Raw genomic sequence first — 72,089 nt, forward strand, 5'->3', positions numbered from 1 at the left:
GGTGCTTGTTTTTAATTGTTTTTATTCATCCTTAGGAAAGTTTTTGCCAGGGTTGATGGGTCGTGCGGGATGTCCGTTTCCAGTGGCTGGGGGACCAGCTCAACTGTACGAGCAAGGCAGTTGCGCGTCTATCCTCGCGGATGACCCTATACGTATGGGATAGAAGACAACAGTGACAATATAGTCGTCTATGTGAATTATTGTGTCACTATGTTAGATGTGGGTTTTAAATGTATAGGTGTTATTTTATACTAATATATACAGTGGGTACGGAAAGTATTCAGACCCCTTTACATTTTTCACTCTGTTTCATTGCAGCCATTTGGTAAATTCTAAAAAGTTAATTTTTTTTCTCATTAAAGTCCACTCTGCACCCCATCTTGACTGAAAAAAAACAGAAATGTAGAAATTTTTGCAAATTTATTAAAAAAGAAAAACTGAAATATCACAGTCTGCAGTTTACCTGTATTCATAGGCCTGTTTTACATCATGACATAGCTATCTATTATCTGTATGACCATCAGAGTCACTGAAGCACTGGCACCTTAAACTTTGGCATTTTAGGCTGTATTTTTTCATTAGGATAGTCTCTTCAGTATTGATTTAAATTAAGTTATGTTACCATCATGTGTATGATTCATGTCACTTAGTAACAAGTACATTGTATGTATACGTATATGGCATTATATTAATTAATTTCTTGTTTACTAGTGACGTTCAATTTTTTGGCCTTTTTTGGGGGGTTAATTTTCCCTCCCAGCTCATGTACAGTGGTGGCCAAAAGTATTGGCACCCCTGCAATTCTGTCGGATAATACTCAGTTTCTTCCTGAAAATGATTGCAATCACAAATTCTTTGGTATTATTATCTTCATTTAATTTGCTTGCAAGGAAAAAACACAAAAGAGAATGAAGCAAAAATCAAATCATTGATCATTTCACACAAAACTCCAAAAAAGGGCCAGACAAAAGTATTGGCACCCTCAGCCTAATACTTGGTTGCACAACCTTTAGCCAAAATAACTGCGAACAACCGCTTCCGGTAACCATCAATGAGTTTCTTACAATGCTCTGCTGGAATTGTAGACCATTCTTCTTTGGCAAACTGCTCCAGGTCCCTAATATTTGAAGGGTGCCTTCTCCAAACTGCCATTTTGAGATCTCTCCACAGGTGTTCTATGGGATTCAGGTCTGGACTCATTGCTGGCCACCTTAGAAGTCTCCAGTGCTTTCTCTCAAACCATTTTATAGTGATTTTGGAAGTGTGTTTTGGGTCATTGTCCTGCTGGAAGACCCATGACCTCTGAGGGAGACCCAGCTTTCTCACACTGGGCCCTACATTATGCTGCAAAATTTGTTGGTAGTCTTCAGACTTCATAATGCCATGCACACGGTCAAGCAGTCCAGTGCCAGAGGCAGCAAAGCAACCCCAAAACATCAGGGAACCTCCGCCATGTTTGACTGTAGGGACCGTGTTCTTTTCTTTGAATGCCTCTTTTTTTTCCTGTGCACTCTATTTTGATGCTTTTTCCCAAAAAGCTCTACTTTTGTCTCATCTGACCAGAGAACATTCTTCCAAAACGTTTTAGTCTTTCTCAGGTAAGTTTTGGCAAACTCCAGCCTGGCTTTTTTATGTCTCGGGGTAAGAAGTGGGGTCTTCCTGGGTATCCTACCATACAGTCCCTTTTCATTCAGACGCCGACGGATAGTACGGGTTGACACTGTTGTACCCTCGGACTGCAGGGCAGCTTGAACTTGTTTGGATGTTAGTCGAGGTTCTTTATCCACCATCCGCACAATCTTGCGTTGAAATCTCTCGTCAATTTTTCTTTTCCGTCCACATCTAGGGAGGTTAGCCACAGTGCCATGGGCTTTACACTTCTTGATGACACTGCGCACGGAAGACACAGGAACATTCAGGTCTTTGGAGATGGACTTGTAGCCTTGAGATTGCTCATGCTTCCTCACAATTTGGTTTCTCAAGTCCTCAGACAGTTCTTTGGTCTTCTTTCTTTTCTCCATGCTCAATGTGGTACACACAAGGACACAGGACAGAGGCTGAGTCAACTTTAATCCATGTTAACTGACTGCAAGTGTGATTTAGTTATTGCCAACACCTGTCAGGTGCCACAGGTAAGTTACAGGTGCTGTTAATAACATGAATTAGAGAAGCATCACATGATTTTTCAAACGGTGCCAATACTTTTGTCCACCCCCTTTTTTAGGTTTGGTGTGGAATTGTATCCAATTTGGCTTTAGGACAATTCTTTTTGTGTTTTTTCATTGAAGACAAATTAAATGAAGATAATAAGACCAAAGAATTTGTGATTGCAATCATTTTCAGGAAGAAACTGAGTATTATCTGACAGAATTGCAGGGGTGCCAATACTTTTGGCCACCACTGTATGTGTCACTCCTTTATAGAGGTTGTTGCCCTGTCTTGTTAATTGGTTTTATCAATTTGATTAAATAAAATCTATACCTTTTATATGCAGCTGGTATCTCTTCTTCGTCCAGACGTTTAGTATATATTGATCTGGATATTTTGGTTTTTTATTCATGTTGAAGTGTCCAGGAATGGATTAACATAGGACATTTAACGTAATTAATTGTAAGTTACGTTGTCCATTTACTTGGTAACTTGATTTATTGATACTTGGATTGATAATATTGTCACTTCCTTTCATGTACCTATATTTGTGGAGTCACATGGTTGTCTCTGTCGTTTTTGTAGTTTTCACCCATGACATACCATTTTATTGGTTGTGCTCTATTTAGGAGTGTCCGTGGGACCTTCTTTTTATACTTTTGATACACAATCAAACTGATTTTTTATCTGGACTCATTATGATGGTGACCTGACTCTTTTTGGGGCTCAGTCACTCCACTCTTTTTGTAGGTTGTACTTTATGGGAGCGCCCACATATGAACTATGGTTTATCTATTCCGCCATGTTCTTCTGGTTTATATGCTTCTGACTATACACAATGCAACCTAGCAGAGATCTGCAGCATGTACTTGCAATGCTAACACCCTGCCGCCCTTTTCCTCTCCCTCGTATTAAATCTCACCCTACGCTATCTCAACCTAACAGAGAACTAATCTTCATTCTAAATAGCTCTTAAAAGACACTCCCTATACGCTGCTTTCACTTTCCCTACGCTCACACTACATTGATGTAATATGCGCAAGATGGCGCCGGCAGGGCTTAAATATCCCCCTATGATGCTGTAAGGCCAGCCAATCACAGTAATGTCACAACAATGATGGCAACGGCATTACTGTGATTGGCAAGCAAGCCCAGCATGTTCATTGGCTGCAAATAAAGCGCCAAACATTCTGGGCGGGTCACTCGAATATACCGAGGTGAATAGCTAATGACTCGTCGAAGAGCCTGAATTGTGTACTATTCGTGCGAGTAATGAATAGTGCCGAATGTATTCGCTCATCACTAGTAAAAAGACATAAATCCAAGTGACACATTCATTCCTGCTCCGAGTGTCAAAGGTTGTCATAACTTTGTGTCTCTGAGATTTGAAGTTACCTTTTAATACAAGTAATTTCATGTCCATGATGCTGTGATCAGGGATACAAAAATGTTTGGCCACAGATAGATCTATTCTTTTTTTCTTTTATTGTGTGGCGATGAGAATTCATCCTTGTTCTAAGTTTTTGCCTGGTCTCCCCTACATACAGACCCCCAGCTGGACATTTTGTACATATAATTAAGTACATTACATTAGATGTTATGCAGCTGAAAGTACCTGGGATCTTGTGGTCCTGATGTGAGCTGGGAATCTTTATCTTGTCCGTGGTCATTATAAATGGACAGGTTTTACATTTACAGTTGGTGAGGATGAATTTTGTAAGTTTCACCACAAAGGTGGAACTATCCTCCCAGTCAGTTTGCTTAGTTTGCTTTCCCTCCTAGTACATTTTCATTCTAACAATGTTAGGTTTCTGGGAGATTATACTTGTTCCTTTTATTTGTGGCTCTCATTAGCTTGCCTTCTTTGCCCTATATGAATGTGTTTTAGTTTCTCACTCAGGGTTTTCGTATTTTACTTCATACTTTCCTTTCCCCTGGTTGACAGTGTGTTGTGGCCTCCCCTCTGGTTCCTCAGGAGGTATGAGAAACTCCTCAATTAGAGAATTAGGTCCGTAGTATTTTTAGTTGTGCAGCTAGGGCCTTTCTAGTCTGTACAGAGACTAGTTGGGTGTAGCTGCGGCATTCTCCTCTGTATGGGTTCTCCGGTGGCTATCAAGATGCGCTTTCTGGTTAAAACATTTCCCACATTTTGAACATGAAAATGGCTTCTCCCCTGTGTGAGTTCTCTGATGTTCGATAAGCGTTGATTGCTCTGTAAAACATTTCCCACATTCTGAACATGAAAAAAGCTTCTCCCCTGTGTGAGTTCTCTGATGTTTGATAAGACTTGATTTCCGTACAAAACATTTCCCACATTTTGAACATGAAAATGGCTTCTCCCCTGTGTGAATTCTCTGATGTTTGATAAGATTTGATTTCTTTGCAAAATATTTACCACATTCTGAACATGAAAATGGCTTCTCCCCTGTGTGAGTTCTCTGATGGTCGATAAGCGTTGATTGCAATGTAAAACAGTTCCCACATTCTGAACATGAAAAAGGCTTCTCCCCTGTGTGAATTCTCTGATGTCTAATAAGATTTGATTCCTGTACAAAACATTTCCCACATTCTGAACATGAAAATGGCTTCTCCCCTGTGTGAATTCTCTGATGTTTGATAAGATTTGATTTCTGTACAAAACATTTCTCACATTCTGAACATGAAAATGGCTTCAACCCTGTGTGAGTTCTCTGATGTGTAATAAGCTTTGATTTCTCTGTAAAGCAGTTCCCACATTCGGAACATGAAAATAGCTTCTGCCCTGAGTGAGTTCTCTGATGGCTGATAAGATTTGATTGATTTGCAAAACATTTCCCACATTCTGAACATGAAAATGGCTTCTCCCCTGTGTGAATTCTCTGATGTGCAATAAGATTTGATTTCTCTGTAAAGCAGTTCCCACATTCTGAACATGAAAATGGCTTCTCCCCTGTGTGAGTTCTCTGATGTTCGATAAGCGTTGATTGCTCTGTAAAACATTTCCCACATTCTGAACATGAAAAAAGCTTCTCCCCTGTGTGAGTTCTCTGATGTTTGATAAGACTTGATTTCCGTACAAAACATTTCCCACATTTTGAACATGAAAATGGCTTCTCCCCTGTGTGAATTCTCTGATGTTTGATAAGATTTGATTTCTTTGCAAAATATTTACCACATTCTGAACATGAAAATGGCTTCTCCCCTGTGTGAGTTCTCTGATGGTCGATAAGCGTTGATTGCAATGTAAAACAGTTCCCACATTCTGAACATGAAAAAGGCTTCTCCCCTGTGTGAATTCTCTGATGTCTAATAAGATTTGATTCCTGTACAAAACATTTCCCACATTCTGAACATGAAAATGGCTTCTCCCCTGTGTGAATTCTCTGATGTTTGATAAGATTTGATTTCTGTACAAAACATTTCTCACATTCTGAACATGAAAATGGCTTCAACCCTGTGTGAGTTCTCTGATGTGTAATAAGCTTTGATTTCTCTGTAAAGCAGTTCCCACATTCGGAACATGAAAATAGCTTCTGCCCTGAGTGAGTTCTCTGATGGCTGATAAGATTTGATTGATTTGCAAAACATTTCCCACATTCTGAACATGAAAATGGCTTCTCCCCTGTGTGAATTCTCTGATGTGCAATAAGATTTGATTTCTCTGTAAAGCAGTTCCCACATTCTGAACATGAAAATGGCTTCTCCCCTGTGTGAGTTCTCTGATGGCTGATAAGATTTGATTTCTTTATAAAACATTTCCCACATTCTGAACATGAAAATGGCTTCTCCCCTGTGTGAGTTCTCTGATGTGCAATAAGATTTGATTTTACTGTAAAGCAGTTTCCACATTCTGAACATGAAAATGGCTTTTCCCCTGTGTGAGTTCTCTGATGTCCAATAAGATCTGATTTCTTTGTAAAACATTTCCCACATTCTGAACAGGAAAATGGCTTCTCTCCTGTGTGAGTTATCTGGTGCCTAACAAAATCTGATTTCTGATTAAAACAACTCCCACACTTGGAACAAGAAAATCTATTCTTCGCTTTGTGAATTTTTTCATGCTTAAGAAAAGACTTTTTGAGGGGAAAACTATTTCTATATTCTGAACGTGAAAATGGCTTCTTTGCTTTAGGGGCAATTTGTTTTTTAATGCTTATTTTGTGACTTTGATTTTTCTGAGTAGTCGGTAATGAATCAGAAGACAGAACCTGTTTCAAAGGATCAGATGACAGATCTTTGCTGTGAAGGGATGATGGTATATCTGGAGTAATGGCATTCACTTCAATTGTATCCTCTGAGATCTCCAAATTATCTGATTTGAAAATTGAAGATGTCAGCTGTCCCTCTGATCTCCTGGTACAATCATCTGCCAATAATAAAACCAATTATTATTTTTTAATAAAAAATCCGTGTAATTATATATTTTTGAACATTTCTACTTAAACTGTCTGTAAAAATGGGAAGTTATGCAAAAAAATTGAATTATTCACCAAGACAATGACAGTTCACAGTCTAATAGAAAACCTCATAGGATGAACCAGAAGAGCATGGTGTTCAATTGTTTGTTCATTCTGCTTCCCATATATGGAATAAAAAGCCACCAAACAATGTTATGTAAGCGAAAATAATACCAAGAAAAACTTCTCATCTCACAAAAAAACAAGTCCTCACTCAGGTCCATCATCTGAAAAACAGAGGTTTCCAAATTATTAGTGGCTCAAAGGCTCTTGAAAAGCAACATGGCTTCCATAAACCAATCCAACAGTATCCGCTCTCCCAAAGTCAAATCTCCCCCTCGTTCTGAGCTTTGCAGTGTGCCCAAACCACATTTATCATCCATGTATTTGGCATTACTATAGTGAGAAGAACCCACTTAATTTACGGTGTGTCTCCTGGAGCACAATCTGGGCACTATGTGTTGGGTTATAAAACAACAAATGTGCAATTTTCACTCTACAACATCCACAGCGTGCTAATTTCAGGAAAGTGGCTTTGGAGTCAAAATAGTCACTACTCCTATAGATTAATTCACTGAGGGTTATAATTTCCAAAATGGAGCCACTTTATGGTGATTTCTACTGATCTGGTTTTCTGCCATTGTGTCATATAAGGGCTTCTGCAAATGGTGTGTCCTATCTCCTCTGGGTCTCCTACTGTGACATCTGCTTCTGTCACCAGGAGCCACCTTTTTCCCTTCCCCCATGACAGCACCATACGAGAGAGAGTAGGATCTGCCCCTATTACCGGACAGGAAGCCCTGAGCACAAAATAAAAAGGCAACCCCCACTTCCTCCTTCAATGTGGTTTCCTGTCCTCAAGGATGTAGAAGCCTGGAGCTCACGGCTGGAGCAGCCGTAAATCATGGAACACCAGTGAATCATGGAACACCATGCTGAGTTCTATAGCTACCTCTAGTGAGTGGCAATGAGCAGGGGCCCAGTTGGGCGCTGAAATGATAACATCAGTCTGGAAGAATCTAAATTTAATGATTCCGTACCTACCTACGTTTTTTTGGCCTAAGCCTCATGGCTTGTGTATTGAGCCTCATGGTTAGGCCTCATGGCTTGTGTATAAAGCCTCAAGGCTAGGCCTCATGGCTTGTGTATTGAGCCTCACGGCTAGGACTCATGGCTTGTGCATTGAGCCTCCAGGTTAGGCCTCATGGCTTGCGTATTGAGCCTCACGGTTAGGCCTCATGGCTTGCGTATTGAGCATCATGGCTAGGCCTCATGGCTTGTGTATTGAGCCTCATGGCTTGCGTATTGAGTCTCACGGCTATGACTCATGGCTTGCGTATTGAACCTCACGGCTAGGCCTCATGGCTTACGAAATGAGCCTCACGGCTAGTCCTCATGGCTTGCGTATTGTGCCTCACAGTTAGGCCTCATGGCTTGCGTATTAAGCCTCATGGCTTGTGTATTGAGCCTCACGGCTTGCGTATTGAACCTCACGGCTAGGCCTCATGGCTTGCATATTGAGCCTCATGGCTAGACCTCATGGTTTGCATAGAGCCTCACAGCTAGGCCTCATGCCAATTCAGGTGTAGGTTTATGACTCACGTTGGCCTGTCTGAAGGTTTTTTTAGACCGCTTCATAGTTGCGGAAGAACCTGCCACGTTAGGTCTAGGATTTTCCTCAGCTGTCTGCCTCACGGGGGGTTGCCCGGTTAGCAAGACAACTTGGGGCTTGTAGATCTGTTTCACTAAGGTCTCAAAACTTCACTGCCCTTTACTAGCAATATTACTGATATTGGTAAATAAGGTCTCTGGACGATGCCCTCGGTCTGGGGTAATTCTATTAAATACAGTCCAAAGGATAGCTGCTGAGTAACAGGTCCAGTCAATCCTTCATACTTGGATAGCATATTGAACTAGTCTGCATTTATCATCTATGTCCCAGTGGTCTTCTTGGTAAAGGTGTGAATGGGGGCGCTAAAAGAATAATACCAATTTAAGTTCAGTTTATCTTCACAATCTGGGATCATTAGTAACGTAACAGATTGAATAAAGACCTAGGTCCATCAAGTTCAACCTTTCTCCCCCAATTGCACTCTGACACTAACTTACTAACTTACTGGGACTAGGCCTCACAAATGTATTATTACCTTTATAATTATAACTTCACTATTACAATTATAATGAATCAGTTTATAATTTTTAATTAGTTTTATTTTTTTGTATTTGTAACAATGGTTTTACTAAAATCCCTATACCTAAAAACTGTTGATCCAGAAGAAGGCAAAACCCAGGTCACATTCAGCAATTTGCATCAAGGGGAAAAAAAAAAAAATTTCCTCTTGACCCCAAGAAAAGGTGATCAGTCCTAGAACCCTGGATCAAATGTACTACTATAGGTGTAATATTTTATCTAATTTAACTGTAACCCACAATATTATGTGTATCGAGGAAATCATCCAGCCTTTTCTTTTTTAAAAGCTGTTAGTGTCTGCCCTTACTACCTCTTGTGGTTGGCATTCCACAGTCTGACTGCTCTGACAGTAAAGGACCCTTTCATATTTTAGGTGCTGGAATTGCCTTTCTTCCACCCGTAATGAGTGCCCCTGGTCCTTAGTATGGTCTTTGGAGGGAATAAGTTATGTGCTAGTCCTTAGTACTGACCACACATATATTTATAGATGTAAATGAGATCCCCCTCTGAGGAGTCATTTTTCTAAGCTAAACAAGCTCAACTTTTTCAACCTCTCATCATATGAGAGGCCTCCATCTCTTTAGATGAACTGGCTGATAAACATCTGCAGCTCAGTTCCCCCCACCCCCTCCTGGTTGAAGGTGCAAGAGGAACATGTCTGTGCAAAGCTTAAAAGAAACCACTATAAGTCCACTTAAAACTCCTACCTGGAGTCTTCGAATTACCTTTTCGACCTTAAGTGATTAAACTCTCTATATCCCATATCCCCCTGATAGGAAATGGTAGGAGGAGCTGCGAGTTGTACTCACCGGTGGGGGGCTGAAAATCCAACATTTGCCCCAATCTACCCTTCTGGCTTACAGTGATAAGAAACTTGATTGTGCCAAGAGGGCAGCACTATACCGGTCTGACCTCCTAAGGGAGGTATGAGTTGGTTGATAGACCATCAATTGCCCCAATCTACCCTCCTGGTATGGAATGGTAAGATAAACTTGATTGTGCCAAGTAAGGCAGCACTATACCGGTCAGCCTTCCTAAGGGAAGTGCGAGCTGGACTCGCCAGTATTGGGAGCTGACTAACTACCAATTGCCTCAATCTACCCTCCTGGTATAGAATGGTAAGATGAACTTGATTGTGCCAAGTAAGGCAGCACCATACCGGTCGGCCTTCCTAAGGGAAGTGCGAGCTCGACTCACTGGTAACTATGGTTGATAATCCAAAAATTGCCTCAATCTACCCTCCTGGTATAGAATGGTAAGATGAACTTGATTGTGCCAAGTAAGGCAGCACCATACCGGTCGGCCTTCCTAAGGGAAGTGCGAGCTCGACTCACTGGTAACTATGGTTGATAATCCAAAAATTGCCTCAATCTACCCTCCTGATTCGGAATGGAAAGATAAACTTGATTGTACTGAGTCGGGCAGCACTAACGGCCTGCCCTACTAAGGGAGGTACGAGTTGGACTCGCTGGTATGGGACTGACGAACCAGTAAATATCCCAGTCCATCTTCCTAATGGAGTTGCCCGACAGACATGATTATGCAGGATCTGGTAAAATTATTTCAAGACCAGTGTATCCTCCCAGTTAGAAGTGCAGATGGACAAATTGGAAATTAAGTCAATGGAACCATATTACACTATGTATTCTTGCGATTAAAGTCATAAACTGGTAGACTCAACTAAGTGGCGAGTTGGTTAAATATCCAGTCGGTGCGCTCTTGGAGTGATAAGATGGCAGCGCTGCAATAAACCTATAAAAGGAGGAATCAGTGGATGAGTTAAAATGTCCCCGTATCCGTGAGACTCCTGTGGCGAAGGAGAAGCATCTTTGCTAGTTAAGACGAATGCCTTCACACTGAGGTAAGACTGTTCTGATTATTACTCAAGCACAGGATGATACGTACTTAAGGTACATGTTTAACGGGACGGGATGCTAATACCTTAGCTTAAGACCATCTGAGATTTGACAAATACCATAAGAGATCTAGATTTCTTTCTGAATGAGTTGCTTTGGAAAAAAAAGTGTATCAGAGGAGATGGTTATCACTCAGTTTACTTAGTTTCTTTGCTTGAAAACTAATCTATTTTTCATTTGAACTATTTTCATCTAACAATCTCCATGGTTGGATTATAAAGTTGCAGAATTAATGCTATTATAGGGGAATAGTGTAAATACGATCATTCCTGAATAGTGTTGAGCATTCCGATACTGAAATATCGACCGATATTCGCAGTATCAGAGTTCCGATACTTTTAGGATATCGGATACCGGAATCGGAAGTTCCCATAATGCCTGCACTATACAGTGTCTCTGAAGGATGACAAGCTGGATGGCAGCGCTCAGCTGCGATCCAGCCTGTCATCAGAATGCCATCCCAGCGTGGGAGAATTCTCCTGATTGTTTAAAAGCTGGTGGGCGGTAAAAAGCCGCCGGCTTTTAAACAATCACACAGCCCCATACTGCTTCCCCACAGCCTCCCACCCCGATCCTCCGCTCCCCCCATCCTGATCGTAAGTTAGGACCGGGCGGGGAGCGCAGCACCAAGGAGCGGGGAGCGGAGGACCCGGGCGGGGAAGCCGGCAGTGAAAAAACTATACCGCCGGCTTTCCCGTTCTGTGCTGCGCTCCCCGCTCCCTGATATATGTGGTATGATGTATGATTGGTGTGTGCGCGGTGTCTGCGCGATGTCTGCGGGTGTCTGCGTGCAGGCAGACATAGGCCGATGTGACACTATTACTCCCATCGGCCTATGTCTGTCCCCCGTCCACTCGTGCAAGCAGGATCAGCTCGATGGGAGCAGTAGTTCCCATCAGCCTGATCCTGCTATTTAAATTGCCCTACTGTGTCCTTTAAACTGCCCCCATATGTTATTTTGGCCCCCATAGGTTTATATTTTTGGCCCTATACATGTTTTATTTTTTTAGGCTCCCATATTTTTTTTTTGTTTGTTTCTGGTCCCCAATAAATTTTAAATACATTTCATTGGTGGCCAGTGGTTACCTAAAATAAATTAGTTTATACATTACCTGTCCCCGCCGATCGCCACATAAAATAAAGTAAAAATAAAAAAATACACCTATACTCACCTAGACACCTAATTCCCCGAAGCCATCAATCTCCTGCTATAAAATATAAAATAATAAACCACAATTTTATCCTTACCCCTCCATAGTAGTCCAAATCGAGTGTCCCACGATGATCTCCAGTTTAGAGCAGCCACATAAAATGTGACCGCTCTAAACTGCTACCGCCGCTACAATGACGGGGCCGTAAAGCAGCCCCGTCATTGCATAAGCGGGTTCGCCGGAGTTCAGGCAGCACTGCTTCGGTGAGCTCCTTTACGGCCCCGCTGACCGTGAGAAATTCCCACGGTACAGCAGGACCGTAAAGGAGGTCACCGGAGCTGCGCTGACTGAATGCACTCCGGTGACCTCAGTCAGGGGCTCACGCTGCCGGGAGCGGACGTGTTCCCGGCAGTGTGAGCTTACAGCAGCAATGACAGCTGTCACATCTCCAGATGTGACAGCTGTGCATGGGAGATCAGCGCAGGTAACTATTTTTTTTTTTAGTAAACTAAGAATTAAATAAAATTGTGTGTTTTATTTCAAATAAATTATTTTTTTCTGGGTGTAGTGTCTGTTTTTTCTTTTTAACACTTTGTAGGTTAGTAATAGGGGTGTCTTATAGACGCCCATCATTACTAACCTGGGCTTCATGGCAGCTGGCACTGACATGAACCCCACCACTATTACCCCCTGCCACCGCACCAGGGCAGCGTGGAAGAGCGAGGCTAAGCGCCAGATTTGGCGCACAAATAGGATGTGCCAAATCTGGGGCGGCTGAGGGCTGCTGTTTCTAGCTTGGGAGGGGGCCAATATTCATGGCACCTTTCCTGGGCTATTAATATCAGCCCCCAGCTGTCTGCCTAGCCTTTGCTAGCTATTAAAATAAGGGGACCCCACGTCATTTTTTTTTGGGTCCCCCATTTTAATAGCTAGTAAAGGCTAGGTATTCAGATGGGGGCTGATATTAGTAGCCTGGGAAGCTCCGTGGGTATTACCCCCTTCCCAGGCTTCAAACATCTGCCCCAGCCGTCTGCTTAACCTCCGCTAGAGACTAAAATTATGGGGGATCCCACGCCAATCCTTTATTTTAACACTAAATGACACTTGAGGGGTTAATAAAGATGCAGTCCCTAAATTATTATTTATTTTTTAACTAATTTATCCCAAAAATTTTGACATGGGCTTCGCCATATTTTTGTATGCCAGCCAGGTACAGCATCCAGGAACAGGCTGCCCCAGATGCCTATTTGTACCTGGCCGGACACAACAATATAGGGAAGCCCTTTTTTTTTTAATTATTTCATGAATTTCATGAAATAATTAAAAAAAAAATAAGTGGGGCTTCGCCCTATTTTTGTGTCCAGCCAGGTACAACTAAGCAGCTGGGGGCTGGAATCCACAGTGCAGGGTGGCCCAAGCTTTGTGGGACCCCCCTGCTGCGAACTGCAGTCCGCAGCCACCCCAGAAAATGTTGCGTTCATAGAAGCGCCATCTTCTGGCGCTGTATCAAGCTCATCCAGGGCCCTGGTTCGGTGGCTCACTGGGTAATAAAGGGGTTAGGGCCAGATTTGTATTATCCGCTGGCCCTAAGCCCGAAATTCATGGGGTCACGCCAATATTAGGCTATGTGCCCACGATGCAGAAATGAAGCAGAAATTTTCCTGACCATTTCCGCATCTCCTTGCCAGAAAAACGCATGCGGATTCTATGTGCGTTTTTGAAGACAAATAAAGTTAGTGAAGAAAAAAAAGGCCAATTTGATGTCATTTCCTACTCCAACCCCTATTCAATGTATTAAAAAAAAAAAAAAAGGGTGGGCTCATGCGTATTTTTAAGGAAAAGAGGGAAAGCTGAGGGCTGATTTAATAGTCTGGGAAGTAGCCAAGGATCATGGCCCCTTCCCTTGCTATTAATATCAGTCCGCAGCAGTTAGCTTAGCCTTTACAGCCCATTCTACAGGTGGGACCCCCCCCCCCAAAAAAAAAAAATAGGGTCCCCCTATAAATTGGAGCCAGCAAAGGCTAGGCCGACAGCTGCGACCTGATATTAATAGCCTAGAAAGGGGCCATGGCTATAGGCCCCCTCGCAGGCTATAATATCAGCCCTCAGCCGCCCCAGATTTGGCACATCCTATTTGTGCGCCAAATCTGGCGCTTAGCTTCGCTCTTCCACGCTGCCCTGGTGCGGTGGCAGGGGGTAATAGTGGTGGGGTTCATGTCAGCGCCAGCTGCCATGAAGCCCAGGTTAGTAATGATGGGCGTCTATAAGACACCCCCATTACTAACCTACAAAGTGTTAAAAAGAAAAAACAGACACCACACCCAGAAAAAAACAATTTATTTGAAATAAAACATAAAAGTTACCTGTCCACGTTCCTGCGCTGATCTCCCATGCACAGCTGTCACATCTGGAGATGTGACAGCTGTCATTGCTGCTGTAAGCTCACACTGCCGGGAACACGTCTGCTCCCGGCAGCGTGAGCCCCTGACTGAGGTCACCGGAGTGCATTCAGTCAGCGCAGCTCCGGTGACCTCCTTTACGGCCCTGCTGTACCGTGGGAATTTCTCACGGTCAGCGGGGCCGTAAAGGAACTCACCGGAGCAGCACTGCCTGAACTCCGGCGAACCCGCTTATGCAATGACGGGGCTGCTTTACGGCCCCGTCATTGTAGCGGCGGTAGCGGTTTAGAGCGGTCACATTTTATGTGGCTGCTCTAAACTGGAGATCATCGTGGGACACTCGATTTGGACTACTACGGAGGGGTAAGGATAAAATTATGGTTTATTATTTTATATTTTATAACAGGAGATTGATGGCTTCGGGGAATTAGGTGACTAGGTGAGTATAGGTGTATTTTTTTATTTTTTACTTTATTTTATGTGGCGATCGGCGGGGACAGGTAATGTATAAACTAATTTATTTTAGGTAACCACTGGCCACCAATGAAATGTATTTAAAATTTATTGGGGACCAAAAACAAAAACTATGGGGGCCTAAAAAAATAAAACATGTATAGGGCCAAAAATATAAACCCATGGGGGCCAAAATAACATATGGGGTAGTTTAAAGGACACAGTAGGGCAATTTAAATAGCAGGATCAGGCTGATGGGAACTACTGCTCCCATCAAGCTGATCCTGCTGGCACGAGTGGACGGGGGACAGACATAGGCCGATGGGAGTAGTAGTGTCACATCGGCCTATGTCTGCCTGCACGCAGACACCCACAAACACCCGCAAACACCCGCAGACACCGCGCACACACCAATCATACATCATACCACATACATCAGGGAGCGGGGAGCGCAGCACAGAACGGGAAAGCCGGCGGTATAGTCTTTTCACTGCTGGCTTCCCCGCCCGGGTCCTTCGCTCCCCGCTCCTTGGTGCTTCGCTCCCCGCCCGGTCCTAACTTAGGCGTGGGGAGCAGAGGATCGGGATGGGAGGCTGCGGGGAAGCAGTATGGGGCTGTGTGATTGTTTAAAAGTCGGCGGCTTTTTACCACCCGCCGGCTTTTAAACAATCAGGAGAATTCTCTCACGCTGGGATGGCATTCCGATATTTGTGTCCCATTGACATGCATTGGTTTCCGGTATCGGAATCGGCGATATCCGATATTTTTTGGGTATCGGTCCGATCCAATCCGATCCGATATTTCCCGATATCGGAAGGTATCGCTCAACACTATTCCTGAATGAACGGTGGATTGTGACTTTTCTTTTGGAATAGCTCAGATCTGTATCTTACCCTTTCTAGTTGTATTAGCTCTTGGTACTTGGCTAGATTGTGGTAGCCAGAAACTCCCCAGGATGGAAATCTCAAACTATAAAAGTGTCCGTTCGGCTTAAATACATTTCTTGGGGGAACTTAACGTTACACCTTAAGGGATATAAAGTACTAAATATTTCTGCTGGTTTTGAGATCCCCATTTTGGCAATCTGGCATGCTCTATCTACTCTTGGTAGCATAGAGTTGGGTAGTTTTGAATAATTATGTGATCATTGACCCTAGAAAAGGTTTAGGGCCCAGATCTTGGCCTTAAGTGGGGCCTTCAATTGAAAATGGCAACAATATTAAAGTAGAAACCCTAGTCAAAGCCTGGTTAAGGTTACCAGGTTCCCTGAATCGATTAACTTCTGCTTCTATTACATGCTGAATACTAGTACCAGTTCTTATATATTTCAGTTGTTGGTTAGTTGATTTAATGAAAACAGAATATCTAATCAAATCTGTGAAAAATATTCAACCATGTATATAAGTGAGGTCTCTAAATATAGACCTTTCTCTGGGAGATAAAGAGGAAAGAGTGTTGTAAAAATCCTTTTTACTCTTGTTGGTGCTTTTGGTCTAAGCTCCAAATCGATAGAGATTATGTTGATAGTGCTTCAAGAAGGAAGATTGAATGATATCTAAAAAATTCACAATCTGTTGAACTAGGATATTTCAGGGATATTTCTTCAGGTGTAAGATCCTACATGGGTGCTCCCTCCCTATTGAAGGGCTCCGTTGCTTTCGTCTCTCGTATGGTGCTGTTATGGGGGAAGGGAAAAACGATAATTACTTACCGTTAATTTGATTTTCCTGAAACCCATGACAGTACCCTAATTTTCCCTCCCTCTGGCTTTTGGTTGATGGTTCTTAGTCTTCTCTTCTCACAATGAAGAATGTGCTTGAGTGAATGTATAAATAAAAATGATGATGAATTGGGTGACTCTTACTTGACTCCTGGAAAACACATTGAAGGAGGAAGTGGGAGTTGCCTTTTTATTTTGTGCTCAGGGCTTCCTGTCCGGTAATAGGAGCGGATCCTACACTCTCGTATGGTGCTGTCATGGCTTTCAGGAAAATCAAATTACCGGTAAGTAATTACCGTTTATTCATTCTGCAGGCAACGCTGGTGATGGAAGAGACGTCGGAAGAAGCTCTTGGCGGCGCAGGCTCTGTCCAGCCACTAATAGCCCCAGCCCCCTGAGGAAGCCAGACATGGCGAAACTTGTTGGGGTGGCTATGTATATATTTTTGGTAGCACTAGGGAACCTGTGTATGTCCTAGTAAATAATCTGATCAATTAATCTATAAACTGCAGACAGAGGAAAACTATAATGAATATAATGAGCTCATGATATCAGATGTATCGTAATACTATACAGTTTCTAGAGACTTAATATCACAGTAAGGGCACAGACAAACTAGTGTAGTTTTAATTTACTTCTTTACCACATTTTAGTAAAGCAGTAATAAGACATTTTTTTATACACCCCTCAACCAGGGTTTTTTTTACCCTCTCGGTAATTTGTCAATATGCATATGACAGAAAATACCCAAAAGTGACACCATTCTAAAAACTGCATCCCTCAAGGTGCTCAAAACGACATTCAAGAAGTTTAGTAACCCTCCAGGTGTTTCACAGGAATTAATGGAATGTGGAAGGAAATTTTTAGTTTCACAACAGGAGAAAATGGACCCCAAAATTTGTTGTGCATTTTCTCTTAAGCATGCTGATATCCCATGTAGGGGGAAACAACTGTTTGGGCGCATGGCAGGGCTCAGAAGAAAAGGATCGCCATTTGACTTTTTAAATGTAAAATTTGCTGGAATAATTAGCGGACGCCATGTCGCGATTGGAGAGCCCCTGATGTGCCTAAACAGTGGAAACACCCCACAAGTGACACCATTTTGGAACCTAGACCCCTCAAGGAACCTATCTAGAAGTATGGTGAGCACCATGTTCTTCACAGAAGTTTATAATGTTGAGCCGTGAAAATATAGAAAATCTAATTTTTCCCACAAAAATGTTTTTTTGCCCCACATTTTGCTTCTTCAAAAGGGTAACAAGAAAAATTGCACCACACAATTTGTTGTGCAATTTCCCCTGAGTATGCAGATACCCCATATGTGGGGGACAACTACTCTTTGGGCGTACGACACGGCTCAGAAAGGAAGGAATGATGTTTCTTTGATGGAATGGTCTGCAGGTGTCATGTCATGTTTGTAGAACTCCTGATGTGCCTGAACAGAGGAAAACCTCCACAAGTGAACCAATTTTGGAAACTAGATCCCTTAAGGAATTTATCTACCTTATTATTTGGACTATAAAATGCATTTTTTTAACAAAAAAAACTCGTTAAAAAGTGTGTGCGTCTTATAGTCCGGAGGCAGCTTCCTGTGATGGAGGAGGAAGCTGACACCGCATCCTCCCCAATCACAGAAACCGGAGGCTGCAGCAGCTGAGCAGCTGAAGGACCTTCTGCAACAGTAATTTCAAGATCTTTCAGGTCTGCGAGTGTCATGTCGCATTTGGAGAGCCCATGATTTGCCTAAACAGTGAAAAACTTCCACAAGTGACCTCTTTTTGGAAACCTGACCCCTCAGGGAACTTATCTGGATGTGTGGTGAGCACATTGAAACCACAGGTGCTTCACAAAATTTTACAACGCTAATCTGTGAAAATGAAAAAAATATATTTTTCCCACAAAAATGTTGTTTTAGCCCCAATTTTTTTCATTTTCACAAGGATAGCAGGAAAAAATGGACCCCAAAATTTGTTGTGTAATTTCTCCTGAGTACGCCGATACCCCATATGTGGAAGAAAACTACTTTTGAGGCGCAGTGCAAAGCTCAGAAGGGAAAAAGTGCCATATTGGAGTTCAGATTTTGCTGGACTAGTTTGAGGGTGCCATATCACAGAGCCCCTGAGGTGCCAGAACAATAGAACCTCCCCCATAAGAGACCCCATTTTACAAACTAAACCTCTCAATGAATCAATCTAGGGGTGCAGTGATCATATTGACACCACAGGGGGGGGCACAGAATTTTATACTATTGGGCAGTGAAGAAAAAATAATATTTTTCCCACTAAAATTTTGTTTTAGTCCTAGATTTTACATTTTCACACTGGGAAATGGATAAAAATGGCACCAAAATTAATCGCACAATTTCTGCTCAATGTAGAAATACCCCATATGTGGCTGTACAGTACTGCTTAGCCACACGGCGAGACTCGGGAAGGACGGAGCGCTATTTGCCTCCTAGAGCAAAGGACTCCATATACAAAGCCCCTAAGTGCTAGAAGAACAGAATCCCCCCTCAAGTGATCCCATTTTGGAAAATATATCCCTTTGGGAATTTATCTACAGGTGTAGTGAAGACTTTGACTCCATGGGTGTTTTCCAGAAACAAGCAGCAGTGGATGTTGCTGAGTGAAAATTGCAAACTGCCGTTGTAGTACCCAGTACATAGTAGTTCCTGTACATAGTGCCCAGCTCATGCTTCTGAAGACATGCAGCAGTTAATTAGGCGGACTCTCATCGCTACAGAAATGCCAAACATATGGACGCTAACTGCGGTTTGGGCACACTGTGGTGCTCAGAAGGGAGGGGAGCATTTGCATTAGGGAGAGTAGAATTTGCTGAATTTCTTTTGGGGGACGAGGAGCCATTTTCACTTTTCCAGAACCTCTCTGCTACCAGTAATGTGGTTAGTCCCTCATTATATGGGAACTATTGGCAGTGAGACGTCAAACTAGTAGGAGACGCCCTCTAGTGGACGTGTTCATTATCAATGAATATAGGTGATACCATGGAAAAGATAATATAGTTTCTCTCACTGGTGACAAATTAATAAATTAGAACTAGTGATGAGCGAGTATGTTCTGTTAACCCTTTCAGCTAGTACCGAGTATCTTCAGCGTGCTCGGTGTTATGTTAAAATCACTCCTGTGTGCATGATTTGCAACTGCTTGACAGCTTTAATACATGTGAGAAATGGCTGCTTCTTAAGCATTCTTCACATATATTAAAGCTGTCAAACAGTGGCAAATCATGCACACGGGAGTGATTTTAACATTAGTCTGAGCATGCTGAAGATACTAGGTGCTCGCTCGAGCATGCTCGCTCATCTCGAGTAACGAGCATGCTCGCTCATCTCAAGTAACGAGCATGCTCACTCATCTCGAGTAACGAGCATGCTCGCGCATCTCGAGTAATGAGCATGCTCGCTCATCACTAATTAGAACGTGTCAGTAAGAAGATAGATAGCATTCATCTTGAGACAAGTAGAAGCGCAAGGAAGCGCGAAACGGCCGTCATCCACAATATGTTCCACTTACTCCCCAGCTCTTAGGTTTTAAAGTGATGAAATAAAGACTGGTATTTTTACAGTCGGTGAGTGCTATCTATCCTCTTACTGACACAGAGGATTGCTCACTGATTCCATTGAGATATGCACCCGACTTGCGTGGGATGAGGTGTCCTGGCTGCTTTTGTAACATTGCTGCTTAAAGGGGTTGTTCGGTACTTTTAAAAAAATGCCAGTGTGTTTTAATGATAAATACAACCTTCCTTTTAATTACCTCGCGCTGCTGATACTGCCTGTGAGCAGGTGGCCGCTCACAGTCAGCACATGACCCCACGCTGACGTCACGACAAGAGAGGCGTGACTCAGCGCTGGGGTCCCCGCGGTGGCTGCTGGGTTGTGGGCGGAGTTATTCCCCTGCGTCACACCCAGCATCCACCGCACGCTTTCCCAGTGAATGAGAGCGCGTGGTGGAAGCCAGGTGTGACCCAGCAGCCACTGGTGGAACGCGGAAGAGGGACCCCTGGCTGCAGCCGCAACTTGTCGTGACATCAGCGGATGTCAGCGCCGGCTGCAGCCGGGGGTCACGTGCTGCCTGAAAGCGGCCACCATTAGCGCCGCTCACAGGCAGTATCAGCAGCGCAAGGTAATTGAAATACACAGGTGCCGGCTTTTTGTCTTTATCTCCGATAATAAATTAGAACACTTTACAACACTTTACATCAAGACCATATAAAGACCACACATTCATTGTAATTTTAAAATTGCACAAATTTTCTTTTATGGTTATTGGTAAATATATATATATTAATAGAGAATCTTGAGTTGAGGGATTATTTGATTATGGCAATTAGTTAATAAATTACTAATACCCTATGCTGATTCCAAGAACAGTTGAGGTGTTGCTGTCAGATTATCCTGAGACATAAAACTACACAAAGCAAATGGAAGACATTTATTAGCATCCTGAATAGGACCTGTGCACAATATATATCCTATGGGAATAAACATGCTAGAAATAGGAGGAAACCACTATGGCTAAATAGAGCTGTAAGGGGCGCAATAAGTGACAAAAAGAAAGCATTTAGAGTACTAAAGCAAGTAGGTAGTGATGAGGCATTAAATAAATACAGAAAATTAAATAAATTCTGTAAAAACTAAATCAAGGCAGCAAAGATTGAGACAGAGAGACTCATTGCCAGAGAAAGTAAAAATAACCCCAAAATATTCTTTAACTAGATAAATAGTAAAAAACTAAAAAATGATAGTGTTTGCCCCCTTAAAAATAGTCTGGGTGAAATGGTGGATGTGGATGAGGAAAAAGCGAATATGCCAAATGATTTTTTTTCAACCGTATTTACACAAGAAAATTGCATGACAGAAAACATGATTAGTGATGCCAAAAATTCTCCATTAAAAGTCACTTGCTTAACCCAGCAGGAAGTACGGCGGCCAGTGGCATCCGCCAATGGCGGCAGGCCAAGCGACTGCTATGGGGCCCGTGAGTTGGGGGGGCCCCATAGCAGTCCCCCCCTCCTTCACTCACCGCTCAGCTGCTTGATTGCCGCCGCCGCCTCCCACCGGCACTGTCTTCAGGCATGGCAGTGCGCTGTGTGGCTGTGTATTGTAGTAATGACACGGCAGGGCCGACACTGCGCTTTTAATTGTGCTTGTGTCGCCCCTGCCGTCGCCCCTGATGAAGGCAGGCCCCGAGGGGGTTCCTGACGAAGGGAGGCCCCGATGGGGGCCCTGATGAAGAGAGGCCCCAAGGGGGGCCCTGATGAAGTGCCGTCAATTAAGCAGCGCCGGTGGAGCAGGAGGGGGGCCCTGATGAAGTGCCAGCAATCAAACACCGCCGGAGGTCCTCCCTGCGGAGATGTTGGGGAAGCGTTGTGGGCCCCAACGGCGAGTGGACCGCTCGGATGGTCCAGGGCCTGTGATGGCCATCAGACAAGCCGGCGGCCCTGCACAGCTGGACTGGACACAGGCTTGTCGCCAGATTCACCAATCCCCATATTAAGTATATTTCTAATGTGTCTTGTGTGTATGTCAGTGTGTATGACTGTGTGTGTGTGTGTATATATATATATATATATATATATATATATATATATATGTCTGTTTTATGTGTTTTTAAGAATGTGTTCAAATATGTACGTATGTCTGTATGTGTAGTTATCTGTGTATCTGTTTGTGTATGTGCATGTCTGCTTACCGTGTGCACGCGCATGTCTGCGTAACGTGCGCGCATGTCTGCGTACCGTGTGCGCGCGCGCATGTCTGCGTACCGTGGGCGCGCGCGCATGTCTGCGTACCGTGTGCGCGCGCGAGCATGTCTGCGTACCGTGTGCGCGCGCGCGGCACCGTGTGCGAGCGTGCATGTCTGCGTACCGTGTGCGCGCGCGCATGTCTGCGTACCGTGTGCGCGCGCATGTCTGCGTACCGTGTGCGCGGGCATGTCTGCGTACCGTGTGCGCGCGCATGTCTGCATACCGTGTGCGTGCGCATGTCTGCGTACCGTGCACACGTGCGCATGTCTGCGTACCGTGTGCGCATGTCTGTGTACTGTGTGCGCGCGTGCGCATGTCTGCGTACTGTGTGCGCGCATGTGTGTGTGCGCATGTCTGCGTACAGTGTGCGCGCGCATGTCTGCGTACTGTGTGTGTGCATGTCTGCGTACCGTGTGTGCGCATGTCTGCGTACCGTGCGCGCATGTCTGCGTACCGTGTGCGCGCGCATGTCTGCGTACCGTGTGCGCATGTCTGCGTACCGTGTGCGCATGTCTGCGTACTGTGTGCGCGCGTTCGCATGTCTGCGTACTGTGTGCGCATGTCTGCGTACTGTGTGCGCGCGTGCGCATGTCTGCGTACTGTGTGTGTGCATGTCTGCGTACTGTGTGCGCGCGCATGTCTGCATACTGTGTGTGTGCATGTCTGCGTACCGTGTGCACGCGCATGTCTGTGTACCGTGTGCGCGCATGTCTGCGTACCGTGTGCGAGCGCATGTCTGCGTACCGTGTGCGCGCGCATGTCTGAGTACCGTGTGCGAGCACGCATGTCTGCGTACCGTGTGCGAGCACGCATGTCTGCGTACTGTGTGCGCGCGTGCGCATGTCTGCATACTGTGTGTGTGCGCATGTCTGCGTACTGTGTGTGCGCTTGTTTGCGTACTGTGTGTGCGCATGTCTGCGTACCGTGTGCGCGCACGCATGTCTGCGTACCGTGTGCGCGCGTGCGCATGTCTGCGTACTGTGTGTGTGCGCATGTCTGGGTACTGTATGTGTGCATGTCTGCGTACTGTATGTGTGTGCGCGTGTCTGCGTACTGTGAGTGTGTGCATATCTGCGTACTGTGTGTGTGCGCATATCTGCGTACTGTGTGTGTGCGCATGTCTGCGTAATGTGTGTGTGCGTGTCTGCGTAATGTGTGCGTGTGCATGTTTGCATACAGTATATGAAGGATGAGGGGACAGCCTGGGCCCTGTGTACTATACCTATATTTCTCTACGGTATCTGTGCATCATGAATGGTGTATGTATTAAAAGGCCCACTGAGACTCTTTCGCCCGGGGCCCACGAAAATCTGGAGTCGGCCCTGGTTGATAGCAATGATGGAGGAGGGAACGTCATGTGACACTCTCTCTCCCATCATTCCTCCTCTGCGTCTGACGCAGCGGCGTGATGACGCTCCACGCTGTTCGACAGTGGAGCTGGCAGCTACTGAGGTGATGACACAGACGCGCTGCAGAGACTGAAGCAGTGGGGAACGAGGAGCGGTAAGTATGTATTTATTTATAAATCAGTGAATACTGATAAAACTGGTGGACTGGGGGCTGCATTTTACCCTATAGTGGGGGGAAGCTGCATTTTACCCTATGGGGGGCTGCATTATACTGCGTACAGGACCATGGGGTGCATTATACTGTGTTGAGGACCATGGGGAGTGCATTATACTGCGTGGAGGACCATGGGGAGTTCATTACACTGTCGCATTATACTGCATACAGGACCATGGAGAGAGCATTATACCGTGTGGAGGACCATGGCGAGTGCATTATACCGCGTGGAGGACCATGGCGAGTGCATTATACAGCGTGGAGGACCATGGCGAGTGCATTATACCGCGTGGAGGACCATGGCGAGTGCATTATACCGCGTGGAGGACCATGGCGAGTGCATTATACCGCGTGAAGGACCATGGCGAGTGCATTATACCGCGTGGAGGACCATGGCGAGTGCATTATGTAACATACCTGGCGGCGTCCTTGCATAGTGGTCCATCTCCCACTGTGCAAGAGCGCGCACTTGATCTCCAGTCCAGTTTGCTAGCCTGGCTTCCCTCCATGCTGTCTGTTTGCCTCTGTGTCTGCTGCTTAAGGGCGGCACCCGATCACTTCCTGCTTTTTGTACCTGCTGCAGGCACACCCCTTGTGCGTCCTCAGCCTATTGCTGTCTGCCATCTGGTATTTAACCCAGCTGCTCCAATGAATCCCTGCCTGAGCATTGTGTTCTATCAGTTGGCCTTTGGTCACTGATATGCCAGGTCCCGTTTATGTTTCCTGCCTTCGGTATCAGTTCCCGTGTCTGAACTGTGTCCTGTCTGTATTATCTTCTAGCTTGTTGTCTTCTGCCTATCCTGGAGGCTGTATTTCCAGGCCTGTGTGAACTCGCTCCTGCCTGTTCGTTCCGCCTTCTAGGGACCGCATACCTAGACCCGCTCCTGTATCTTGCTGCTGTGTCTGTTCTTGTCTGAATACTCTCCTAGCCTGTTTTGTTTTTCTCTATGTTCGTACTTTCCCTTTTTTCTGCAGAGTCTGAACTCGTACCTAACTCCTGCTCGTTGTCACTGTACTTCCGTTTGTGAGTTTGTGGTCCACTCGCTACTTCTCTGCAAGTACCCTGTGGGTATCTGGTTCTGCCTTTCCCTTCTAGTCTGTTCCGTGTGTACAGAGCCCTGTCCCCACCGCGTCTGCGGTTTTCGCTTTGCTCAGCTCTGTCCACCGCGTCTGCGGTTTTCGCTTTGCTCAGCTCTGTCCACCGCGTCTGCGGTTTTCGCTTTGCTCAGCTCTGTCCACCGCGTCTGCGGTTTTCGCTTTGCTCAGCTCTGTCCACCGCGTCTGCGGTTTTCGCTTTGCTCAGCTCTGTCCACCACGTCTGCGGTTTCAAATTTGTCTCCCAGTCTGTACTGGACCCTACCCAGCCTGCGCCCTAGTCTGCCTGTTCCTGTATTCCCCGGTGTGGGTCAACAGCCGTGTCCGGAGTCTGACCTGGAGTAGACCCTGGTTCCTCTGCTCGGTTCCTCCCTGGTGCACTGGCGTCGTATGCCGTTGTGCGACCTTGGTCGGATCGGGCAGATACTTAGTTATGCCCCTCCAGGCACTCTCCGGTTCATGGCACAGTGGAATCACTACATAAACACGCACACGCCAGTCAGTCCGGGCGTGTGCATTACACATTATACCGCGTGGAGGACCATGGCGAGTGCATTATACCGCGTAGAGGACCATGACGAGTGTCTTATACAGCGTGGAGGACCATGACGAGTGTCTTATACCGCGTGGAGGACCATGACGAGTGTCTTATACCGTGTGGAGGACCATGACGAGTGTCTTATACCGCGTGGAGGACCATGACGAGTGTCTTATACCGCGTGGAGGACCATGACGAGTGTCTTATACCGTGTGGAGGACCATGGCGAGTGGAGTGTCTTATACCGTGTGGAGGACCATAGCGAGTGCATTATACTGTGTGGAGGACCATGGCGAGTGCATTATACTGTATACAGGACCATGGGGAGAGCATTATACTGCGTGGAGGACCATGGGGAGTTCATTATACTGCGTGGAGGACCATGGGGAGTTCATTATACTGCGTGGAGGATCATGGCGAGTGCATTATACTGCGTGGAGGACCATGGAGAGTGTCTTATACTGTGTGGAGGACCATGGCGAGTGTATTATACTGTGTGGAGGACCATGGCGAGTGCATTATACTGTGTGGAGGACCATGGTGAGTGTCTTATACTATGTGGAGGACCATGGTGAGTGTCTTATACTGAGTGGAGGACCATGGTGAGTGCATTATACTGTATGGAGGATCATGGCGAGTGCATTATACTGTGTGAAGGACCATGGCGAGTGCCTTATAATGTATGGAGGACCATGGCGAGTGCATTATACTCTCTGGAGTGTGGAGAGGTGTGGGGCCATTATATTGTATGTAGGCCCATTATACTGCATGGAGGGCTGTGTGGGGGTCACAGTTGGGGGATCATACTGTGTTGGGGTCACCATACTTTGCCTTGGGAGTTGAGGTGGGGTACAATAGGGTCATTATACTGTGAATGTGGAGGAATTCACCATGGGGGTATCATACTGTGTTTGTGGACACTTTTGTTGGCATTGTTGGCATCACACTTTATGGGGCAATGAAAAAGGAATCTAGGACTTCAGCAGGAGGAAAATTACTATGTAAAGGCTGCAAAGTTGTGAGATCTGCTCTTCTGTGACCCCGACAATTATTTACTTTTTTTTGGGGGGGGGGGCCCAATTAGAACTTCTGCTATGGGGCCCCATGATTCCTATGTGCGCCCCTGATGGCGGTGTCTAAAAATCACTAAAGTTGACAAATCCCCGGGCCCGGATGGGATACACCCGCGAGTACTGCAGGAATTAAGTAACGTCATAGATAGACCATTATTTTTAATCCTTAAAGATTCCATAATAACAGGGTTTGTACCATAGGACTGGCGTATAGGAAATGTGGTGCCAATATTCAAAAAGGGGACAAAAACCAAACTTGGAAATTATAGGCCAGTAAGCTTAACCTCTACTGTGGGTAAAATCCTGGAGGGTTTCATAAGAGATGCTATACTAGAGTATCTGAAGAAGAATAACCTCATGACCCAATATCAACATGGGTTTACGAGGGACCGTTCCTGTCAAACTAATCTGATCAGTTTTTATGAGGAGGCAAGTTCTGGACTGGACCAAGGAAATGTAGTGGATGTTGTGTATATGGACTTTTCAAAAGCTTTTGATACGGTTCCACACAAAAGGTTGATACATAAAATGAGAACAATGGGGATAGGGGAAAATATATGTATGTGGGTTAAGAATTGGCTCAGTGATAGGAAACAAAGGGTGGTTATTAATGGAACACACTGAGACTGGGTCTCAGTTAACAGTGGGGTACCACAGGGGTCAGTATTGGGCCCCCTTCTTTTTAACATATTTATTAATGACCTTGTAGGGGGCATACAGAGTAGTTTTTCAATATTTGCAGATGACACTAAACTCTGCAGGGTAATCAATACAGAGGAGGACAATTTTATATTACAGGAGGATCTATGTAAACTAGAAGCTTGGGCTGATAAATGGCAAATGAACTTTAATGGGGATAAATGTAAGGTAATGCACTTTTGGGCAGAGGAAATAAAATGTATAATTATATGCTTAATTGTAAAACACTGAGCAAAACGGTCACTGAAAAAGACCTGGGTGTATTGGTGGACGACAAGCTCACGTTTGGTGGCCAGTGTCAGGCAGCTGCTGCAAAGTACTGAGACGGGGACAACGGGGCATCTTCTACGTCTGGAGGAAAGAAGGTTTAATCATAATCACAGACGCGGATTCTTTACTGTAAGAGCAGTGAGACTATGGAACTCTCTGCCACATGATGTTGTACTGAGTGATTCACTACTAAAATTTAAGAAGGGCATGGATGCCTTTCTTGAAAAGTATAATATTACAGGTTATATATACTAGATTCCTTGATAGGGCGTTGATCCAGGGAACTAGTCTGATTGTCGTATGGAGTCAGGAAGGAATTTTTTCCCCAATGTGGAGCTTAGTGTTTGCCACATGTTTTTTTTTGCCTTCCTCTGGATCAACATGTTAGGCTATGGGTTGAACTAGATGGACTTAGTCTTCCTTCAACCTTAAAAACTATGTTACTATGACACCCGGCGGCAATAGTGCGGCACAGCTCCTGTGCACGCAAAATCGCATGGGCATATCTATACATCCAAGGTCGGTAAGATCTTACCGACCTGGATGTATGGATAAGTCCAATGTCGTGAAGAAGTTAAAGGGTGATGAGCAAGGCAATCCCTGGGATCTGGAAAATGGGGTATATAGCACCAAGTTTGTTTGTGGTGGCCATCTTTTGAGCTGCCAGGTGACCATGAACCGTGCCCCAATACATTGTGTCTGCAAACTACTCCAACAAAATCTGCATTCCTAATAACTAAATGGCGCATCTTCCTTTCTTAACCTGCCATGTGCCCAGACAGTAGTGTACAACCGTATATAGTGTATTGTCGGATTTGGCTGCGTAATGCATTCCAACAGCAGGAAGACTGTGTTCTGAGTGGGTGGAGTGCGTTCCAGAACAGGGGAGTTTGCGTTCCACTGTGGGATGAGGGATGGAGGCCGTGCAGGACTATAGGACAAAAGAATAATAAGCCTGGAAATATCACAGGAGGCGAACAGGTGTAAGTGGATCAGCCTGTGAGCAGTGGAGGATGATGATCAGTGATTAAAATAAGGAGAAGCCGTTCTGCAACATAAAGAATACAAAATAAATACCAGGATAATGAAAGAAAATTAATCTCCCTTAAATGACATGCAAATACTGTATCTCAAAACACATATATGTACACTCCAACAGTGAAAAACTCAAGGTTAACAAGAACAATGTGGTACATCTTATGCAGTTCTCCCATCACAGGAATGACAATAAATTATAATCCATATTGAGCCCCCTGGGGGTAAGAGTTTGAAGTTCATGGATCCAAAAGGCCTCCCTTATCTTCAGTAGGCGTACAAGGTCACCTCCGCGTGTAGGGGGAAGCACCAGTTCAATGACCTGGAACTTGAGTTGAGATACTTATTATACAGTGTAAGGCGGCGGTGTTCACACAGTGCAGTAACTGAGGCAGTGACCCAAGCAAGTCCAACATAAGCAGCTTTTATTCAGCAGACTCACGGGTAAACAGAAAAGTCCTCCGGTTCGCAGCCGGGTTAACACAAGTCCATAACAACGGGCTCAGAGCCTGACGGGTGCAGAGCCTTCCCAGGCATGGGTTCAGCTACTCACAGGTCCACCAAGCTTTCCTGCTATGCTCCTAGCAGGTTCCAACACTGAACAACACTAATCCTTAATGTAGGGTTTTTAAAGGACCTGTGGCAAGAGCCACTGGAAAACCCGGGTTGGAGTGAGGAGGCCGCCCCACTGCCTTCCTGTAACCTCCTCTAAGAAATGAAGGCCCTGCCGGGTTTTACTTAATCTGCCTTAGCCAGATAGCCTGACCAGGTCCATGCTCACCTTCATTCCTGCATTGCAGCCGCAGCTGTGTCTGTGACTGCAATGCACTCCAATGGGTTTAATAGGTCTCTGCACATATTCTGGGGATATATTCCGTCCCTCGTATACGATCCCAGTCACTGCCTCACAACAGCTATTATGTGCACTCTATTGTAATGTTTTGGATTTTCAGATGATTATGAATTTCAGAAATACCTTATGACAGTTTGTTTCTAGTACTTTTTATGCTTTTGTCTGATATATGTAGTTTTTATTTTTATGTGTTTAAGCTGCAGTACACACTGATGAAGGTCTTAAGGACCAAAACGTTTGTACCTGTGTTGGACTAGTTAACTACTTTAAAATTATGCCTGTTTAAGTGCCAAGTTTCATTTGCCTTTTCAAAGGTTTTGGACCCTATTCCACCAGTGCTGCGGTTTTCTACACTATTATCTACTCCAGTACGTAAGCATGCTGAAGTGTCATGTCCTCTTCTACGTTCTCCAATATCATTGCACAATCTAACCTATCATGTGATTTCTTAAAAGTCCCCCCGTTGGAGATGCGAGGATGGAACTTGAAGCGAGAATTTAGCCACCTCCCCAGCATCGAGTTGCATTGTGCCACATTGACGGAATACTTGAGAGTATAAAGGATCCCAATGGGATTGATTCGTCCAACCCTGTATAGCGATTAGTCTGAGTACTGTTTGAAATTTGAACATATACTTAATAAATGCTCTTTCAATCTTATGACCCTAACAGTTGACTACTTACAGAAGGCTATTCTATCTATCAAGGAACAGGTAAAAAATATTGAGACTCAACTTGCTGCTACTATCTCTACAACAAAACTCAGCACTCTACAAAACAAAATCAAGACGAGCATCGACCAGCGTCAAAGAGATAAGGAGAGCAAGAAAAGGAATAAGTTTGCGAGAGATACCGAAGATTATGAGCAAGAATGGGTCTATAGATGGCAAAACAGATACACCTCAAGAAATTATGCTCCCAGATTTGCCAAATCCACTACAGATTCTTCTACCTCCAGTTCGGACACGGACAGGAGGGACCTTTTTATCACTTCTGCTCATTATTTAGGTCAACAAAAAAGATATTACCGATGCAGAAGACCAGAAGAGGTGGCCAACACAAGCGGAAACATGGACTTCATCCGAGTTATCTGCTCCCAGGCACAGCACAGTTGGTGGTAAATATCTCCTCTAGGACTTTGAGTATTGCACAACTTCCTGTACTACAAATGGGGTTATTTTTTGTCACTAACAAGTACAACATATTAAATCTTGATATGGAGTTACAATGTTTTTATCTCTCACTACGCCTTAGGACACACTAGGCAATACCTTTTCTATTCCCTCTACCCTCTCTGATATTAATACCTTCATCACGGCTGCCAGTCTCTGCCTACGCCCCAAAAGTTCATACAGTCCTCCACATGGCTTATACGCGCTCGAGACCTTCATTGGTTTTGTGGATAGTGCCTTTCAGGACTAAAGTTCCAAGGTAGATAAAGGGCTGCTTCATTACCAGTCCAATATTTCTCCCCTTAACAGTCAGGTCCTCAGAAGCCTTCAGGAAGAGAGCAATCTTATCATCAAACCGGCAGACAAAGGGGACGCCATAGTAGTGATGTATAAAGAGGATTATCTCCTGGAAGTCAATAGACAACTTAACGATAACTCCACATACCAACGACTACCCCATGACTCAACACATCAAGTCAGGACTGCAATAGCATCTGTGATGGAACATTTTCTCTCCAGAGGAGTGATTGATAGTAAGGCACATGATTTTCTCACTAAGCAACATCCCATCACACTTGCCTTTTATGTACTCCTCAAAATTCACAAAAGCCTTGACCATCCTCGCGGTCGTCCTATAGTAACCTCAACAGATTTGCTTCTTTCACCTTTAGCAATTTTCATAGACAAAATATTGACACCTTTAATTAAAAAAAAAGTCCCTCCTTTTTACTAGATACAGGAGCTTTTCTCAGTTTTATCACTGACCTAAAATGTGTCCCCCACTAAATGCATCTTGGTTTCTTTTGATATCAACAGCCTCTATACGGGCATTCCACACTACAAAGGTATACATGCTGTACACAGTCTGTTGCTTGAGTCACAGACAGATCATTGAACTTTGCATTGAACTCCTGACCTTAGTTCTTAACAAAAATTATTTCTTGTTCCAAGATACTTACTTCCTACAGACTAAAGGGACAGCAATGGGCTCTGACATGGCCCCCCTTATGCAAACTGTTATATGGCCACCTTCGAAGCCCAAATAGTTTACTCCAATCTATTCTTCCATACTCACTCCATCGCATGGAAACGTTACATCGATGACATTTTTTGCATATGCGGGGTGTCCACAGGAATCTATAAATGAGTTCTATGACCTTTTGAACTCCTCCTTGACAGACCTGCGCTTTACCATGACTCACAGATCTCATCAAATCAGTTTCCTGGATACCATGTTCCTCAAGGACTAACAAGGATTACTAATCACTGACATACACAAAACCTACCGATCGAAACGGTCACTTACACTTTTCGAGTAATCACTCTTTACAAATGAAATGGTCAATTCCAAAATCTCAGCTCCAGCGAGTAAATAGGATAGTGAGCAATGATCAATTACACTCAAATAGGCTACCGGAAATGTGCCACAAATTTGAGGAAAGGGGCTATCCCCCCTGAAATCCTACACCAACATAACACACCTTCAGCCCACACCCTTCTTAAATCCATGAACCGGATTCGGTTTGTCCACACTTACCATCCGTTTGCATACATTTTGCCCAAAACCATCCAGAAACATTGGAACATTCTACAAACCGCTTATCCCCACATCCCAGAGTTCCAATAATCATTTTTTCCGTGTTTCAAAAGGGCACCCAATCTCAAGGATTCACTAGTTCATGTCGACATGGGCCCCACACATACAGGGGTCAAACAACGTTTTTTACAAATTCCTAAGGGGGACCTTCCACTGCTTGCAGTGCCACCAATGGAACAACGACCTACATGGGAACACAAATTTACCATCCCATACCGGTAAACCAATACCCGGTCAAAGGGTATTTTACCTGTTACACCAACTTCATAGTATACCTCATTAAATGCCCTTGTGGTCTGGCATACATTGGTGAGAAGACACAACCACAAGCATAAGTCCACAATTAGATGTAAGAATCTACTACTACTCTTGCTACAACATTTTGTTACATTAGGCCATAACATATCTCAACTCAAGTTCCAGGTCATTGACCAGGTGCTTTCCCCTACACGAGGAGGTGAACGTGTACGCCTACTGAAGTAAGGGAGGCCTTTTGGATCCATGAACTTCAAACCCTTACCCCCAGGGGGCTCAATAGGGATTATGTTTTATTGTCATTCCTGTGATAATTTTAGAGAGAGCTGCACAAGTTGTACCACATTGTTGTCAGCCTTGAGTTTTTCACTGTTGGAGTGTACATATATGTGTTTTGAGATACAGTATTTGCATGTCATTTAAGGAATTTTCTTTCATTATCATGGTACTAATTTTGCTTTCTTTATGTTGCAGAACAGCTTCTCCTTATTTTAATCACTGATCATCATCCTCCATGGCCCACAGGCTGATCCACTTACACATGTTCACCTCCTGTCATATTTCCAGGCTTATTATTCTTTTGTCCTATAGTCCTGCACGGCGTCCATCCCTCATCACACAGTGAAACGCAAACTCCCCTGTTTTGGAACGCACTCCACCCACTCAGAACACCGTTGCTGTTGCAATGCATGACACAGTCTCTGACATGCACATCCTGCACAGTGGAACAAACGCTTGCCCTCAGTTTCTCCAGCCACGCCTCCTCCTAAGCCTTCAGGCAATCGATAGCGGCGCTCGACATGTCGTCATTTCCGGTGACATCACTGCTATCCAGACACCGCCTCCTATCACTTCAGTCCACATCTTGGAACGTTACACTAGCGTTTCACCCTGACTGGTCTCCTGGGACATTAGGTCCCGCCCTCTGACCACATATACTAGACTTTCTCCTCCCTTGACATGGCGACCTTAGGAACCAGCGGGGAATACTACATTCCACGCCTGTCATACCTCCTGCTCTCACAACTGGGTATGTTTCTACATACAGTGGGTACGGAAAGTATTCAGACCCCTTTAAATTTTTCACTTTTTGTTTCATTGCAGCCATTTGGTAAATTCTAAAAAGTTCATTTTTTTCTCATTAAAGTACACTCTGCACCCCATCTTGACTGAAAAAAAACAAATGTAGAATTTTTTGCAAATTAAAAAAGAAAATCTGAAATACACGGTCATAAGTATTGAGACCCTTTGCTCAGACACTCATATTTAAGTCACATGCTGTCCATTTCCTTGTGATCCTGCTTGAGATGGTTCTACTCCTTCATTGGAGTCCAGCTGTATTTAATTAAACTGATAGGGCTTGATTTGGAAAGGCACACACCTGTCTATATAAGACCTCACAGCTCACAGTGCATGTCGGACCAAATGAGAATCATGAGCTCAAAGGAACTGCCCAAGGAGCTCAGAGACAGAATTGTGGCAAGGCACAGATCTGGCCAAGGTTATAAAAGAATTTCTGCATTACTCAAGGATTATGGAGGCCACTGTGCTCTTAGGAACCTTAAATGGAAGATGTTTGGGACCACCAGAAGTCTCCCTAGACCTGGCCGTCCAGCCAAACTGAGCAATCGTGGGAGAAGAGCCTTGGTGAGAGAGGTAAAGAAGAACCCCAAGATCACTGTGGCTGAGCTCCAGAGATGCAGTGGGGAGATGGGAGAAAGTGCCACAAAGTCAACTATCACTGCAGCCCTCCACCAGTCGGGCCATTATGGCAGAGTGGCCCGACGGAAGCCTCTCCTCAGTGCAAGACATATGAAAGCCCGCATACAGTTTGCTCAAAACCTATGACTATGAGAAATAAGATTCTCTGGTCTGATGAGACAAAGATAGAATTTTTTGGTGATAATTCTAAGCGGTATGTGTGGAGAAAACCAGGCACTGCTCATCACCTGCCTAATACAATCCCAACAGTGCAATATGGTGGTGGCAGCGTCTTGCTGTGGGGGTGTTTTTCAGCTGCAGGCACAGGACGACTGGTTGCAATTGAAGGAAACATGAATGCGGCCAAGTACAGACATATCCTGGATGAAAACCTCTTCCAGAGTGCTCTGCACCTCAGGTTTGGCCAAAGGTTCACCTTCCAACAAGACAATGACCCTAAGCACACAGCTAAAATAACAAAGGAGTGGCTTCAGAACAACTATGTGACCATTCTTGACTGGCCCAGCCAGAGCCCTGACCTAAACGCAATTGAGCATCTTTGGAGAAACCTGAAAATGGCTGTCCACCAACGTTCACCCTCCAACCTGACGGAACTGGAGAGGATCTGTAAGGAAGAATGGCAGAGGATCCCCAAATCCAGGTGTGAAAAACTTGTTGCATCATTCCCAAGAAGACTCATGGCTGTACTAGCTCAAAAGGGGGCTTCTACTCAATACTGAGCAAAGGGTCTGAATACTTATGACCATGTGATATTTCAGTTTTTCTTTTTTAATAAATTTGCAAAAAATTTTACATTTCTGTTTTTTTCAGTCAAGATGGGGTGCAGAGTGGACTTTAATGAGAAAAAAATGAACTTTTTGGAATTTACCAAATGGCTGCAATGAAACAAAGAGTGAAAAATTTAAAGGGGTCTGAATACTTTCCGTACCCACTGTATATCTGCTGGTACCTATTGGATAATCCCTATGAGGCTGGTGTTCTTATGGCTGTTTGTCTCCCTAGATCCTGTCTATCCACTGAGACACTGTGTACTTCCTGCTTTCACCTTTAACTATATTCCTAGCAGTCTGGTAGGTCACACTTATTATACAGCCATTATGTGCACTCTATTGCAATGTTTTTGATTTTCAGATAATTATGAATTTCAGAAATACCTTATGACAGTTTGTTTCTAGTACTTTTTATGCTTTTGTCTGATATATGTAGTTTTTACTTTTATTTCTTTATGCTGCAGCACACACTGATGAAGGTCTTGAGGACCAAAACAATTGTACCTGTGTTGGACTGCAATTAAATACTTTAAAATTATGCCTGTTTGAGTGCCAAGTTTCATTTGCTTTTTGAATGGATTTGGACCCTACTTGCGCACCTATTCCACCAGTGTTGCGGTTTTCTACACTATTATCTGAGATGAATCTGTGACTTCTCTGCATTTAGTGGTCAGTACTCACCTGGGTAGTCATATGTAGGAATCTCCTCTTTACACCGCTCATCACCCCTCACATATGTCTCTGTAGTATTAATATGGGTCAGATCTTCACCCTGAAACAAATATTGTAAAAGTCACTGTAGAGTCGGAGTCTTTGCCTCCTGCCGGGCAGAGACGCCGATCCCCTCACAGCCTCGGTCCCGGCGTCTTCCGGCTCCCCTGCTGCATCTGCCCGGGGTGTGCGCAGCACGCGCAGTTCCCCGGACACTGTTCTTGCCGTCCTAAAGAGTCCCCAGCCAATGGCCCGGAGGACTGCTCCTATATTAGGCACCTCCTCGAAAATGGAGGTGCCGGTGCAAGGTTGTTGTTTGCGTGCTAACAGTCTCCTCAGCCCTCAGGTTCCAGTGCCCGCCAGCCTGTGTATCTGCTGTGCCCGTCTGTTTGTCTATCAGCCGTGCCCGCCTGCTTGTCTACCTGCATCACCTGTAGACAACCAACAGGAGATTAGACACATAAAATATAACTTTTATTCGAATATGCTAAAAAGGACTCAATAGTCACCACAACAACAAACACAAAAACAAGACAAAATGCCAGGGAACAGGGATAAGTCACACATCAGTCAGGAAGGATTACGGGCTCTATCTGTCCCTATTTTGTCCCTAAATTCTCTCCCTTCCTGACAGCGGAGGTTGGCACCCTAATTTTTGCTCCGTGGCGCCCCCGCTCAACGTCGGTGTCCCTAATATCCCTGGTAAATATCTATCTTTATATTTAAAAAAACACAATCGTGAATAAAAGATAGAGAAAAGTGAACGTACAGATTAAGAAGCCGACAATTCATCATAGATATGCATTTAAGGAGACCCAAGTCTGTATATTGCGACAATAATAATAGCCCTGGGAATTTTTAGAAGGTAAGATTTGTCTCAAGATAGCTGGTTTATTACATTCATACATAAACCAGCATATACTAAATAACCAAAGCTAATAAAGCTGGTTCTGTTATATATGAGACTAATCCCCAGAAGTAATGCCCACAGACCGGTATCACATGTGCATCCTGCTCTATGTCGTTCTAAGTTGTCAGAGCCAGAATGTGATAGAGACTGTAACACATACAAGCAAAACAAATGACCAATTCTAAATGCATTAAAACAATCTCAATATCATTTAGTAAGGAATAGCATTTATCATTGGTAATGCATTATGTCACATCTCATAGATATCAAAGAAATAACACATATCATTGGTGATTCCTAATATCCTATCTCAGAAAATACAGGGACTTAGCACTTATCATAGATAGTCCCTCATATCATGTCCCAAATGCAAAAACAGTCTGATATCACAGCATATTCGAATAAAAGTTATATCTTAGGGGTCTAATCTCCTGTTGGTTGTCTAGTTTTGTAATTGGGCCCCGCTTATACATTCCTTGTTCAGGTGTTTAACCTGCATCACCTGCCTGTCTACAAGCCGTGCTCATCTGCTGTGCCTGTCGGCTTCGGCCATCAGTCCCATGGGAGTCGCCTGCTCACACACAAGGTCGGTCCCAGAGTTGCACCTGGTTCACCTTACCGGTCCCTCCTTGGTTCACGGAGTCGACTACGCCGCCGTCTGGCCAGGGTTGGTCCAGGTAGGCACTTAGTTACGCCCCTCTGGTCCCTCTTTGTGTCACAGCACAGAGGTTCCACCACCCAGATCCGTAACAGTTTGCACAGGCCATGGAATCCGGTGTCTCCCAGGCTCCTTCGTTCTCAGACCTGTACCAAGAGGTCTCTCACCAGAGATCCCAACAGGATACTATCTTGTCCTATCTGCGGACAGTCAACTCTCACTTGGACGCGCTGTTCACCCCGACTGTGTCGGCCTCTAACCAAGCGGCACCCGCTCCGACGGCACCTCAACCTAGTGCCGCTGTGGCATCTGGCTTAGGACCCCGGCTTTCTGCTCCTCCACGTTTCGGTGGTGACCCTGCCCTATGTCGGGGCTTCATTAATCAGTGCACTCTGCACTTTGAACTCCTGGCACACCAGTTCACCTCCGACTGGGCCAGGGTGGCATTCATCATGTCTCATCTCACCGGAGAGGCGTTGGCGTGGCTTAACCCTCTGTAGGAGAGAGGGGATCCTCTGGTGTCCGACCTCCAGGCCTTCCTCGCGGCTTTCTGGAAGGTGTTCGATGAGCCTGGACGAAAATCTTCGACTGCCTCCTCTCTTCTCCGACTCCGCCAAGGGAGTCTCTCTGTGGGACAGTATGCCGCGCGTTTCCGCACCCTCGCATCTGAACTTGCCTGGAACAATGAGGCTCTGGTGTCCACCTTTTGGGAGGGCCTTTCTGGACGGATCAAGGATGATCTAGCCGGTCGTGACATACCTCCCTCTCTGGACGACCTGGTGTCATTAGCTACACGGATCGACATCCGTTTTCAGGAGCGTTCTAAGGACAAGACCCGTGAGAGGAGGCCCCTGCGCCTCGCACTGGCCTTCCAAAGGCCAGTCTCGCAACCAGCATCCCCTCCGGTGTCTTCTCCAGAGTCTATGCAAATAGACCAAGTTAACATGGTCAAGTCTCAGCAGGAGATCCGCCGTGCCGAGGGGAGTTGCTTCTACTGTGGCAGTATAGAGCATCTAATCTGCACCTGTCCGGTGAGACCGGGAAACTCCAGTGTCTAGGACCGCTTGGAGAGGTCGTCCTAGACCAAAGTTCTTCCTCTCCACCTTTGACTCTGTCCGTTTCAGTTACTAGTGATGAGACCCGCTTCTTCGAGACTGCCTATCTGGATTCCGGAGCCGCTGGGAGCCTTATTCAACAGGCCGTTGTGGAGCGATATCAGATTTCTACCATACGTCTGGCTGATCCTTTAGCGGTTTCCTCTGTGGATGGAAAGCTTTTCTCTGAGACCATCTTGTTTGTCACTGAGCCTGTAACTCTTCAGGTGGGAATGCTACATTCGGAGAGGGTCTCCTTTTACATGCTGTCCGGTCTCGCTCTTATCCCCTCTTGCTTGGCCTGCCTTGGTTACAGAGACATGAGCCCGTCCTGAATTGGAGCTCGGGTGAGGTGCTCCATTGGGGTCAGGAATGTCATAAGTCCTGTCTGGTTCCGATTCGTCCTGTTTGACCTCCGTCTACTCAAGCTAACCTACCTGGTCTGCCGGCACCCTACTGGTCATATGCAGACATCTTTGATAAAAAGGAGGCAGAGACACTACCACCTCATAGGCCGTATGATTGCCCCATCGACCTAATACCTGGTGCTTCACCTCCTGGCGGGCGAATCTACCCCTTGTCGCTGGCCGAGACCCGTGCTATGTCTGAATACATAGAAGAGAATATTGCTAGGGGATTTATCCAGAAATCCACCTCTCCGGCTGGAGCAGGATTCTTCTTCGTCAAAAAGAAAGATGGCTCTCTTCGTCCATGTATGGACTATAGGGGACTAAACCAGATTACCATCAAAAATAAGTACCCCATGCCTCTCATCTCGGAGCTGTTTGACAGTCTAAAAGGTGCGAAGATCTTCACTTAGCTCGATCTTCGTGGGGCGTACAATCTGGTCCAGATTCGCCAGGTAGACGAGTGGAAGACGGCATTCAACACTCGGGATGGTCAGTACGAGTACCGCGTGATGCCCTTCGGTCTCTGTAATGCTCCAGCAGTCTTCCAGGAGTTAGTGAATGACATCATCCGAGATCTCCTGTATTCCCGCGTGGTGGTGTGCCTGAACGATATCTTGGTGTTCTCCCCTGATCTCCCTCTCACCGGAGGGATGTTCGTCAGGTACTGCTGAGGCTCCAGAAGAATCGTCTGTATGCTAAGTAGGAGAAATGCCTCTTTGAGCAGACCTCCCTACCATTTTTGGGGTATATCATCTCTGAGACCGGACTGCGGATGGATCCCGAGAAGGTGTCAGCTGTCTTAAAGTGGCCCCGACCTGAGGGGTTTAAGGATATTCAGTGGTTTCTGGGATTCGCTAACTATTACCGCCTCTTCATTCCTTATTTCTCCTCCCGGACTGCTCCCATCTCTGCTCTCACCCGTAAAGGAGCAATTCCCAGGGAATGGACTTCCGAGGCAGAAAGTGCCTTTGTTTCTCTTAATCAAGCCTTCTCCTCCGCTCCTGTGCTACATCGTCCAGATTGCAATAAACAGTTCTTCCTGGAGGTTGACGCCACTTCCTCCGGGACCGGAGCAGTGCTCACCCAGAAATCCTCGTCCGGGCGAATGGTAACCTGCGGCTTCTTCTCCAAACTCTTTTCTTTGTCCGAGCTTAATTACTCCATAGGAAATCGAGAACTGATGGCCATCAAATTAGCGCTGGAGGAGTGGTGCTACTTGCACTCGGTGGTCATCTACACGGACCATAAAAACCTCGCTTACTTGCAGACCGCCCAAAGATTAAATCCGGGCCGGGTCAGATGGTCTTTGCTCGTTTCAGCTTCACTCTCCATTTCCACCCGGCAGACAAGAATATTAAAGCTGAAGCTCTATTCCGCTCTTTTCTGTCTACCGATCAAGAGGAGGAGCCTCTACACATCATTGACCCCTCCAGTATAATGACCGTTGCTCCGTTTGACCTGTCTCATCTACCTCCTGGTAAGACCTTTGTAGCGGCTCAGGATCGGAAGAGGGTCTTACTCTGGGGGCATTCGGCCAAACTGGCTGGTCATGCCGGCCAGAGGAAGACGCTTCTGCTCATTGCCAGATATTATTGGTGGCCCACCCTGCACAAGGATGTTTCAGATTTTGTCGTGGCCTGTTCCTCCTGTGCCTGTAACAAGATACCTAGGCACCTCCCAGCTGGTCGTCTTCTTCCTCTACCCGTGCCTTCTGCTCCTTGGCAACACATTGCTATGGACTTCATCACTGATCTTCCGGTATCTGTCGTTTCTACCGTCATATGGGTGGTCGCTGACCGCTTCTCCAAGATGGCTCACTTCATTCCTTTGCCTGGTCTTCCGTCCGCATCGGTGCTGGCTAAGGACTTCATCCGTCACATCTTTCGTCTCCAAGGCTTACCCCTCCACATTGTCTCAGACAGAGGAGTTCAGTTCACTTCTCGCTTCTGGAGAGCCACGTGCAAGCTGCTGGATGTCTCTTTGGACTTTTCTTCAGCCTATCATCCTCAGTCCAATGGAACGTATTAATCAGATCCTTACCAGTTTTCTTCGGCACTTTGTCAACGCTCATCATAGCGATTGGGTAGAACTTCTGCCTTGGGCCGAGTTTTCTTATAACAACCATGTGAGCGAGTCCGCTGCTAAGTCTCCGTTTTTTGTGTTTACGGTTGACACCCCCGAATTCCGTTTCCCATCTCTTCTTCAGTGGACAATCCTGCCGCGGAATCTCTCGTCAGTGAATTTGAGACACTTGATCCGCGCTTCTTCAGTCCTCCGAACGGATGAAGAAGCATGCTGATAAGAGACGTCTGGATCCACCTCTATTTCATCCGGGAGACAAGATCTGGCTTTCCTCCAAATATGTCCGTCTCAAGATACCATCATACAAGTTGGGCCCGGGTTTTATCGGTCCTTTCTAGATTCTGAACCAAATAAATCCAGTGGCGTACAAGCTGAAACTCCCTGCCTCCTTACGGATTCCCAATTCCTTTCATGTGTCTCTCCTCAAGCCTATTGTCCTTAATCCTTTCTCTGACGATCCAGGTACCACTCCAGCTCCAGTCTCCGCTGAGGACGTCTTTGAGGTAGAGAATATTTTGGCCATCAAGAGGGTAAGAGGAAAGAATTTCTTTCTTGTGGATTGGAAGGGGTTTGGTCCTGAGGAGAGGTCTTGGGAGCCCAGGGAGAACATTCATGCTCCTTGTCTTCTAGAAAAATTTCTTGCGAGCCTAAAGAAGATGTGGCATAGAGGAGGGGGTACTGTAGCGTCTCTGCCTCCTGCTGGGCAGAGACGCCGATCCCCTCACCACCGCGGTCCCGGTCCGGCGTCTTCCGGCTCCCCTGCTGCATCTGCATGGGGTGTGTGCACCACACGCAGTTCTCCACGCACTGTTCTTTGGGCGCACGTGCGTGAGCTCTTTCCCTCTTAAAGGGGCCACGCGATCAGTCCTAAAAAGAGTCCCCGGCCAATGGCCGGAGGACTGTTCCTATATTAGGCACCTCCTCCAAAATTGTGGTGCCTGTGCAAGGTTATTGCTTGTGTGCTAACACTCTCCTCAGCCCTCAGGTTCCAGTGCCCGCCTGCCTATCAGCCGTGCCCGCCAGCCTGTCTATCAGCCGTGCCCGCCTGCTTGTCTACCCGCATCACCTGCCTGTCTACCAGCCGTGCTCATCTGCTGTGCCTGTCGGCTTCGGCCATCAGTCCCGTGGGAGTCGCCTGCTCTCACACAAGGTCGGTCCCAGAGTGGCACCTGGTTCACCTTCCCGGTCCCTCCTTGGTTCACGGAGTCGACTAAGCCGCCATGTGGCCAGGGTCGGCACTTAGTTACGCCCCTCTGGACCCTCCTTGTATCACAGCACAGAGGTTTCACCACCCGGATCCGTAACAGTCACAGACAGATGGAGAATTCACATCTATGATCAGCTCTAATCCTGCCATCTCCACCATTCTCATTACACAAGTATAAAACATATAACACTGGTGGATAAAACAAGACTGAGCACAAGACCATCACAGGCGTCTACACATCATAGGGGAGATCTCATGACACATTCTCTCCATCTACCTGATGATCCTGAGGAACATCGGGATCTTCAGGTTTACAGTCCTGTGGAAGAAGAGGACGAGGACATCTCTCTGGTGTTGTCCTCTCACTAGATAGATCTGAAGGAAACACATACAGGGACTGAATTCATTCTTTACATACAGATAATTATAGGCCATGTGTATTTAGTTCTGTCTTATTACCTGTTGATGTCAGGGGCTGGGGAACCTCCATCTTGATGTCCCTGTACAGATATTGGTGTCCTTCTAAATACTCCCACTCCTCCATGGAGAAATAGACAGCGACATCCTGACATCTTATAGAAGCCTGACACATACAATGACACCGTTACTCCCCCGATCCCTTCACAGCGTTACTGTATAAAGTCCCAGCATTCCCAGCAGTGTCACCTCTCCAGTCAGCAGCTCAATCATCTTGTAGGTGAGTTCTAGGATCTTCTGGTCATTGATGTCCTCATGTATCAGGGGGTGAGGTGGAGGCCTTGTGATTGGGCTCAGGGGTCTTCCCCATTCCTCAGACACATGAACCTGACAGCACTCACTAGAGGTCTTCTTCACTACTGTGTAATCCTGGTTATGGAGAGACACATTAATAAATCTCCCTCCAGACATTTCCAGAGTCCTCACCTCTCCAGTTCTGTCCATCTGTTATTCCCATAGACAAGAATGATGTAATGTGACGTCATCAGAATCTCTCACCTCTCCAGTAAGACGGAAAAGGATCTCTAGGGTCAGATGCAATATCCTCTCCGCCATCTTGTCCCTGTCCATATCCATGCTTAATGGATGAAGCAGAAAAATTTTCTTATTTAGAGGATTCGATTTTGTAGAGACCTTAAATAGGAAGATGATGAGCCGATGTAAATTCATAAAAATCTTGTGTAATAATACAATCACTGGAGATAATAAGGGAAACATATGAGATTTACTATTTTATACTATTTAGTTTTCTTCTTTACATCTAGTAATAAAACCTTTATATTTTAGGCCACAGACAACAAGCAGTTTCTTCCTTGGAGTCTGTAGCTGAATACCTTTCTCATAGACTCATCTTCCTTATTGCTAATTCTCGTCTTATTTACCGACACTGGAATCAGCATTAGCAATACTGCAGGAGATATTCATAACAAGTGACATGAGAAATAACTACTTCATCATGAGGACGACATCTTCATCTTCTACTACGGCTCTAGAAACATATTGGGCCAGAGTCCTGTCACCCACTACATCACCATCAGCCGTCTATATGAATGTTTCCCGTCTTCCCCGGGCTCTACCATGTTAGATCTCAGGTCTGATTCACACACAGAAATTTGAGACATTTATAAAAGCTTGTTTGTAAGAACACCAAGACAGGAGGTATTTGATGCCAAATTCTCCATATACAATGTATTTTTTCTCTCTGGATATGATAGGATTTTTTAGCATTTCCATATATTACATGAAAAACACCCCAAAAAAATACAGTTGGGGATGGAGGTACTGGGGGAACATTATACAGAGTGTGGGTGGATGGCGGTACTAGGGGAACAGTATACTGTGTGTAGGGGCCAAGAAAGGGGCACTGTACTATGGGAGCAATACATGATTCCTTCACAAAAACACCCCAAATATAACATTTTTTAAGCTAAAGTGTCTAAACAGACTTTCTTTCAGATCCATAAAGGGGCACTTTTCCGTGTTTGTCATGTCAGAACTGTTGGAGGATTATTAGAGGTGATAGTTTTCCCACCAATTAGAAGGGACACCTGTGGAAATTGGTGTTTTTTTTACCAGCTACAGTTCTGATGTGATTTACTCGGTAAAGTGCCCTTGTGGTAAAGTGGACAAACGTCACGATCAATGAAATCAGCCTGAAGGAACATCGTCCTCTATTCAGCTCTATGAATCTAGGATGAAATCCACTGCAGCCACTGCAAGAAAAAGAATGAGGAAGAGCAGACGTTTGGGGAGACCACCGTGGCCAGACATTTCTCGGAGATGGTGATAAAAGTTCTGATCTCACATGGTCGGTGTTAGAAGAAACGACCGCAGCGGATTCACAATCACAACAGCTGTAAACTTCTACTGAGACGAGTTCTAGATTTACTCCCTGGAATCACTTTCTCCCAAAGGGTTAAATGACGTCTGTAACGTCAACGTCTTTCTATGAAGCTTCTTCTCTGAACTTTATTCCTCAGTTGTCTGTCGGGAAGTTTTTTCTAAAAAAATATTTTTGTGTGTTTTTTTTTCTTTTAGTTTACTGGGTTAGTAATAGACGCTTCTCCAATACTAACTCTTGGGACTGATACCAGCTGAGAATACACAACTGATGTAAACCCAAAAAATATTACCCCGGTTGCCAACATACCAGTGCAATTGGGAAGAAGACGGCAAAGTGCCAAAATTTTTCGCATCTAATGTGATTTGCAAATTCTGGGGCTGCTGCGGACTGGTATTTTTTGGCTGGAAGGGGCCAATATCCATGAACCTTGCCAGCAGGATAATATCAGCCCCCAGCTGTCTGCTTTACCTTAGCCGGTAATCAAAAATAGGGGGGGGGGGGGGGGGGACTCCACATCATTTTTTTTAATTCATTATTTATTTAATAGGTTTAAAAAAGGTGAAATACACCCTTTAGTGCCACATGGAAGGCACTAAAGGGTGCAACTTTGTAATATTTAGGGGGAGGGAGCGGACATTAATCTAAGCATTCACTCCTATTAACAACTCTCCTTGAACAACCGTACTTTCTGAGGACAGTGGGCCGGGCATCGCATCACTTCTGTAAGACCCAATAACTAGTGATCAGTGAATGGTCTTTGGATAAGGGGTTAACCAAGTACGCTCGAGCATAACTGAGTATCTTTGGAGTGCTCGTATATCATGTTCGAGTCCCTGTGCCTGCATGATGTGCGGCTGTTAGACAGCCTCAACACATGCAGGGATTGCCTGTTTGTTAGGGAATCCTCACGTGTTGAAGCTGTTTAACAGCCGCAAATCATGCAGACACAGGGACTCGAACATGATATACGAGCACTCCGATGATACTCAGTTATGCTCGAGCGTGCTCGGTTAACCCCTTATCGGAGCACGTTCCCTCATCACTACCGATAACAAGATGCGGCCGGCCAATCACAGTAATGCTAGTAGAAAACATGGCTACAGCACTACAGTGTATGGCAGGCAATGCCCGAATGTACAGGGTGGGCCATTTATATGGATACACCTAAATTAAATGGGAATGTTTGGTGATATCAACTTCCTGTTTGTGGCACATTAGTATATGGGAGGGAGAAAACTTTTCCAGATGGGTGGTGACCATGGTGGCCATTTTGAAGTCGGCCATTTTGGATCCAACTTTATTTTTTTCAATGGGAAGAGGGTCATGTGACACATCAGACTTATTGAGAATTTCATAAGAAAAACAATGGTGAGCTTGCTTTTAACGTAACTTTATTCTTTCATGAGTTATTTACAAGTTTATGACCACTTATAAAATGTGTTCAAAGTGCTGCCCATTGTGTTGGATTGTCAGTCAACCCTCTTCTCCCACTCTTGACACACTGATAGCAACACCGCAGATGAAATGCTAGCACAGGCTTCCAGGATCCGTTGTTTCAGATGCTGCACATCTCGTATCTTGATGGTATGGTGTGGTATATGGGGTACAAAGATAATGGGGCCATTCTTCATCAATGGAAACCTCAATGCCACTGGATATCTGAAATTGCTACATGATGATGTGTTGCCCTCTTTATGCACTGAAGATGACACGTTCCGTGAGTTTTTCCAACAAGATGGTGCACCACCACATTATGGGTGTCAGGTCCGAGCATTCCTACATGAACAGTTTCCTGGAAAGTGGATTGGCTGTCATGGGCCAGTTGAATGGCCACTAAGGTCTCCCAATCTGACCCCCTTAGACTTTTATCTTTGGGGTCATCTGAAGGCAATTGTCTATGCTGTGAAGATACAAGATGTGCAGCTTCTGAAACAGCGGATACTGGAAGCCTGTGCTAGCATTTCTTCTGCGGTGTTGCTATCAGTGTGTCAAGAGTGGGAGAAGAGGGTTGCATTGACAATCCAACACAATGGGCAGCACTTTGAGCACATTTTATAAGTGGTCATAAACTTGTAAATAACTCATGAAAGAATAAAGTTACGTTAAAACCAAGCACACCATTGTTTTTCTTATGAAATTCTCAATAAGTCTGATGTGTCACATGACCCTCTTCCCATTGAAAAAAATAAAGTTGGATCCAAAATGGCCGACTTCAAAATGGCCCCCATGGTCACCACCCATCTGGAAAAGTTTCCCCCTCCCATATACTAATGTGCCACAAACAGGAAGTTGATATCACCAACCATTCCCATTTAATTTAGGTGTATCCCTATAAATGGCCCAACCTGTATATTGGCTGCATAGCAGACACAAGACATACGAGAGGCGGTCTAGAACTCCCCCGATACTCGATCCAGTAATGGAGAGATATCACTACTATCTACATTACTGTGCTGGAGCTAGGAGAGGAATAATGGCGTTGTGTGAGGACTTCTCTGGGCTTCTGTCCTTCATCCTGCAGTCGTCTGAATGGATCTAATGTGGACGGGAACCAACTAAGCCGCATTCTGTCCACAGCTGTTACCTCACTGTTCACACCACACAGAGACCCCAAAAGAGTCTCCGTGCTGAAGGGGTTAATGCCACCTGCGCCCAGTAATGGGGGATCTCCACAACATACCTCCACCTGCAGAGCCGCCACCACATATATGGCTGCTCTGTGCGCACAGGAGCTGTGATGAGGTCACAGGAGGGGAGGAGTCAGGGGTCACATGATCAGGGGCCTCAGTGGATGCAGGACTCTGCTGTGCTGGTTGTCATGGTGCTGGATGAGCTGAAGTTTATGTGTGGGGTCAGGAGGGGTTTACAGTGTGGATGTAGCAGAGCCGCGTGTGTACGAGGTGTACGGAGCGGAGCCGCGTGTACGAGGTGTACGGAGCGGAGCCGCGTGTGTACGAGGTGTACGGAGCGGAGCCGCGTGTGTACGAGGTGTACGGAGCGGAGCCGCGTGTGTACGAGGTGTACGGAGCAGAGCCGTGTGTGTACGAGGTGTACGGAGCAGAGCCGCGTGTGTATGAGGTGTACGGAGCAGAGCCGCGTGTACGAGGTGTACGGAGCAGAGCCGCGTGTACGAGGTGTACGGAGCAGAGCCGCGTGTGTACGAGGTGTACGGAGCAGAGCCGCGTGTGTACGAGGTGTACGGAGCAGAGCCGCGCGTGTACGAGGTGTACGGAGCGGAGCCGCGTGTGTACGAGGTGTACGGAGCGGAGCCGCGTGTGTACGAGGTGTACAGAGCGGAGCCACGCGTGTACGAGGTGTACGGAGCAGAGCCGCGTGTGTACGAGGTGTACGGAGCAGAGCCGCGTGTGTACGAGGTGTATGGAGCAGAGCCGCACGTGTACGAGGTGTATGGAGCAGAGCCGCACGTGTACCAGGTGTACGGAGCGGAGCCACGCGTGTACGAGGTGTACGGAGCGGAGCCGCGCGTGTACGAGGCGTACGGAGCGGAGCCGCGCGTGTACGAGGTGTACGGAGCAGAGCCGCGTGTGTACGAGGTGTACGGAGCAGAGCCGCGTGTGTACGAGGCGTAGGGAGCAGAGCCGCACGTGTACCAGGTGTACGGAGCGGAGCCACGCGTATACGAGGTGTACGGAGCGGAGCCGCGTGTGTACGAGGTGTACGGAGCGGAGCCACGCGTGTACGAGGTGTACGGAGCAGAGCCGCGTGTGTACGAGGTGTACGGAGCAGAGCCGCGTGTGTACGAGGCGTAGGGAGCAGAGCCGCACGTGTACCAGGTGTACGGAGCGGAGCCACGCGTGTACGAGGTGTACGGAGCGGAGCCGCGTGTGTACGAGGTGTGCGGAGCGGAGCCGCGTGTGTACAAGGTGTACGGAGCGGAGCCGCGTGTGTACGAGGTGTACGGAGCGGAGCCACGTGTGTACGAGGTGTACGGAGCAGAGCCACGTGTGTACGAGGTGTACGAAGCGGAGCCGCGTGTGTACGAGCTGTACGAGGTGTACGGAGCGGAGCCGCGCGTGTACGAGGTGTACGGAGCAGAGCCGCGTGTGTAAGAGGTGTACGGAGCGGAGCCGCGTGTGTACGGAGCGGAGCCGCGTGTGTACGGAGCGGAGAAGCGTGTGTACGAGGTTTACAGAGCGGAGCAACGTGTGTACGAGGTGTACGGAGCGGAGCCGCGTGTGTAAGAGGTGTACGGAGCGGAGCCGCGTGTGTACGAGGTGTACGGAGCGGAGCCGCACGTGTACGAGGCGTACGGAGCGGAGCAGCGCGCTTACGAGACGTACGGAGCGGAGCCGCGTGTGTACGAGGCGTACGGAGCGGAGCAGCGTGTGTACGAGGTGTACGGAGTGGAGCCGTGTGTACGAGGTGTGCGGAGCCGCGTGTACGAGGTGTACGGAGCAGAGTCGCGTGTGTACGAGGTGTACGGAGCGGAGCTGCATGTGTATGAGGTGTACGGAGCGGAGCCGCGTGTGTACGAGGTGTACGGAGCGGAGCCGCGTGTGTACGAGGTGTACGGAGCAGAGCTGCGTGTGCACGAGGTGTACGGAGCAGAGCCACACGTGTACAAGGTGTACGGAGCAGAGCCGCGTGTGTACGAGGCGTACGGAGCAGAGCCACACGTGTACCAGGTGTACGGAGCGGAGCCACGCGTGTACGAGGTGTACGGAGCGGAGCCACGTGTGTACGAGGTGTACAGAGCGGAGCCACGCGTGTACGAGGTGTACGGAGCAGAGCCGCGTGTGTACGAGGTGTACGGAGCAGAGCCGCGTGTGTACGAGGCGTAGGGAGCAGAGCCGCACGTGTACCAGGTGTACGGAGCGGAGCCACGCGTGTACGAGGTGTACGGAGCGGAGCCGCGTGTGTACGAGGTGTACGGAGCGGAGCCGCGCGTGTACGAGGTGTACGGAGCAGAGCCGCGTGTGTACGAGGTGTACGGAGCGGAGCCGCGTGTGTAAGAGGTGTACGGAGCGGAGCCGCGTGTGTACGAGGTGTATGGAGCGGAGCCGCACGTGTACGAGGCGTACGGAGCGGAGCAGCGCGCTTACGAGACGTACGGAGCGGAGCCGCGTGTGTACGAGGCGTACGGAGCGGAGCCGCGTGTGTACGAGGTGTACGGAGCGGAGCCGTGTGTACGAGGTGTGCGGAGCCGTGTGTACGAGGTGTACGGAGCAGAGTCGCGTGTGTAAGAGGTGTACGGAGCGGAGCCGCATGTGTACGAGGTGTACGGAGCAGAGCCGCGTGTGCACGAGGTGTACGGAGCAGAGCCACACGTGTACAAGGTGTACGGAGCAGAGCCGCGTGTGTACGAGGTGTACGGAGCAGAGCCGCGTGTGTACGAGGCATACGGAGCAGAGCCACACGTGTACCAGGTGTACGGAGCGGAGCCGTGTGTACGAGGTGTGCGGAGCCGCGTGTACGAGGTGTACGGAGCAGAGTCGCGTGTGTACGAGGTGTACGAAGCGGAGCCGCGTGTGTACAAGGTGTACGGAGCGGAGCCGCGCATGTACGAGGTGTATGGAGCAGAGCCGCGTGTGTACGAGGTGTATGGAGCAGAGCCGCGTGTGTACGAGGTGTACGGAGCGGAGCCGCGTGTGTAAGCGGTGTACAGAGCGGAGCCGCGTGTGTACGAGGTGTACGGAGTGGACCGCGTGTGTACGAGGTGTACGGAGCGGAGCCGCGTGTGTACGAGATGTACGGAGCGGAGCCACGCGTGTACGAGGCGTATGGAGCGGAGCCGCACGTGTACAAGGCGTACGGAGCGGAGCCGCACGTGTACGAGGCGTACGGAGCGGAGCCGCGCGCTTACGAGACGTACGGAGCGGAGCCGTGCGTGTACGAGGCGTACGGAGCGGAGCCGCGTGTGTACGAGGTGTACGGAGCGGAGCCGCGTGTACGAGGTGTGCGGAGCCGCGTGTACGAGGTGTACGGAGCAGAGTCGCGTGTGTACGAGGTGTAGGGAGCGGAGCCGCGTGTGTATGAGGTGTACGGAGTGGAGCCGCGTGTGTACGAGGTGTACGGAGCAGAGCCACGTGTGTACGAGGTGTACGGAGCAGAGCCACACGTGTACAAGGTGTACGGAGCAGAGCCGCGTGTGTACGAGGTGTACGCAGCAGAGCCGCGTGTGTACGAGGCGTACGGAGCAGAGCCACACGTGTACCAGGTGTACGGAGCGGAGCCACGCGTGTACCAGGTGTACGGAGCGGAGCCGCGTGTGTACGAGGTGTACGGAGCGGAGCCGCGTGTGTACAAGGTGTACGGAGCGGAGCCGCGTGTGTACGCGGTGTACGGAGCGGAGCCACGCGTGTACGAGGTGTACGGAGCGGAGCCACGCGTGTACGAGGTGTACGAAGCGGAGCCGCGCGTGTACGAGGTGTACGGAGCGGAGCCGCGCGTGTACGAGGTGTACGGAGCAGAGCCGCGTGTGTACGAGGTGTACGGAGCGGAGCCACGTGTGTAAGAGGTGTACGGAGCGGAGCCGCGTGTGTACGAGGTGTACGGAGCGGAGCCGCGTGTGTACGAGGTGTACGGAGCGGAGCCGCGTGTGTACGAGATGTACGGAGCGGAGCCGCGTGTGTACGAGATGTACGGAGCGGAGCCACGCGTGTACGAGGCGTACGGAGCGGAGCCGCACGTGTACGAGGCGTACGGAGCGGAGCCGCACGTGTACGAGGCGTAGGGAGCGGAGCCGCACGTGTACAAGGCGTAGGGAGCGGAGCCGCGCGCTTACGAGACGTACGGAGCGGAGCCGCGTGTGTACGAGGTGTACGGAGTGGAGCCACACGTGCACAAGGTGTACGGAACGGAGCCACACGTGTACGAGGTGTACGGAACGGAGCCGCACGTGTACGAGGTGTACGGAGCGGAGCCGCGTGTGTACGAGGTGTACGGAGCGGAGCCGCGTGTGTACGGAGCGGAGCCGCGTGTGTACGAGGTGTACGGAGCGGAGCCACGCGTGTACGAGGTGTACGGAGCGGAGCCACGCGTGTACGAGGTGTACGGAGCGGAGCCGCGTGTGTACGAGGTGTACGGAGCGGAGCCGCGCGTGTACGAGGTGTACGGAGCAGAGCCGCGTGTGTACGAGGTGTACGGAGCGGAGCCGCGTGTGTAAGAGGTGTACGGAGCGGAGCCGCGTGTGTACGAGGTGTACGGAGCGGAGCCGCGCGTGTACGAGGTGTACGGAGCAGAGCCGCGTGTGTACGAGGTGTACGGAGCGGAGCCGCGTGTGTAAGAGGTGTACGGAGCGGAGCCGCGTGTGTACGAGGTGTACGGAGCGGAGCCGCGTGTGTACGAGGTGTACGGAGCGGAGCCGCGTGTGTACGAGGTGTACGGAGCGGAGCCGCGTGTGTACGAGGTGTACGGAGCGGAGCCGCGTGTGTACGAGGTGTACGGAGCGGAGCCACGCGTGTACGAGGTGTACGGAGCGGAGCCGCGTGTGTACGAGGTGTACGGAGCGGAGCCGCGCGTGTACGAGGTGTACGGAGCGGAGCCGCGCGTGTACGAGATGTACGGAGCGGAGCCGCGCGTGTACGAGGTGTACGGAGCGGAGCCGAGTGTGTAAGAGGTGTACGAGATGCACGGAGCGGAGCCGCGTATGTACGAGGTGCACGGAGCGGAGCCGCGTGTGTACGAGGTGTACGGAGCGGAGTCGCGTGTGTACGAGATGTACGGAGCGGAGCCACGCGTGTACGAGGCGTACGGAGCGGAGCCGCACGTGTACGAGGCGTACGGAGCGAAGCCGCACGTGTACGAGGCGTACGGAGCGGAGCCGCGCGCTTACGAGACGTACGGAGCGGAGCCGCGTGTGTACGAGGTGTACGGAGCGGAGCCGTGTGTACGAGGTGTACGGAGCGGAGCCGCGTGTGTACGACGTGTACGGAGCGGAGCCGCGTGTGTACGAGATGTACGGAGCGGAGCCGCGTGTGTACGAGATGTACGGAGCGGAGCCGCGCGTGTAGGAGGTGTACTGAGCGGAGCCGCGCGTGTAGGAGGTGTACGGAGCGGAGCCGCGTGTTTAAGCGGTGTACGGAGCGGAGCCGCGTGTGTACGAGGTGTACGGAGCGGACCGCGTGTGTACGAGGTGTACGGAGCGGAGCCGCGTGTGTACGAGATGTACGGAGCGGAGCCACGCGTGTACGAGGCGTATGGAGCGGAGCCGCACGTGTACGAGGCGTATGGAGCGGAGCCGCACGTGTACGAGGCGTACGGAGCGGAGCCGCACGTGTACGAGGCGTACGGAGCGGAGCCGCGCGCTTACGAGACGTACGGAGCGGAGCCGTGCGTGTACGAGGCGTACGGAGCGGAGCCGCGTGTGTACGAGGTGTACGGAGCGGAGCCGCGTGTACGAGGTGTGCGGAGCCGCGTGTACGAGGCGTAGGGAGCGGAGCCGCGCGCTTACGAGACGTACGGAGCGGAGCCGCGTGTGTACGAGGTGTAAGGAGTGGAGCCACACGTGCACAAGGTGTACGGAACGGAGCCACACGTGTACGAGGTGTACGGAACGGAGCCGCACGTGTACGAGATGTACGGAGCGGAGCCGCGTGTGTACGAGGTGTACGGAGCGGAGCCGCGTGTGTACGGAGCGGAGCCGCGTGTGTACGAGGTGTACGGAGCGGAGCCACGCGTGTACGAGGTGTACGGAGCGGAGCCGCGTGTGTACGAGGTGTACGGAGCGGAGCCGCGCGTGTACGAGGTGTACGGAGCAGAGCCGCGCGTGTACGAGGTGTACGGAGCAGAGCCGCGTGTGTACGAGGTGTACGGAGCGGAGCCGCGTGTGTAAGAGGTGTACGGAGCGGAGCCGCGTGTGTACGAGGTGTACGGAGCGGAGCCGCGTGTGTACGAGGTGTACGGAGCGGAGCCGCGTGTGTACGAGATGTACGGAGCGGAGCCGCGTGTGTACGAGATGTACGGAGCGGAGCCGCGCGTGTAGGAGGCGTACTGAGCGGAGCCGCGCGTGTAGGAGGCGTACGGAGCGGAGCCGCACGTGTAGGAGGCGTACGGAGCGGAGCCGCACGTGTACGAGGCGTACGGAGCGGAGCCGCGCGCTTACGAGACGTACGGAGCGGAGCTGCGCGTGTACGAGGCGTACGGAGCGGAGCCGAGTGTGTACGAGGTGTACGGAGCGGAGCCGCGTGTACGAGGTGTGCGGAGCCACGCGTGTACGAGGTGTACGGAGCAGAGTCGCGTGTGTACGAGGTGTACGGAGCGGAGCCGCGTGTGTACGAGGTGTACGGAGCGGAGCCGCGTGTGTACGAGGTGTACGGAGCGGAGCCGCGTGTGTACGAGGTGTACGGAGCGGAGCCACGCGTGTACGAGGTGTACGGAGCGGAGCCGCGTGTGTACGAGGTGTACGGAGCGGAGCCGCGCGTGTACGAGGTGTACGGAGCGGAGCCGCGCGTGTACGAGGTGTACGGAGCGGAGCCGAGTGTGTAAGAGGTGTACGAGATGTACGGAGCGGAGCCGCGTGTGTACGAGGTGTACGGAGCGGAGTCGCGTGTGTACGAGATGTACGGAGCGGAGCCACGCGTGTACGAGGCGTACGGAGCGGAGCCGCACGTGTACGAGGCGTACGGAGCGAAGCCGCACGTGTACGAGGCGTACGGAGCGGAGCCGCGCGCTTACGAGACGTACGGAGCGGAGCCGCGTGTGTACGAGGTGTACGGAGCGGAGCCGTGTGTACGAGGTGTGCGGAGCCGCGTGTACGAGGTGTACGGAGCAGAGTCGCGTGTGTACGAGGTGTACGGAGCGGAGCCGCGTGTGTACGAGGTGTACGGAGCGGAGCCGCTTGTGTACGAGGTGTACGGAGCAGAGCCGCGTATGCACGAGGTGTACGGAGCAGAGCCACACGTGTACGAGGTGTACGGAGCGGAGCCGCGTGTGTACGAGGTGTACGGAGTGGAGCCACACGTGTACGAGGTGTACGGAACGGAGCCGCACGTGTACGAGGTGTACGGAGCGGAGCCGCGTGTGTACGAGGTGTACGGAGCGGAGCCGCGTGTGTACGAGGTGTACGGAGCGGAGCCGCGTTTGTACGAGGTGTACGGAGCGGAGCCACGCGTGTACGAGGTGTACGGAGCAGAGCCGCGTGTGTACGAGGTGTACGGAGCGGAGCCGCGTGTGTACGAGGTGTACGGAGCGGAGCCGCGCGTGTACGAGGTGTACGGAGCAGAGCCGCGTGTGTACGAGGTGTACGGAGCGGAGCCGCTTGTGTAAGAGGTGTACGAGGTGTACGGAGCGGAGCCGCGTGTGTATAAGGTGTACGGAGCGGAGCCGCGTGTGTACGAGGTGTACGGAGCGGAGCCACGTGTGTACGAGACGTACGGAGCGGAGCCGCACGTGTACGAGGCGTATGGAGCGGAGCCGCACGTGTACGAGGCGTAGGGAGCGGAGCCGCGCGCTTACGAGACGTACGGAGCGGAGCCGCGTGTGTACGAGGTGTACGGAGTGGAGCCACACGTGCACAAGGTGTACGGAACGGAGCCACACGTGTACGAGGTGTACGGAACGGAGCCGCACGTGTACGAGGTGTACGGAGCGGAGCCGCGTGTGTACGAGGTGTACGGAGCGGAGCCGCGTGTGTACGGAGCGGAGCCGCGTATGTACGAGGTGTACGGAGCGGAGCCACGCGTGTACGAGGTGTACGGAGCGGAGCCACGCGTGTACGAGGTGTACGGAGCGGAGCCGCGTGTGTACGAGGTGTACGGAGCGGAGCCGCGCGTGTACGAGGTGTACGGAGCAGAGCCGCGTGTTTACGAGGTGTACGGAGCGGAGCCGCGTGTGTAAGAGGTGTACGGAGCGGAGCCGCGTGTGTACGAGGTGTACGGAGCGGAGCCGCGTGTGTACGACGTGTACGGAGCGGAGCCGCGTGTGTACGAGATGTACGGAGCGGAGCCGCGTGTGTACGAGATGTACGGAGCGGAGCCGCGCGTGTAGGAGGCGTACTGAGCGGAGCCGCGCGTGTAGGAGGCGTACGGAGCGGAGCCGCACGTGTAGGAGGCGTACGGAGCGGAGCTGCACGTGTACGAGGCGTACGGAGCGGAGCCGCGCGCTTACGAGACGTACGGAGCGGAGCTGCGCGTGTACGAGGCGTACGGAGCGGAGCCGAGTGTGTACGAGGTGTACGGAGCGGAGCCGTGTGTACGAGGTGTGCGGAGCCACGCGTGTACGAGGTGTACGGAGCAGAGTCGCGTGTGTACGAGGTGTACAGAGCGGAGCCGCGTGTGTACGAGGTGTACGGAGCGGAGCCGCGTGTGTACGAGGTGTACGGAGCGGAGCCGCGTGTATACGAGGTGTACGGAGCGGAGCCACGCGTGTACGAGGTGTACGGAGCGGAGCCGCGCGTGTACGAGGTGTACGGAGCGGAGCCGCGCGTGTACGAGGTGTACGGAGAGGAGCCGCGCGTGTACGAGGTGTACGGAGCGGAGCCGCACGTGTACGAGGTGTACGGAGCGGAGCCGCGTGTGTAAGAGGTGTACGAGATGTACGGAGCGGAGCCGCGTATGTACGAGGTGCACGGAGCGGAGCCGCGTGTGTACGAGGTGTACGGAGCGGAGTCGCGTGTGTACGAGATGTACGGAGCGGAGCCACGCGTGTACGAGGCGTACGGAGCGGAGCCGCACGTGTACGAGGCGTACGGAGCGGAGCCGCACGTGCACGAGGCGTACGGAGCGGAGCCGCGCGCTTATGAGACGTACGGAGCGGAGCCGCGTGTGTACGAGGTGTACGGAGCGGAGCCCTGTGTACGAGGTGTGCGGAGCCGCGTGTACGAGGTGTACGGAGCAGAGTCGCGTGTGTACGAGGTGTACGGAGCAGAGCCGCGTGTGTACGAGGTGTACGGAGCGGAGCCGCTTGTGTACGAGGTGTACGGAGCAGAGCCGCGTATGCACGAGGTGTACGGAGCAGAGCCACACGTGTACGAGGTGTACGGAGCGGAGCCGCGTGTGTACGAGGTGTACGGAGTGGAGCCACACGTGTACGAGGTGTACGGAACGGAGCCGCACGTGTACGAAGTGTACGGAGCGGAGCCGCGTGTGTACGAGGTGTACGGAGCGGAGCTGCGTGTGTACGAGGTGTACGGAGCGGAGCCACGCGTGTACGAGGTGTACGGAGCGGAGCCGCGTGTGTACGAGGTGTACGGAGCGGAGCCGCGTGTGTACGAGGTGTACGGAGCGGAGCCGCGCGTGTACGAGGTGTACGGAGCAGAGCCGCGTGTGTACGAGGTGTACGGAGCGGAGCCCCTTGTGTAAGAGGTGTACGAGGTGTACGGAGCGGAGCCGCGTGTGTACAAGGTGTACGGAGCGGAGCCGCGTGTGTACGAGGTGTACGGAGCGGAGCCCCGTGTGTACGAGATGTACGGAGCGGAGCCGCGCGTGTACGAGGCGTACGGAGCGGAGGCGTACGGAGCGGAGCCGCACGTGTACGAGGCGTACGGAGCGGAGCCGCACGTGTACGAGGCGTACGGAGCGGAGCCGCGTGTGTACGAGGTGTACGGAGCGGAGCCGCGTGTGTACGAGGTGTACGGAGCGGAGCCGCGTGTGTACGAGGTGTACGGAGCGGAGCCACGCGTGTACGAGGTGTACGGAGCGGAGCCACTTGTGTAAGAGGTGTACGAGGTGTACGGAGCGGAGCCGCGTGTGTACAAGGTGTACGGAGCGGAGCCGCGTGTGTACGAGGTGTACGGAGCGGAGCCCCGTGTGTACGAGATGTACGGAGCGGAGCCGCGCGTGTACGAGGCGTACGGAGCGGAGCCGCACGTGTACGAGGCGTACGGAGCGGAGCCGCACGTGTACGAGGCGTACGGAGCGGAGCCGCGCGTGTACGAGGCGTACGGAGCGGAACCGCGTGTGTATGAGGTTTACGGAGCGGAGCCGCGTGTGTATGAGGTGTACGGAGCGGAGCCGTGTGTACGAGGTGTGCGGAGCCGCGTGTACGAGGTGTACGGAGCAGAGTCGCGTGTGTACGAGGTGTAAGGAGCGGAGCCGCGTGTGTACGAGGTGTACGGAGCGGAGCCGCGTGTGTACGAGGTGTACGGAGCAGAGCCGCGTGTGTACGAGGTGTACGGAGCGGAGCCGCGTGTGTACGAGGTGTACGGAGCGGAGCCGCGCGTGTACGAGGTGTACGGAGCAGAGCCGCGTGTGTACGAGGTGTACGGAGCGGAGCCGCGTGTGTAAGAGGTGTACGAGGTGTACAGAGCGGAGCCGCGTGTGTACGAGGTGTACGGAGCGGAGCCGCGTGTGTACGAGGTGTACGGAGCGGAGACGCGTGTGTACGAGGCGTACGGAGCGGAGCCGCACGTGTACGAGGCGTACGGAGCGGAGCCGCACGTGTACGAGGCGTACGGAGCGGAGCCGCGCGCTTACGAGACGTACGGAGCGGAGCCGCGCGTGTACGAGGCGTACGGAGCGGAGCCGCGTGTGTATGAGGTGTACGGAACGGAGCCGTGTGTACGAGGTGTGCGGAGCCGCGTGTACGAGGTGTACGGAGCAGAGTCGCGTGTGTACGAGGTGTAAGGAGCGGAGCCGCGTGTGTACGAGGTGTACGGAGCAGAGCCGCGTGTGCACAAGGTGTACGGAGCAGAGCCACGCGTGTACGAGGTGTACGGAGCCGCGTGTGTACGAGGTGTACGGAGTGGAGCCACACGTGTACGGAACGGAGCCGCACGTGTACGAGGTGTACGGAGCGGAGCCGCACGTGTACGAGGTGTACTTTCATTTCAGCTCCCAACGCACATTTCGGCTGGGCTTTGATGAGAGAAAATTAAAATGAAAATTATTTTGTTGTGTATTTAATATACACTGGGTACGGAAAGTATTCAGACCCCTTTCAATTTTTCACTCTTTGCTTCATTGCAGCCATTTGGTAAATTCTAAAAAGTTCATTTTTTTTCTCATTAAAGTCCACTCTGCACTCCATCTTGACTGAAAAAAAAACAGAAATGTAGAAATTTTTGCAAATTTATTAAAAAAGAAAAACTGAAATATCACATGGTCACAATTCTTCAGACCCTTCGCTCAGTATTGAGTAGAAGCACCCTTTTGAGCTAGTACAGCCATGAGTCTTCTTGGGAATGATGCAACAAGTTTTTCACACCTGGATTTGGGGATCCTCTGCCATTCTTTTTTGCAGATCCTCTCCAGTTCCATCAGGTTGGATGGTGAACGTTGGTGGACAGCCATTTTCAGGTCTCTCCAGAGATGCTCAAATGGGTTTAGGTCAGGGCTCCGGCTGGGCCAGTCAAGAATGGTCACAGAGTTGTTCTGAAGCCACTCCTTTGTTATTTTAGCTGTACTTAGGGTCATTGTCTTGTTGGAAGATGAAGCTTTGGTCAAGTCTGAGGTCCAGAGCACTCTGCAAGAGGTTTTCATCCAGGATATCTCTGTACTTGGCCGCATTCATGTTTCCTTCAATTGCAACCAGTCATCCTGTCCCTGCATAAACACCCCCATAGCATGATGCTGCCACCACCATGTTACACTGTTGGGATTGTATTGGGCAGGTGATGAGCAGTGCCTGGTTTTCTCCACACATACCTCTTATCAAGACTTATCACCAAAAGTTCTATCTACGTCTCATCAGACCAGAGAATCTTATTTCTTATAGTCTGGGAGTCCTTCATGTGTTTTTGAGCAAACTCTATGCGGGCTTTCATATGTCTTGCACTGATGAGAAATGGAGTATGTAGAGCCAACCATGTTCGTGGTATCCATCTTTTCAGCTGCCAAGTGACCATGAACACTGCCCCCAATACATTGTGTCTGTAAACTATTCCAGCAAGATCTGCATTCAAATACCTAAATGTTGCTCCTTCCTTTTTTAACCTGCCATGTGCCCAGACAGTAGTGTACAACCGTATATAGGATATTGTCAGATTCAAGAAAAGTTGGAAAATAATCTGTAAGGTCCATTTGTTTCCTATTATCCTTTGTGAAGAATTCCAAAGTTATCACCACATAAAGTGACACACGTCAGATTTGAAAAATGATTAGGAACACAAAACTTGCTGCGGGAAGAGGTTAAATCAGAGGATTTTGAGCGTTAACTACTGTAGTCAAAAACTGTGAGTATAGACAATAACACATCTACTGAAATGATCAAACTCCGCAGTCTCCATCAGTAAGTAGTGAGTAACTAGTGGTGAAACCTCTCTGGGGTAATTGGAGTATGGGGCTCAGTGGCTCTTGGGAATCTAAACTATCGTAAGGGACAATATTTTCTGTCAGAAATATTAGACATTCAAAGAGAACTTTTTACAATAGTGCAGTCCCGACCAGAAGAGTAGAGAAAGTATTAGTGTCCCCATTTCAGGAGAGATTGTGCAGTAATCTGAATTTCTTAGGATTGAAAACATAATGGAACTTATGACGTGGAGTGAATCCATGAAACCAGGGCTGGAGCCAACACATCGCCTGCAGGCGGGAATAAATGTATATTACAGCCATCAGCCGCGCACAGCTTAGAGATATATCATGCACAGGTGTAATGTTTTCTGTATAGTTTATCACAATCCTGTTTGAAGTTAGTCGGTTTCAAAAGAAACTAAGAAGTCAGGATAAAGGGAAACTCTGCTGTTATTGTACAGAAATTCACACTTGGCCCTCACTGCACATTTAATGTTGTAGATCATAAAAGTGAAGTTTGGCCAGAAAGACTGGACCTGGTCTTGTAGGGACCATATGAGCACATTCAGCAGCACAGAAGGGAGATTCATCCTAGAAGATATCAGGGATCTAGGAAGCCAACAGCATCATTTTTTTAAATCAAATGTTTTTTATTCATTTTTATAACATTTTCAGAGGAAGGCAGTCCTCTACCCCTCAACAGTAACAAACATTTCACAAGTAGTGTTTATGTTTCTTGGTTCTGCAAAATAAGGATATTCTTTTCCAGGTGTAGATAGCAGTATGCTGGGTCACAATAATATTTTAGCTTTTTATAGTTTATGAAAATAATATGAAAATACTTGTTTATTCTTAGGGAAGTCTAAGGTGTCACATAAAACGTGGAGTCAAACAGACCTATGCGGAATCTCTGCAATTCCCTAGACCCCAAAAACGGAGCCATCAATCCATAACTTATCTAATTTAGAGATAGAGTCTATTTTTAGGTAAATACCTTTTTCCATATTTACTATCCAATTAACTTTGTCTATAAATTCTGATGTCATAGGTTCCTGATCTGTTATCCATTTTTGGCCTGTTAACTTCCTCGCCATATACAACCCTTGGCAAAAATGATGGCAACTTTAGGGCATTAAGAAACACTAAAAAAAAATCAAGATTAAAAATGTGGTACTCAGTAAGGGTAATTTTTTTCAGACCAAGCAGAGGGAAAAAATTATGGAATCACCCTGTAAATTTTCATTTCCAAAACTAACACCTGCATCAAATTAGATCTGCTCGTTAGCCTGCATCTAAAATGCAGTGATCACACCTTGAACAGCTGTTGCACCAAGTGGACTGACATGAATCATGGCTCCAATATGAGAGATGTCAATTGAAACAAAGGAGAGGATTATCAAACTCTTAAAAGAAGGTAAATCATCATGCAATGTTGCAAAAGATGTTGGTTGTTCACAGTCAGCTGTGTCTAAAATCTGGACCAAATACAAACAACATGGGAAGATTGTTAAAGGCAAACATACTGGTAGACCAAGGAAGACATCAAAGCGTCAAGACGGGAAACTTAAAGCAATAGGTCTTCAAAACAGGAAATGCACAACAAAACAAATGAGGAATGAATGGGAGGAAACTGGAGTCAATGTCTGTGACCGAACTGTAAGAAACCGCCTAAAGGAAATGGGATTTACATACAGAAAAGCTAAACATAAGCCATCATTAACACGTAAACAGAAAAAAAACAAGGTTACAATAGGCTAAGGAAAAACAATCGTGGACTGTGGATGACTGGATGAAAGTCATATTCAGTGATGAATCACGAATCTGCATTGGGCAAGGTGATGATGCTGGAACTTTTGTTTGGTGCCGTTCCAATGAGATTTATAAATATGACTGCATGAAGAGAACATGCAAATTTCCACAGTCATTGATGATATGGGGCTGCATGTCAGGTAAAAGCATTTACATCTTCAATAAATGCCCAAGTTTACATTGATATTTTGGACAGTTTTCTTATCCCATCAATTGAAAGGATGTTTGGGGATGATGACATAATTTTTCAAGATAATAATGCATCCTGCCATAGAGCAAAAACTGTGAAAACATTACTTGAAAGAAGACACATAAGGTCAATGTCATGGCCTGCAAATAGTCTGAATCTCAATCCAATTGAAAATCTTTGGTGGAAGTTGAAGAAAATGGTCCATGACAAGGCTCCAACCTGCAAAGCTGATCTGGCAACAGCAATCAGAGAAAGTTGGAGCCAGATTAATGAACAGTACTGTTTGTCACTCATTAAGTCCATGCCTCAGAGACTGCAAGCTGTTATTAAAGCCAGAGGTGGTGCAAGAAAATACTAGTGATGTATTGGAGTGTTCTTTTGTGTGTTTGTTTTTCATGATTCCATAATTTTTTCCTCAGAATTGAGTGATTCCATAATATTTTCCCTCTGCTTGGTCTGAAAAAAATTACCCTTACTGAGCACCACATTTTTTATCTTGATTTCTTTTAGTGTTTCTTAAAGCCCTAAAGTTGCCATTTGAAATGACTTTAGTTTTGTGCCATGTCTGTGATCTGCTTTTTTTCAACATTAAACAACTGAATAAATATCCTCCGAGCCCGGTGATTCCATAATTTTTGCCAGGGGTTGTATAACATACGTGCCACCGCTATTTTGTCGTGCTCATCAATAGTCAGATCTTCAACATATCGTAGAGTACACATACGAATGGTGAAAGTTCTACATTAATTGAATAAACCCTGTTAATGACTGCTACAACTCCTTTCCAAAAGGACATTAGGTTAGGACAATTCCACATTATATGAAACATGTCTGCTGAGTGAATTTTGCACCTAGGACAAGAATTATATAAGAATTGAGGCGTCCTATATACCTGGTGTATCACATATATATATATGAGACAGTCTGTGGGATTCGCTTAAAGATAATTGTGGGGCTCTTTCCAATATATCTAACCAATGGTTTTCTTCTATAGGGAGCATCACACTCTCCCATTTTTCCACTGAACGTATAGGATGATTTGTCAATATCTTTTCCAGGACAATGTTATAAATTATTGAGATCAGTCCCTGAGAGCTATGTAAATTAGCTATTCTCTGTTTTATTATATTTTGAGGAACCCCTCCAATCTAAATTAATGCCCTCCATCTCATATGCGTGCCGAAATTGTAATATTTATAGAATTCAGAATGTAATAGCCAAAATTACTTTTGCAATTGTGAGAATTCATTAATTAAATCACCTATTAACACCTGATTAAATCTATTTAAACCCCTCGAAGTCCAGGATTTGAATCCCACCAGTTGGTATAAATTGGGGAGCCACAGAGTGTTCCATAATGAAGTGAATTGTGAAACTCCTTCTGTACCCTGTAGTTTTTTCACCGTCCCCCAAAGCTTGTGAATTAGTAGTATTCTTGGCATTCTACCCCCTAGTGTCATAAATTTATTTGCCTCCAGCGCCTCATAGTTTGTCCGATTGGAGATAATGTTGCAGCAGCAAACGTTGAGCTTCCCCTCCCCAAGGGTCGTCCCATCCCCAAATATGCTGAAGCTGAGATGACACATAATAAACCCATGGATTGGGGACTGCAAGCCCTCCCATTGTCTTGTGTCTTTGCAGTATTTCCAGTTTAATTCTCGGAGTCTGTTTGTCCCACATTCATTTTCTAAACTCCTGACTGACTTTAAAGAAATACCTCTGATTTATCTATATTGGGGAGTTGTGTAGAACATACAGCAACATTAGGAGCATCCGAATAATTTTGATCAGATTAGCACGGCCCACAACCGACAACAGTAACTTGGACCAAGCCCCTAATTTACTTCTAAACTTTGTTAATATTGGGTCAAGGTTCAGCTTCTCATAATCATCTATTTTAGCCGTTATGTTAAAGCCTAAGTACTTAACTCCGATACTACCTGTAGGCCCGAGTTAGTGTAGTGGGAATCATTCTCATCTGTATTATCTAATGGAAGTATAACTGATTAGCTCCAATTTATCCCTAGACTCAAATTTTTTCCAAATGTTTCAATCGTTTTCATTGCTATAGGAAGGGACTCAGAAGCTCTAGCCAAGAACAGCAAAGTGTCATCGGCATAGAGAGCAACCTTCTCATTTCTATTCCCCCTATGGAACCCAATTATACCAGGATGCTCCCTAATAATCGCTGACAGGGGCTCAATGGCCAATGTAATGAGCAGGGGAGATGGGGAGCATCCGTGCCATGTGCCCCTACTTAACCCAAAGGTCGAGGTGAGATGTCCAGTCACTCGTATTCTGGCCACAGGCCTACCATATAGTAATTTAACCCATGATATGAAGCCAGACCCTATACCAAATGTTTCCATTCCTGCCGAAATATATTCCCATTCAATAGAGTCAAACACCTCAGCGGCATCTAGTGAGCATACAGCCCTATCCCTATCACCATCCACCGGCAATTGAAGGTTAAGAAACAGTTGTCGAATATTGACAGCTGTGGATCTAGCAGGCATGAAGCCTGACTGGTCAGTATGGATTACTGTAGATATTACTGTATTTAATCTAGAGGCCAGAACCTTCGCTATGATCTTGGTATCTGTTGACAGCAAAGATATTGGCTTGTATGAATCGGGAAGTAAAGGATCTTTACCTGGCTTAGGTATGACTATAATCACTGCCTCCTGCGTTGAATGAGGCAAAGCCCCTTACTTAATTACATCCTGAAAAGTAGTCAGTAAGTGAGGAAGTAGGATGTTTCCAAATTTCTTATATACACTGCTCAAAAAAATAAAGGGAATGAAATATTCTCATTGAATACAATTCTGTACAAAGTTAAATGTGCTGACAACAAAATCACACAAAAATCATCAATGGAAATCAAATTTATTAACCAATGGAGGCCTGGATTTGGAGTCACCCCCAAAATTAAAGTGGAAAAACACACTACAGGCTGATCCAACTTTGATGTAATGTCCTTACAACAAGTCAAAATGAGGCTCAGTATTGTGTGTGGCTTCCACGTGCCTATATGACCTCTACAACGCCTGGGCATGCTCCTGATGAGGTTGCGGATGGTCTCCTGTGGGATCTCCTCCCAGACCTGGACTAAAGCATCCGCCAACTCCTGGACTGTCTGTGGTGCAACGTGACGTTGGTGGATGGAGTGAGACATGATGTCCCAGATGTGCTCAATCGGATTCAGGTTCGGGGAACGGGTGGGCCAGTCCATAGCTTCAATGCCTTCATCTTGCTGGAACTGCTGACACACTCCAGTCACATGAGGTCTGGCATTGTCCTGCATTAGGAGGAACCCAGGGCCAACCGCACCAGCATATGGTCTCACAAGGGGTCTGAGGATCTCATCTCGGTACCTAATGGCAGTCCGGCTACCTCTGGCGAGCACATGGAGGGCTGTGCGGCCCTCCAAAGAAATGCCACCCCACACCATTACTGACCCAAACCAAACTGGTCATGCTGAAGGATGTTGCAGGCAGCAGATCGCTCTCCACTGCATCTCCAGACTCTGTCACATCTGTCACATGTGCTCAGTGTGAACCTGCTTTCATCTGTGAAGAGCACAGGGCGCCAGTGGCGACTTTGCCAATCCTGGTGTTCTGTGGCAAATGCCAAGTGTCCTGCATGGTGTTGGGCTGTGAGCACAACCCCCATCTGTGGATGTCGGGCCCTCATACCACTCTCATGGAGTTGGTTTCTAACTGTTTGTGCAGACACATGCACATTTGTGGCCTGCTGGAGGTTATTTTGCAGGGCTCTGGTAGTGCTCCTCCTGTTCCTCCTTGCACAAAGGCGGAGGTAGCGGTCCTGCTGCTGGGTTGTTGCACTCCTACGGCCCCCTCCACATTTCCTGGTGTACTGGCCTGTCTCCTGGTAGCTCTCTGGACACTACGCTGACAGACACAGCAAACCTTCTTGCCACAGCTCGCATTGATGTGCCATCCTGGATGAGCTGCACTACCTGAGCAACTTCTGTGGGTTGTAGAGTCTGTCTCATGCTACCACGAGTGTGAAAGCACAACCAACATTCAAAAGTGGCCAAAACATCAGCCATAAAGCATTGGTACTGAGATGTGGTCTGTGGTCCCCACCTGCAGTACCACTCCTTTATTGAAGGTGTCTCACTCTATGTGCCCTCTCAACAGCAAAGAGACAGGTGGTCAGTCCCAAACAAAGAGTCCAGCGATTTCTCAAAATACTCAGTAGGGTTATTGCCCTCAGTTTTTTCAGGGACACCGACCACTCTTATGTTAGTTTGCCTGAGTCTGTTCTCTAAAACATCTGTCTTAGATAATAAGGCCAAAATCTGTTGATCATGTCTATGAGTGTACCGGATAATTTGAGGTTGTTTATCCTCCAGATCACCAATTCTGCTGCTGTGGTGCGGTCATTAACTTTTTGTAGCCTTTGCCTCATATAGGTAGATTCCTCTTTGATCTCCCCCATCTGGCTGCTGAGTGAAGATAGCGCAGATCCATACTGTGTTACAGCCATAAATACATCTTTTATCATAGGCTCAGTTATGTGCTAATCTGTGTCCTGATGGAGAGTAGCGAGTTCTGACTGAGGCTGCAGGGCGCAGGAACTTTCAGAGTCATTTTCAGCAGTATTATAAAATTTCTCTGAGCGCGCAGAGAAGCGGTTAGATTCCTCAGTAATTTGTATATGTGCCGCATTGCCGGTCTAGGCTTCCGAGCCTGGAACTCGAGCAAAGCCAGCCTAAGTGCTGCGCCTGCAGCCATCAACTTTCCCACTCTTGTAGCTGCTGAAGAAGCGCCAGCACCATCTTGGATGACTCCATCCGCTACTTATCCCGAAGTTCTTCTGCCGCACATCCGCTCACATGTCCGGCCAGGCCATGCCCCTGAGCCACAGGGAAATTAAACCCCTTTTGGATGCAAGTCATAGACTTTTAAGGGAAAATTGAAGGGGAAATAGACAATCTTGTGATTAAAAAAAAATACAACTTCTATTTTATATGTATGGGAAGCCATGAAGGCCGACCTTAGAGGAATATTTCCAAAATAAATCTCAGCAGCTAAATCCCATACTAAGCAGCAGGAGCAATTGGTGTTTCAGGAGTTGGGAGATGTGTGATGATTACAGATCCAACGCCGGCTGATCGAAACAGGCTGAAAGCAGCTCCGGACCTGCTGAATCAGGTAACATTGCAGATGCAGGAAGGAAGAAGCGGTTTCTAAAGCTTCCGGTCCTTTCCATAGACTCTCAGAATTTATTAGATGAATCACTTAATATACAAGATCTAGAATGGGCACTGAGCTCAATGTCCAACGATAAAGCACTGGGAACAGATGGCCTTCCAGTGGAAGTATATAAGAGACATAAGGAAGTATTACTACCACTGCTATTCGAGATATACAATTCATGTTTTGAGGGGATCATTGCCCATGTCCATGCAGAAAGCCATAATTATGGTATGACCTAAACAAGGCTGTTCTTTTTTACAGTAGCGACCAAAATGATTAAGGCCAACTAATAGGCCGAAACGTCTTGTATTGTTGCCATCCACGACTGGTTTGATACTTCTATTTCTTTATTTGTTATGTTAATAATGAATTTTTGCATCTTCACCTCCCTGTGTGCGATGAATCATATTTGAACTATTGCAGCCGATGCCCATTACATCTGCACCTCAGCTGTGACAGAGTGCTCGCCAATCATCTCCTCTCTATTATTCCATCCATAGACCATACTAAGGACTAAGGGGCACTTATTACAGGTGGAAGAATGGCCATTTCGGCAAACAGGAAAGGGTTCTTTACAGTTAGAGCAGTCAGACTGTGGAACACTCTACCATAAGAGGTAGTAATGGTAAACACTACCAAATTTAAAAAAAGGGCTGGATGACTTCCTCAGTACATATAACATTGTGGGTTAAAGATAATTTAGAGACAAAAAAATTATAATTGGTGGAAAAAGGGTGAACTTGATGGACCTAGGTTATTTTTCAACCCATGTAACATCCCCATGTTTCTATATGGCGACCTCCACCCCAGGACATTCAGAACATATATCTTAGAAAATTCACCAAAATGGGGATGAAAACCATAATAACATAAAAACCTTCCCTGGATCCATCTTAAACCCATCAGCCGATAAAATGAAACCCATGAATGAAATTTCCTGAACAGAAAAAACACATTTCTTAAGTTTAGCAAAAATTTTAGGAAAAATATATATCATTGTATCGTGTTAGCCAGTAGATAGAAAAATATTAAGATTTGAGAGTACTCAGTGGTTGATACCTTTTAATGGCTAACTGAAAAGATGGTAACAAATTGCAAGCTTTCAAGACTACTCAGGTATCTTCATCAGGCATACTATAACACAATCTGAATAGCCACATATTCATACACAGCAGGGCACAGGAATAATGCAATAGATAAGACAAGTGACATGAAGCAGAACTATCAGTATTGAAGAGGGAGAAGCAGTTGTGGCCGTAAATATTACCACTGTTCATAGATAAGGATTGTGAAAGTTTTCCTGTGATTGAGGTCTGGTCCATGATTGTGATGGTCCCAAAATGTTCTGAGGAGCACATTCCTTAGTTGATGTAGAAAGACATAAATCCATGCGATATACATACATTTATTGCTGCTCTGAGTGTGTCACGCCAGATGTGGGAAAGACTAAGTGAACACAGAGGGAAGAAGGAAAAGGAGCCCAGACACTAGGGAAAGGGGAAAGTGGAGACCTCCTAGTCTGGTCTAGGGTCACCCTGTCTCAACTACCGTCACTATATTCAACAATTGAGCTACTATATTGGCTCCTCGCCAATCACCGCACGTGTGCCTCACCCTGGCTTTCCCTGGCGTATGGCAAAGGCTAGGGAAGGGAGGAGATGAGCACTAGTCGATCTCAATAAACTCTATAGAAAACAAGGGTAGACAAACATGGGGGAGATTGCTTAGCTTTAGACGAACTCCAGACAAGTGGGCACTCAGCCTCAAGCTCCAGAGATGATGCAGTACTGCTCTTGCTAAGCCTTCACAAGTAGAAATGAATATAGCCGGCACCTCCCTCTCAGACACACCAGATATTTATACACCCAGGCCAGAGAGCTAATTAGCCAGAGGGAGGTAGCCGCTAGGTCCTAGAGACAGCCTCTCCTCTAAGAAGAGGTCTGTAATGCCAAACATAGAGATCTCCTGCAACCAACTGCAGGGTGACTATCTGTCACCTCTGATACACCCGTGACAGTGTGTCAAAGATTGTCATAAGATTGTACTCCCAAATTTTTTTTGTCTCTCTGACATTTGAAGTTACATTTTAATACAAGTAATTTCATGTCCACGGTGCTGTGATCAGGGATAAAAAATGTTTGGCCACAGGTAGATCTATTCTTTTTTTTTTATTGGGTGGCGATGAGAATTCATCCTTGTTCTAAGTTTTTGCCCTGTCTTCCCTACACACAGACACCCAGTTGAACATTTGGTACATATAATTAAGTACACTATATTAGATATAATGCAGCTGAAAGCACCTGGGATCTTGTGGTGCTGATGGGGGTTGGGAATATTTATCTTGTCAGTGGTCATTATAAATAGACATGTTTTACATTTTTTTCTGGCTGCAGAGAAAAGTTCCTGTAGCTGTTGGAGAGGACTGCCTAAATCACAGAAGTGGGGGGTCTGGAAATATAGATTGTAATCGGGCATCTTTTTGTAATAATGGTTGTAATTTCCATGAAGCTCCCATTAGCACCTCCAGATTTGGATTTTAGGTGACTACGAGAGGCACCCGGTTGCTTTCTTGTTTAGTTTTGAAATGTAGATGATTCCTTGATATTCTGGTGGCTCTTGCAATCTGGTTTTCAATTGTTGTTTGGTGGTAGCCCTGGTTCAAAAAGGTGTTTCTGAGGCCACCAAGGTGTTTGCCTCTGTCCATAGGGTTGGAACATATCCAACTGTATCGGATGGCCTGGCTGTAGCCAATAGAGGTTATGTGTTTTGTATGGAAACTGACCCATTTAGGGGATGTTGGACGGTCAATTGGCTTCTGGTACATGGACGTCTCTATTTCATTGTTATGTAACTTAATGATGGTGTCCAAAAAGTTAATTTCAGTACAGAAGTAGTTGAGTGTTAAGTTGATGGTGGGATGAAGGAACTTCAAGGAACTTCTTTAGATGTTGCTCAGAATATGTCCAGATGATTAAACTATAGTCAATTAGTAGTAGGTAGTAGGCCAGAGGCCTGATGTGACATGAGGACAAGAAGTAATATTCAAGCTTGGTCATGAAAATTTGCATACTGTTAAGCCATTACACTTCCTATTTCTGTACCAGTCTCCTGTAGATATATGTGGTTATCAAATTCAAAGTAATTGTGGGTGAGGATGAATTTTGTAAGTTTCACCAAAAAGCTGAAACTATCCTTTCCGTCTGTTTGCTTTCCCTTCCAGCAGCTTTTTCCACAGTTAGGTTTCTGGGAGGTCATACTTGTTCCTTTTATTTTTGATTCTCCTTGGCTTGACTTCTTTGCCCTATATGAATGTGTTTTAGTTTCTCACCCACAGTTTTTATATCTTACTTCACACTTTCCTTTCCACTTGTTGACAGTGTGTTGCGGCCTCCCCTCTGGTTCCTCAGGAGGTACAAGAAAACCCTCAATGGCCTACTACGGAGTTAGATCTGAGGTGGTGTTTTAAGTTGTGCAGCTAGGGTCTTTTTAGTCTATACAGAAACCAGTTGGGTGTAGTTGCGGCATTTTCCTGTGTGGGTTTTCCGGTGGCTATAAAGATGGGCTTTCTGGTTAAAACATTTTCCACATTCTGAACAGGAAAAAGGCTTCTCCCCTGTGTGAGTTCTCTGATGTTTGACAAGATTTGATTTCATTGCAAAACATTTCCCACATTCTGAACATGAAAATGGCTTCTCCCCTGTGTGAGTTCTCTGATGTGCAATGAGATTTGATTTATTTCCAAAACATTTCCCACATTCTGAACATGAAAAAGGCTTATCACTTATGTGAGTTTTCTGATGTGCGACAAGACTTGATTTCTTTGCAAAATATTTTCCACATTCTGAACATGAAAATGGCTTCTCCCCTGTGTGGGTTCTTTGGTGTATTACAACATCTGATTCATGGATAAAACATTTTCCACATTCTGAACATGAAAAAGGCTTCTCCCCTGTGTGAGTTCTCTGATGTTTGATAAGATGTGATCTCTCTGTAAAACATTTCCCACATTCTGAACATGAAAATGGCTTCTCCCCTGTGTGAGTTCTCTGATGTGCAATAAGAGTTGATTTAATTGCAAAACATTTCCCACATTCTGAACATGAAAATGGCTTTTCCCCTGTGTGAGTTCTCTGATGTTTGATAAGATTTGCCTTCTTTGCAAAACATTTCCCACATTCTAAACATGAAAATGGTTTCTCTCCTGTGTGAGTTCTCTGATGTTTGTTCAGATCTGATTTCCCTGTAAAACATTTTCCACATTCTGAACAGGAAAAAGGCTTCTCCCCTGTGTGGGTTCTCTGATGTACGATAATATTTGATTTCCTTGTAAAACATTTTCCACATTCTGAACAGGAAAAAGGCTTCTCCCCTGTGTGAGTTCTCAGATGTTTGGTTAGCCTTGATTTCTCTGTAAAACATTTCCGACATTCTGAACATGAAAATAGCTTCTCCCCTGTGTGACTTCTCTGGTGACTATCAAGATCTGATTTATGGTTAAAACATTTCCCCTGCTTGAAACAAAAAAATCTATTCTCTGCTGTGTACGTTTTTTGATGTTTAAGAAAAGACTTTTTGAGAAGACTATTTCCATATTCTGAATGTAAAAATGGCTTTGTTGCTTTAGGTGCAGTTTGTTTCTTAATGCCTCTTTTGTGACTTTGATTTTCCTTAGTAGTCAGCAATGAATCAGAAGACAGGACCTGTTTTAAAGAATCAGATGACAGATCTTCGCTGTGAAGGGATGATGGGATATCTGGAGTAATGGCATTCACTTCATTTGTATCCTGCGGGATCTCAAGATCATCAGATTTAAAAATTGAAGATGTCAGCTGTTCCTCTGATCTCCTGGTACAGTCATCTGCCAAGAATAAAACAAATTATTATTTTTGAATAAAATATCCTTGAGTTTTATATTTTTGAGCATTTCTACTTAAAGTGTCTGTAGAAATGGCAAGTTATGTAAAAACATTGAATGATTTACCAAGACAATGACAGTTCACAGCCTAATATAAAACCTCATAGGATGAACCAGTAGAGCGTGGTGTTCAACTGTTTGTTCATTCTGCCTCCAAAATATGGAATAAAAAGCCATCAAAAAATGTTATGTAGGGGAAAATAATACCAAGAAAAACTTCTACTCATCTCACAAAAAACAAGTCCCCACTCAGGCCCATCATCTGTCAGTGGAAAAACAGAAGTTTCCACATTATTAGTGGCTCAAAGGCTCTTGAAAAGCAACATGGCTTCCATAAACCAATCCAACAATATCCACTCTCCCAAAGTCAGATCTCCCCCTCACTTCAGAGCCTTGCAGTGCGCCCAAACCACATTTAGCATCCATGTATTCGGCATTACTATAGGGAGAAGAACCCACTTAATTTAAGGTGTGTGTCTCCTGGAGCACAATCTGGGCACTATGTGTTGGGAAATAAAATAGTATATTTGCAATTTTCACGCTCCAACATGCACTGCGTGTTAATTTCCGGAAAGTGGTTGTGCAGTCAAAATAGTCACTACT

The 72,089-nt window shown here is 47.4% G+C and overlaps 2 protein-coding genes across 3 annotated transcripts in view; both read right to left on the reverse strand.

Moving 5' to 3' along the window:
• Window positions 1-2,951: 2,951 nt before the first annotated feature.
• LOC141192324 (uncharacterized) lies at window positions 2,952-46,949 on the reverse strand. Of its 2 annotated transcripts, XM_073661815.1 has the most exons (7): window positions 46,897-46,949; window positions 42,872-43,006; window positions 42,563-42,742; window positions 42,356-42,479; window positions 42,174-42,271; window positions 35,506-35,596; window positions 2,952-6,493 (listed from the first exon to the last, which is right to left on the reverse strand). In XM_073661815.1, exons 2-7 carry the CDS (start codon window positions 42,947-42,949, stop codon window positions 4,209-4,211), a joined length of 2,856 nt encoding a protein of 951 aa, XP_073517916.1. In that variant the 5' UTR covers window positions 42,950-43,006; window positions 46,897-46,949; the 3' UTR covers window positions 2,952-4,208. The 2 variants fall into 2 exon arrangements, with proteins under 2 accessions (XP_073517916.1, XP_073517915.1); XM_073661814.1 differs by lacking the exon at window positions 46,897-46,949 and having other exon boundaries at window positions 42,872-43,072.
• Window positions 46,950-66,813: 19,864 nt separating this feature from the next.
• The window catches only part of LOC141192377 (uncharacterized), a 23,867-nt gene continuing 18,591 nt past the window's right edge, over window positions 66,814-72,089 (reverse strand). The window contains exon 7 of the mRNA XM_073661895.1: window positions 66,814-71,429. Within this exon, the coding sequence (XP_073517996.1) occupies window positions 70,063-71,429 (1,367 nt within the window). The 3' untranslated portion in view covers window positions 66,814-70,062. The remainder of the gene's footprint in view (window positions 71,430-72,089) is intronic.

Source organism: Phyllobates terribilis, unplaced genomic scaffold, assembly GCF_046119375.1.
Source record: "Phyllobates terribilis strain yellow unplaced genomic scaffold, ASM4611937v1 Scaffold_60__1_contigs__length_8166268, whole genome shotgun sequence".
NCBI lineage: Eukaryota > Metazoa > Chordata > Amphibia > Anura > Dendrobatidae > Phyllobates > Phyllobates terribilis.

Excerpts from the sequence above, each read along its gene's own strand:
- LOC141192324 (XM_073661814.1), bottom strand. The coding sequence starts at position 43,042 with ATGAATTTACATCGGCTCATCATCTTCCTATTTAAGGTCTCTACAAAA. Across the intron at positions 42,743-42,871 it reads TTTTCCGTCTTACTGGAGAG|GATTACACAGTAGTGAAGAA; the intron begins GTGAGAGATTCT and ends CTCCATAACCAG. Across the intron at positions 42,272-42,355 it reads CCAGCCCCTGACATCAACAG|ATCTATCTAGTGAGAGGACA; the intron begins GTAATAAGACAG and ends TGTTTCCTTCAG.